This window comes from Nycticebus coucang, chromosome 2, assembly GCF_027406575.1.
Source record: "Nycticebus coucang isolate mNycCou1 chromosome 2, mNycCou1.pri, whole genome shotgun sequence".
Classification (NCBI taxonomy): domain Eukaryota; kingdom Metazoa; phylum Chordata; class Mammalia; order Primates; family Lorisidae; genus Nycticebus; species Nycticebus coucang.
The window spans coordinates 16,254,328-16,326,416 of record NC_069781.1 but is presented as its reverse complement, the minus strand read 5'-3'; the positions used below and the strand labels follow the sequence as shown (position 1 = coordinate 16,326,416).

The 72,089-nt window shown below is 41.9% G+C and overlaps 1 protein-coding gene across 1 annotated transcript; it reads right to left on the bottom strand.

Annotated features, from left to right (window-relative positions):
- Window positions 1-12,947: 12,947 nt before the first annotated feature.
- STOM (stomatin) lies at window positions 12,948-46,336 on the bottom strand. Its single transcript, XM_053563926.1, has 7 exons — window positions 46,186-46,336; window positions 28,325-28,428; window positions 26,796-26,868; window positions 25,607-25,689; window positions 22,311-22,514; window positions 20,593-20,727; window positions 12,948-13,374 (listed from the first exon to the last, which is right to left on the bottom strand). The coding sequence occupies exons 1-7, from the start codon at window positions 46,244-46,246 to the stop codon at window positions 13,180-13,182; spliced, it is 855 nt and encodes a 284-aa protein (XP_053419901.1). The 5' UTR covers window positions 46,247-46,336; the 3' UTR covers window positions 12,948-13,179.
- Window positions 46,337-72,089: the final 25,753 nt, after the last annotated feature.

Sequence of the window (72,089 nt, the reverse complement as noted above, 5' to 3'; positions counted from 1 at the left end):
TTGAACCATATTTTTCTCTCTTTAATTTCCCATATTATTAAAGACAAATCACAGCAGGATTAATTTACCTGCCAAAATAAACTGTGCTCTCAGTATACTGAGTCTAATTATATGCATAAAGTACAATAAAAATACTTATAAGCCATCTAGGCTTTTCTTTGTTTTAAAAATGGTTTTACTGGGGTGGTGCCTATGGCTCAGTGAGTAGGGTGCTGGCCTCATATATTGAGGGTCGCAGGTTCAAATCCAGCCACAGCCAAACTGCAACAAAAATAGCTGGGCATTGTGGTGGGCGCCTGTAGTCCCAGCTACTCAGGAGGCTGAGGCAAGAGAATCGCCTAAGCCCCAAAGCTGGAGGTTGCTGTGAGCTGTGATGCCATTGCATTCTACCAAGGGCAAGAAAGTGAGACTCTATCTCAAAAAAAAAAAAAAAAAATTGGCTTTGCTGGACCCTGTTATAAAGACTCTCAGGTTAGACTTGAAAGCCTCTCACATGCCAAGGGTTCATCTGTGCTATTAGATACCTGCATGCACTGGGTAAATTCCTCTTCTCTTGAGGTTCCAAAGCAAATTGATTCCCAGACCTGTCAGAAAGTGACATTCTTTACTTACTGCAGATCAAGAAATGTTATTGATGAGGTATGTGGCCAGATTTTTCCAACAGGCTTTCTATTGGCCTTACAAAGTCAACCTTAATGCCTTAATACAGTCTGAACACCTCTGACAAAGACTGTGTCATTCTTGTTAAAGCCTTCATAAAACAACCAGCGTTTTTCATTGTGTCCTATAAAAGAAAACAGATTCTTTTTTTTTTTTGAGACAGAGTCTCAAGTTGTCACTCTGAGTAGAGTGCTGTGGCATCACAACTCACAGCAACCTCCAACTCTTGGGCTTAAGTGAGTCTCTTGCCTCAGCCTCCCAAATAGCTGGGACTACAGGCGCCCGCCACAATGTCTGGCTAATTTTGGTTGTAGTTGTCATTGTTGTTTGGCAGGTCGGGGCTGGATTCAAACCTGCCGGCTCTGGTGTATGTGGGCACCTTAGCCACTTGAGCTACAGGCGCAGAGCCAGAAAACAGATTCATATTGGACATATGCAATTAACTACATTGTCAGAAGTTAAGAACACTTACAAATGACTTTCACATTCCAGAGACATCAAGGAGAAAGAAAAATATATGTTTCAAATTTTGCTTATAAGTGCATAAATTGCTGCAAGCTATAGGTAGCTTAAAAGATGAAAAAGCGTTTTCTTGACTTCTGGAAAACCAAACATAGAATCAGCAACATTTCAAACAAAGGTCATAAAAAAGTTATCTGAGTCCTGTGTAATTAATTTCTGTTGTGTTTGAGGTTAAGTTAGCAACAATATTGAACATGTTAGCTTTCTAATTAAAGTCTTGGAAATTTGCTTTTAGTCCAATAATATATAATCTCTGAAGTTATCAGAAATTTGTATTCAAGAGAACCTATCAACCTTTCTACTACTTTCCTTGAAGGACAAACTTTAGACTTAGCAAGTATAAAAAAATACTTTCTGTAGCACAGTGGTTATGGTGCCGACCACATACACCTAGGCTGCCAGGTTTGAACCTAGCCCAGGCCAGTTAAACAACAATGACAACTGCAACAACAACAAAAAAAAAATAGCTGGGCATGGCGGGCACCTGTAGTGCCATCTACTTGGGAGGCTGAGGCAAGAGAATCGCTTAAGCCCAAGAGTTGGAGGTTGCTGTGAGCTGTGACACTACGGCACTCTACTGAGGGCAACAAAGGGAAACGCTGTCTCGAAAAAAAAAACTTTCTGAGACAAATCAAAATAAAATAATTGTCTATAGAGGACAAAGGTCCTAGAATAGTCATGGTTTAAGAGACAATTGGCAAACAAAGCTGGCCATTTTTGTGGCATATACCAATTTAACATACTAATCTAATAACCATAATTATTACTGATAAACACTAAGACCAATATTCTACAATATTAGAACATATATATACAAACACAATCCAAAGAAAATTAAACATCATTTCAAATTTGACAATGTTTCCTAGACAGTTTTAACACAACAAATAAGCCTAATATGCTTTTCTTAGACTTTCAGTGGTCTTAATATTTAAAAAGCTAATTTGAGGGGGCCGGCATGGTGGTGCATGCCTATAATCCCAGTGCTTGGGAGGCCGAGGCAGGTGGATTGCCTGAGCTCACGAGTTCGAGACAACCTGAGCAAGAGTGAGACCCTGTCTCTAAAAATAGTCAAGCACTATGGCAGGTGCTTGTATTCCCAGCTACTTGGGAGGCTGAGGCTAGATGATCACTTAAGCCCAAGAGTTTGAGGTTGCTGTGAGCTATGATGTAACAGCACTTTACAGAGGGTGACAAAGTGAGACTCTGTCTTAAAAAAAAAAAAAGAAGAAGAAAAGGCTGGGCCCAGTGGCTCACACCTGTAATCTTAGTACTCTGGGAGGCCAAGGCGGGTTGATTGCCTGAGCTCATGGGTTTGAGACCAGCCTGATCAAGAGCGAGACCCATCTCTAAAAAAAAAAACATAGCCAGGTATTATGGCAGGCACCTATAGTCCCAGCTACTCCTCGGGAGGCTGAGGCAAGAGAATCTCTTGAGCCCAAGAGTTTGAGGTTGATCTGAGCTATGATGCCACAGTTCTCTACAGAGGGCAAAAAAAGGAGACTGTGTCTCAAAAAGAAAAGAAAAAAAAAAAGATTGAAGGCTGAAGGCTTATGAAACCCAAACGAAACCAGTCCTGGAATATTACCAGAAAAAAGGGGTGTTGGAAACATTCTTCAGAACAGAAACTGACAAGATTTGGCCCCATGTATATGCTTTCCTACAAACTAAAGTTCCACAAACAAACCAGAAAGCCTCAGTTAGTCGATGGGGAAAAATGCATGTAACTGGTAAGATGGGCAAAACCTCCTTGTCCTTGAATTTAGAAGCTCCTTTTCTTAAGACTCCAGCTTGTCTGAATTCTTTGAAAATGATATTACTTTGGGCTGGGCGTGGTGGCTCATGCGGAGTAATCCTAGTACTCTGCGAGGCCAAGGCGGGTGGACTGCTTGAGCTCTCAGGTTCAAGACCAGCAGGAGCCAGAGCGAGACCTTGTCTTTAAAAATAGCTGGCTGTTGGCAGTGCCTGTGGCTCAAAGGAGTGGGGTGCCGGCCCCATATGCCGGAGGTGGTGAGTTCAAAACCAGCCCCGGCCAAAAACTGCAAAAGAAAAAAAAAAATAGCTGGGCGTTGTAGCATGCGCCTGTTCCCAGCTACTTGGGAGGCTGAGGCAAGAGAATGGCTTAAGCCCAAGAGTGTGAGGTTGCTGTGAGCTGTTACACTACACCACTCTACAGAGGGTGACAGAGTGAGACTGTTTCAAAAAAAAAAAAAAAAGAAAAGAAAAGTATATTACTTTGATTTCTACTGATTTTATTCTGGATATTAATAATGTGCCAAATGAAATAGGTACTAAGAATAATTTTTTAAAATCATCTAGTGTTTTTATCTAATTATCTTCTATGAGTGTGCAGTTCAAAAATATCAGATGTCTAAACTTTTTTTTTTAGACACAGAGTGTCACTTTGTTGCCCTCAGTAGAGTGCTGTGGCATCACAGCTCACAGCAACCTCCAGCTCTTGGGCTTACTCTCTTGACTCAGCCTCCCAAGCAGCTGGGACTACAGGCACCTGCCACAACGCCGGGCTATTTTTTGTTGCAGTTTGGCGGGGGCTGGATTCGAACCCACCACCCTCGGTATATGGGGCTGGTGCCCTACTCACTGAGCCACAGGCACTGCCCCAGATGTCTAAACTTTTATAACACCTGTTAGAGCAAAATTAAAAGAGCATTTGGAAGTAATATAGCCTTTTGTTCAGTAAGAATAAATGGTGTTGATAAAATTTCCATATTTTTCTGGAAAAGCTAAAAAAATCATCTGTCATTTTGGGAAAATATCCCTTCAAAGCTTTTTACATAGATTGGTGCAAAAATAGACATTTCTAGCATGGTAGAACATGGTTTCATGAACTACTATACCTATAAAATTGCAGGAAAAAAGCAACTGGATTTACAGATCTGTTTCAAGATACAAATTCATAGTTGCCTGTACACTGAGAAATGTATAAGCTAGCCATGCTGTAATTTGTTGTTAAACATACCTTCAGTTAATTCAGAATTTCAATTTGCTATAAAAATGTATAAATTATTAGCACGCAGGAAAATATTTCATTAAGATGACTTGTTCCTTTTAAAAATACATATGTAGGGTGGCGCCTGTGGCTCAAGGAGTAGGGCGCCGGTCCCATATGCCGGAGGTGGTGGGTTCAAACCTAGCCCCGGCCAAAAACCAAAAAAAAAAAAATAAAATAATAAAAATACATATGTATTGAGGGATATGATTTATATCAGAAATTGACATTATAAATCCTTGGGTGAGAGCCAAAGTTTAATGAATTTTCTTTTTTTTTTTTTTTTGGCCGGGGCTGGGTTTGAACCCGCCACCTCCGGCATATGGGACTGGCGCCCTACCGGCTGAGCCACAGGCGCCACCCAGTTTAATGAATTTTCAATGGAAAATGTAATGAAAGTCTTATTTTTAGATGTTACTTAGGTTAAGAAATGTGTTTCGGGATCTACTTGTCAGTTTTGCTTTTTGATTCAAACATATGTTCCGCTGTGCTAAAAGCAAGTTATAATACCAAAAAAGAAGAAAGCAAGAAAAGGAAAGAAAGAAGAGAAAATCTATGGTAGTATGTAAAGTAAGCATATTTTTTATCAGGAAATAGAAAGAGGTCAAGCACACTTGGAAAAAATCTTCCTTTGGCATAAATAGCAATCGTAGTTAGTAAACAAGTGTAGCCGTAGAAAAACGTTTACATGATAGATTAACAAGGCTCAGGAGAGCAACTGAGTTTCTTGAAGGAGTTTTTTATTCTCAGAGAAATTGGTATCTGCTAGCTTTTACTGTCCCCCTGTCTAATGGGGGAAAGAACTCTGCTGGCAAGTGTCACCTGAGTAGCCATTTACAAATCTGAATCATTTCGCTTCCTTAGTGGGGCAACAAGGATGCAGGCTTAGGTATTGTGACCTGGAGGAGAAGTGGGGCAATATGAGAGATGGAAGAAACGCCTATGTGTTCCACAGCATATTTACTCTTCCTTGGTGCTAAATCAAATGAAACAAGCCCTTGTACGTGTTGCTAATAACTGCCTTTGAAATTTTGGCCCATTTTATTCCAGGCACACACAGATGCCAGCAAGTAATTCTTACGTATCCTGGGGGGGGGGGGGGAGAGAGAGGGGGTTTATTTTTCTTTTCTTTTGATTTTCCAAAATTCACTGTTGATCTTTCAGAACAGACCAAGGGTTTTTAAAAGGATTACAGTAAACATTTCATTGTTCTATAATGCCTTATTTGAATGTTAATATGTGTTTCTAGAATTAATGTGACTAGTTAACTTATGCATTATCACTGGATTACCAGGCATATGTTAGTCTTTATTAGAATAAAACGAAATTTCATAACTGAAGCTATTACTTTCTTTGATACCTCACAGGGCTACTCATCCCGCCTTCCTTTCTACTGTTTTAACATCTCATTGGCTTCTGAGTGAGGGACTAAGTTCTAATAATTAGGCTTAAAACATTTTTAAAAAATGGTTGCAAAGGATAAGACCTATCTGTGTCCTTAATTCATTTACCAGGTGCAAAGTGCAAGACACCACGCAGAAAGATTGGAAGGTTCAGTTTCTCCCAGAACAGCCAGGGGGCAAAGCTGGAGCAGGGAAGAAGGGGCCATTGGGCTAGGCTGTGCCTTGTAGCTGCTGGCCTAGGCCAGGAAAACATGTCCCTAGGCCTCACCACAGCCACCTGGCTGACCTCAGAATTCAGAGGCTCAAAATCAAGAACATAAGTGCAGAAATTCAGCAAAGTTTAGAAATATTACAGAAGTGGCAGTTCCATAATCTTTAAACATCTGAACTTTAATAACAGTTTTAAAACTAGTTTTATTTATCAAAGAATACCAAAGCCATCTGAACAAGAAGGCCTTTGAGTTCTTTTTTGTTTTCCTGATAAAATATTTGATTTAAGCACTTACTTTTTTTTCTTGTTTAAAGCCAATAATTAGAGCTTTTTTGCACATTTTGGTAAGAAAATAGCACAGACACATGACGTATATAGACACACAGACAGACAGATAGATGCAGAATTTATATTTGCTGGCTTTTAAACATATATTTTCGTTCAGATTATTAATCTTTGTTTTTTGTTTTGTTTTGTTGTTTTGAGACAAGAGTCTCACTATGTCGCTCTCAGTAGAGTGCTGTAGCGTCACAGCTCATAGCAACCTCAAGCTCTTGGGCTTAAGTGATTCTCTTGCCTCAGCCTCCCAAGTAGCTGGGACTACAGGCACCCGCCACAATGCCCTGCTATTTTTTTGTTGCAGTTGTCATCGTTGTTTAGCAGGCCCGGGCTGGGTTTGAACCCACCAACTTTGGTTTATGTGGCTGGCACTGTAACCACTGTGCTACGAGTGCTGAGCCACAGATTATTAATCTTTTAATTACCTAATTAATCTTAGTAGTTTATGTAGGCTTTAATTATCATTTTAAGTTATTTTTCTGCTAACCGTTTTTATGCCCTGTAAATTAGATAGGTAAATATAGTTTTAATTATTGCTTGTAAACTCATAAATCCTACCAAGAAAAAAAAAACCTAAGTATTTTAAGGAGACTAGTTATTTTAAACAAAGTAACATCATTATAATAATTCAAGGATCCATTCAAAGGCCACTTTTCCCCAGCATCAAGTTGATACATAGGCCAGGCCGTGTTACTGTAATATTTCATTGCCTTTTTCGTTATAGGCTGGGTACCCATACTGAGACCAATTAGGCAGAGTACGCCCCAATGAGTTGTCATTTGGGATTGAGCTCTGAGCTCCCATAATACATACCCGATTTCTCAAGAACAAAAACAGAACAGACGAGAACTAAAGTTCAACCAAATAAAGCAGGTGAACCTTAGTGATGAGGATGCCAAGTGTGTGAGAGCAGAGCCTGAAGCCCCCAGGAGAAATCTCCTGCCAGCAGCACTGCTTGGAGCATTTTAAGCACTGTGCCCCCAGGCACGCCTGTCCAGGTGACTGCTAGGCTTCCTTGGCACAGCACTTACTGGAGCAGTCTAGAGGTCCTTTCATGGTTGCCAGAAATGTTACACCTGATGAAGAGGGTCCAGCCACCTGTCACTGTCAACCAATATGCAGAGATGGGGATAGGTCCACCAAACTTTGTTAGAAGGCCAGGGATTCTGGAGAACAGTGAGAGGAGCCTCTTCAATACTGTTGTTTTTTTTTTTGAAACAGAGTCTCACTTTGTCACCCTCGGCAGAATGCCGTGGTGTCACAGCTCATAGCAACCTCAAACTCTTGGGCTTAAGCGATTCTCTTGCCTCAGCCTCCCAAGTCCAAGTAGCTGGGACTACAGGCACCTGCCACAATGCCTGGCTATTTTTTGTTGCAGTTGTCATTGTTGTTTAGCAGGCCCGGGCCGGGTTCTAACCTGCCACCCTCAGTGCATGTGACTGGTGCCGTACCACTGTGCTATAGGTGCCGAGCCAAGACTGTTCTATAAATAGAACATTAGCGATATAACAGTTTTTTTTCCCTGAGCCTCAGATTACCCATCTGGAAGATGGTAATTCTATATTAACATATTACCTAGCTGGATGTGGTACAATGTAGTGGCTAATAGCTGGGTTTTGGAGTTAGACCTGAGTTCAAGTTCAGGCTCTGTCACTTACTAGCAATGCAATCTTACATTCTTGGCAACTTCCTTAGCTGCAAAATAGGAATAAGAACAGTGCCTGTCCACTTACAATTTTTTTTTTTGAGACAGAGTCTCACTATGTCACCCTTGGTAGAGTACAGTGGCATCACAGCTCACAGCAACCTCAAACTCTTGGGCTTAAGCTATTCTCTTGCATCAGCTTCCCAAGTAGCTGGGACTACAGGCACCTGCCACAGCACCTGTTATTTTTTGTTGTTGTTGTTATTGTTTAGCAGGCCCAGGCCAGGTTTGAACCCACCAGCCCTGGTGCAGGTGGCCAGTGCCCTAACTACTGAACTACAGGCAACGCCCTGCTTAGAATTTTTATGATGGTTAAGTGAGGTAGTGCTTAGCACAATGCCTGGCCCGTCGTAAGTGCTCAGAAATGGTTAAAAAACAATTAAACAGCCTTGCCTTTAGCAGAACCTAGAATATGTCCATGGAGGTAAGACCCACTGCAGTATCGATCAGAAAGGGTGTTTTTGGCAATGGACAGCCAACTCAAACCAGATTAAAGCATAACCACATCTATGTGCTCTCATAAATGACGGCCCAGAATCCAGGGGCTTCCATGGTTCACTAAACCCAGTGGGTCTTTATTCTGATGCCACATCCACATGTGGCAGTGCCTATAGCTAAACAGAAAGGACTGTTGCTAGAAAATTTTTCAGAAAAGAGAGGAGGAAGTGCTGTCAAGTCCATAGAAAACCTTTCCTTAAAGCAGAAAGAGGGACGGAGGGAGGGGGGTGGGGCTTTGGTGTGTGTCACACTTTATGGGGGCAAGACATGATTGCAAGAGGGACATTGCCTAACAATTGCAATCAGTGTAACCTGGCTTATTGTACCCTCAATGAATCCCCAACAATAAAAAAATAAAAAAAAAAAGAAAACCTTTCCTTAGGCTTCAAAGCCCACACAGCCAGTTCCGCTGGAATCCTGGATGGGAGGGTGGAATCACCAGGGGCTAGTTAGGTTCATCCCAGCAGCTGGCAGTGAATTCCTCTTGGAGGTAGTGAATTCCTCTTGGAGGTGAGAGCGCTAGCTAGCGGGGAGGTGTCTGAACAGTCAGTGTTCCTAGGGAGGAGGGAGGGGTAAACGCACCCTGGAAGGATAGCCATTTTGTTGGAGGCTTTGGGGGCAGATTCTGAAAATAAAAATTATTAACAGTAATGCTTCCTTACTTTCTTACGGCATCTAGTAATTTTCAGTTTCAACAGTGGTTTAAATTTCCTTTCTCATCAGTCTTCTGGCTGTAGCATAGATTGAAAGGGTCACATCCTGTTAGCAAGTATAACTCCTTCCCGTAAAGTCTGGATTTGCTGTGAATCCAGTGTTATCAGCGTCACAGTGAGAGACTCATAACTAACAACCGCAAGAATGCAGGGCTACAAAATAAAAACTCTCCAGGTAACTGTATGATTTTGAGGTTAGAAAGAGTCTTAGAGACGATCTAGTTCGGTGGTTCTTAAGTCTTAAGAAAGGCAGGGTAGTGGGGTCAGTGTATTTCCAAAAGCAGACAAAAGCCAACAATTAAGTCAGTAAGCTCACCCTAGAACAAGTCTATGTACCTCTTTGCTGAATGTCACTGCAGTCACCAGATGGCCAAAGGGATACTCAGCAATGAGGTACGTAACACTTTTTCTAGGATGAATTCCCAAACTTGATTGCCTGACCTCATACAAATTTCTATGTGAAATTTTCAGACAAAGCTGTGAAGGTTCCAATCCATTCTCAAAAAGTCTGAGGCTACAATCTCCTTATTTTACAGGTGAGGAAAATGAGGTGAGAGGGAACATGACTTATCTCAGGGTCATGTTATAAGTTGGATTGTGCATGAAGAAAAGCACTCAAGGGCAAGTGTTTTTTGAACTGATATCTGTAGAATTCCGAAAGGTACTTCTGTGATTTTACAAATATTGATTTAAACTCCATTTTTATTTTTATTTATTGCAGTTTTTGCCTGGGGCTGGGTTTGAACCCACCACCTCCGGCATATGGGGCGGGTGCCCTACTCCTTCAAGCCACGGGTGCCACCCCGTTTTTTTTTTGAGACAGAGTCTAACTATGTTGCCCTCTGTACAGTGCCGTGGCATAGTTACAGCTCACAGCAATCTCAAACTCTTCAGCTTAAGCAATTCCCTTGCCTCAGTCTCCCAAGTAGCTGGGACTACAGGCGCCTGCCACACGCCCAGCTATTTTTTGGTTGCATTTGTTTAGTGGCCAGGGCTGAGTTCAAACCCGCCACCCTCGGTGTATGTGGCTGGCGCCATAACCACTGTGCTATGGGCGCCGAGCCTAAACTCCATTTTTAAAGCAGTAATAAAAATTATAGCTACTTGGAAGCAAAACAAAAAACATTAATAGAATTTAGAGTCTGGTTTAAGATGAACTCTGGTGTAACTTCAATTAATATTATTTACTAGCCAATGGACTTTGGCAAGGCCTATTGTTGCACAGATCCCTAGAGATGCTGTAGTTTAAAGGGCTCAAAGTCGGTGCCTGGTTTCTTCTTGCTTGGGGTAGTTACGTTGTAACACGTTGTGGTTATAAACACCCATTGATTCCTCTCACTTGTACTTAACTTTGGCTTTATCAGACGGTCCCAACCTAGAGTTTACGGCCTGTTTGGGTGTGAATGTAAGGACAAACTTTGACAGTCTTACGAAGGTATAATCCGCCCATAAGATGACTGATGGCGGTGGTGAGGTATGAGGTGGTGGAAAAAGGCTGTGTCACGTGAAGAAACACTGATATACCCTATAAGTGTCTGGCATTAGACAGGTCTGGGTTTGAGTCTGACCTCTGCTACTTCCAACCATATGACTTTGGTTAAGTTTTAACCTTTGAGCCTTAGTGTCCTCATCTATAAAATGGAGATAACATGTTGAGCTATTTTGTAGATCAAATGATAGAATATATGTACAAATTATTTCAGCACCAAATGACTGGTGCACCACAAATTGTAGCCATTAATACAAGACAGTTCTTCAAAAGTGAAATGTTGCTGGGGCGGTGCCTGTGGCTCAGTGAGTAGGGTGCCGGCCCCATATGTTGAGGGTAGCAGGTTTGGACCCAGCCCCAGCAAAAAAATAGCTGGGTGTTGTGGCAGGTACCTGTAGTCACAGCTACTCGGGAGGCTGAGGCAAGAGAATCACCTAAGCCCAGGAGTTGGAGGTTGCTGTGAGCTGTGATGCCACAGCACTCTACCCAGGGCGACAAGTGAGACTCTGTCTCTACAAAAAAAAAAAAAAGTAGAGGGTATGTCTGTGTGATTATCTAGGTGGCAAGAAGTGGGCTCCTTGTTTCCTTTGACAAAGGGAAATAAAGCCAAGCCAAAGCTTTGGGGGTTACATGATCTCCAACTCCCCAGGGAAAATGTATGGGCTGGTACACAAGGGGAAGCCTGGACACCGGAGATGGCAGATAGGACTGTGGCAGTCTCTTCCCTTTCTCTGGCCCATGAAGAACACATGAAGCAGCCGAGGTAGCCAGCTCAAAACTGGAGGATCCACGTCCCACTTGTGAAAAATGAAATCCACATACACCAAATGCAAAAAGAAACAGACTCTCACCCAGACAAAATTAGCTAAAGTACACACACTTTATTATGTACATTGCTGGAAAGGGAGGCTACTTGGGAAAAACTCTTGCACTAACGCTGCCATCCCAGATCTCCTTCTAGGCTTCCCACCTCCCAAGTGATTTAATTTTAGCCTATTGGGCTCTGAATTCACAAGGCAGAAAGTGAAGGTCATTTTGGTATCTGAAGATATGGAGAAATTCAAAGAACCAAAATCATTATTACTTTAAGCCTGAGAAGATTTTTTTCAGCCGGGATCTGGGTGAAAAAGAGATAAAACTACCATTTTAAAATTCAAAATATAAACGTAACTTGAATTTCAAATTGAAATGCTTCATAAGCCTCTAACAAGCTCAGCTAGGAACTAGGATATATGGTGGTACAAGGCACTTGGAAAAGGGGTGCGGGGGAAGGGACATCCATACACTGGGATTGACAGAATGACTAAGCTTAGGATAGATAGGAAGGGCGGTGCTGGGAAAGGAAGCTGTAATTCTTAGATTTCTCTAGGTGAACTTAGTCTCAAAGTGCAAGTGTTAACAAATGTCACCAGCTAGCTTTCCGGGCCAGCAGGTGGAACCCAGGTTGCTCAGATTCACGGGCATTTGCAAAATGGAAGATGTTTCCTAATATTACACATCAAGAAACTGTAGTCCAGAGGGGCTGACCACTTCCTTTTTCACGATTAACATGAATGAGAATGACTAGGCAAATAAAAAAAGATCTACATTTACATAGATATCCTAAGTTTGACAGTGTTTGTCCAAGCTCATTAGAGGTTATGTACCAAACATACTATGAATTCCTTATACTACTTAATGAATGGTCTTGTAACCAAGATATTTCACAGGGTACAATAGTTGCTAGCATGCAGACAATAAAAATATAATGGTTTCCTGAAGATATTTTTTGAAAAAGTATTTTAGTCTGTAGGCTATCCAAATGGGTACGTTAACAATTGCTTATAGAACTTAGAGAAAATTTTATTAAAAAATTAAAACTATTTAAAACCTGATATAGGAAAATAGGCAAAAATGAGGAAAAAAGCCCTTTTGTGACAAATATTTAGGTGGTTTGAAAGACCACAGAGGAATCATTTACTCATAAAGGCTCAAATAAGTTTAAAAATGCACATATCATTTTAAAAAGGACCACTATAATAGTGAATTGAAAAGTCTTCAAAAGGTTAAGGTGATCTTTTTCAATCTTGACCATTGCTTCTAGTTCTGACAGGTACAAGGCAAGAAAATGCCTACTCTCAAGTGAGGATAATTCTGAAACATTGTTTGCGTTTAAAAAGCAAATGCATATTAGGGGAATTTCCTTAAGATTCCCTGGCGGTAAGGCACAAATGGCCCAGAGAAGCTGGTTGTAGCATAAGGTCGTCACTTTCTACAAAGCATTTATCCAGCCAACAGTATCAGGTGGCAGTTAGAGCCTATGATCCCTCTGGCATGGTGCTAGGGGGTTCAGAATGACTCAACTGAAGTCCAAAGAAGTAGATTTAACCTAGTGCATAATAATCTAAAAATACAAACTTTCATAAAGAACAAGAGTTTACTTATATAAATCACATCTCTGTTTACAAGCTAACAATTCCTTTATCTGCTTTCATGATTACTGTACAACCTAAGAACATTATACTTGACATATGAAAGAGGAAAGAGGGAGAATATTCAAGGTTCCCTGCCCCACCCTCTCCTTATGAGTTAAAGGCTAATTTGGTCCCTCGCTTCACCCTTGAAGGGTGGAGCTCATCTACCTCAAGGCTCAGTGTTTGGCCCCTATGATGCCTTGCAACATATCTATGGGCAGAGGGAAGACGATCGTTGAGTTTTTCTCAGCAGCGATGGTGGTGAGTGTCTGAAGGTATCGGAGCTGCAGGGCTGCCGGAGATTCAGTGATGACCATGGAAGCTTCTTTCAGAGCCCTGGATGCATTCATTTCTCCTTCAGCTGCAATGACCTATGGACAGGGGAAAGCAGAGGTCAAACTGGAAAAAACCACGTGGTGACATGCTGCAGTCTTCAAACTGGGGCATGTATGCGTCAGGGGGCACACAAAACTTCCTCTGGAGTATGTCGGAACATTTTTAAGGAAATCAATTCCTAGATACTCAAATTACGTATGTTCTTTTTCCTGAAAGTGATTTCCCTGAGTATATGCCTGGGTCAAACCTTCTCTTTTACTATTGCCTTTCTACCACTTCATAGGGTACCAAATCAAAGAATGACTCAAAATACTGTGTGGGTTTGAGAACATGATTGACTTTAACGGCTGATTATAAATCCTTTGGCCAGTCAAGTGAATTTCCAATTCTTTGATTTCAAAGGAAGAAAAGAGGACCTTATTGAAGAAAGCTGATTATTTTAAAAGTATTTTTTGTTTTTGAGACAGAGTTTCATTATGTCGCCCTCAGTAGAGTGATGTGGTGTCACAGCTCATGGCAACCTCAAGATTTTGGGCTACTACTTTTGTAGTTGTCATTGTTGTTTGGCAGGCCTAGGCCGGTTTCAAACCTGCCAGCCCCAGTGTATGTGGCCAGCACCCTAGCCGCTGAGCCTTAAAAAGTATTTTTTGGGCTGCGCCCAGTAACTCAGAGGGTAGGGCGTCAGCCACATAAGTGAGGCTGGCGGGTTTGCACCCAGCCCAGGACAGTTAAAATCAACAATGACAACTGCAACAAAAAAACAGCCGGGCATTGTGGCAGGCGCCTGTACTCCCAAATACTTGGGAGGCTGAGGCAAGAGAATCGCTTAAGCCCAGGAGTTTGAGGTTGCTGTGAGCTGTGATGCCACGGCATTCTACCCAGAGAAGAAAAGGTATAAAGATACCATAATCAAGACTAAAAGTACAGTTTCATAAGGTTATCCTCACAGAGATCTCAAAATATTAATTGTTCGTAATACTCTGTGAATATCAGAAGTAGATGCAATGGTCTTATTCCCAGTGACATTTTGTTCAGTTTATACGGCAAACTTGGGGGGCTTCTAGATGTTCATAAGCCCTGTGTAGAGAGAGAGAGTGGAATCCCTAGCCTCCTTCAGCTCCTGGTCATGTAGGGAAGACAGACCCGGAAACAGATCATTTCACTGCAGTGTGATGAATGCTGACGGAAATCTGCACAAGTCACAGTCCCAGCTCAGAGAATAAAGCAGCTTTTGCAGAGAGTGAGGTGTGAGGTTATAAAGTTGAATATTAAGGATGGAACACTTGCTGTTTGGAGAAAGATAAAGAAGAACATCGTAGGCAGAACACATGAAGTGGTACTGAGGTATATTCCAGAAAACTGTAAGAGGCTGTGTGAGGAGGCGGGGAAAGGTCTGAAAGGCAGTGAAGGCCCGAATGCCTGGTCTTGTCCTGCAGGCTCCCGGAAGCAGCAGAATGGTCTAAGGTGGTGAGTAACCTCTCCAGGAGACCTAGTCTGAGACAACACTCCGATGTCTGAGGATAGACGAGATTTGGAGTTGTTAGTGGACCTGTTTCAGAGCAATGGATGTGAATCGTGGGGGTAGGGATCAAGGACAGAATGGATTAGAGATCTATTCAGGAGAGAGAATGAATAGAATTTGGAGGCTAGGTATGGGGAGGAAAAGAGAACAGAGGCTGAGTCTCAGGTTTCTAGGTTTTGGCTGTATAGTTCAGAGCCAGTAAAGGAGACAGAAGATAGAGGCTATGGTACTTAGAGAATCTAGTTTACAGGTTAGAAATCTTAATTTATCAAGGCTACCCATCACATCCTACACCGAGGCCTTTGCCAGATACGCTCAAAGAGAACCACAGACCTGGATTCCAAGACAAGCTTGGCAGAGAAGGCATCAAGAGCAGCAGGCTGTGATTTTTCTCCATGTCATCTCAGATATCCAATTAGGCTGCAAGGATATCTCATTTCCCACCACCAATCAGTACACAATCTCTTGGCTGGGAAGCCAGACCCACTGGGCTGGGCACATATTGTTTATAGAAAAGCTGCTCTGAGCAAGCTGCCAAAGATGTGAACACAACACCGATGGCTTTGTCTGATATAGGCCAAGTGCAAGTGCATTCTGCTGATAGCATCTTAGAGAGCAAAGCAAGCCATCTGTGGGTGGGCAGGGCTTTTGTCAAATGTGCAGTAATCTCATGTCAATCAGTACTTTATATTTACAGATCATCATTTTAAAATCCAGCATTTTCACATATGCTAGATGGGTACTTCCTGTTCCCTTCTGTAGACCAGATGGGCTGGTCAGAGGAAGAACAGAGAAAGGTGATCTTCTGTAGATTTATACTCCACCCTCCCACCCTCTGCCAGGTCCAGAAACATAAGCCTGAAGGCACATGCCAGGCATTTTCCCCAGTTATGAAAAGGAAATAAGGAAAAATGTAAGCAGAAAAGATAACACATTTCAAGCCATTAAGAGCTGGTCTAAAAACTTTAAAAAGAGGTTTGCCTAATGTATAGTAAAGTGAGTGGGACCTGTAGCTCAGCGACTAGGGCACCAGCTACATACAATGGAGCTGGTGGGTTTGAATACAGACCGGGCCTGTCAAACAATGACTACTGCAACCAAAAAATAGCCAGGCATTACGGCGGGCACCTGTAGTCCCAGCTACTTGGGAGGCTGAAGCAAAAGAATCACTTGAACCCAAGAGTTTAAGGTTGCTGTGAGCTGTAACGCCATGGTCCTCTATCCAGGGCCAGGGTGACAGCTTGAGACTCTGTCTCAAAAAATGGGGGGGGGGGGGCGGCGGCAGTGCCTGTGGTTCAGCGAGTAGGGTATTGGCCCCATATACCAAGGGTGGCAGTTTTGAACCCGGCCCTGGCCAAACTGCAACAAAAAATAGCCGGGCGCTGTGGTGGGCACCTATAGTCCCAGCTACTCGGGAGGCTGAGGCAAGAGAATTGCCTAAGCCCAAGAGCTGGAGGTTGCTGTGAGCTGTGATGCCACGGCACTCTACCGAGGGCAACAAAGTGAGACTCTGTCTCTAAAAAAAAAAGAATGGGACAGTCAGTGACTAGCTTCTTTCACTCAAAGGGCAAAGTCAACTTTGCATCTTTTATATTAACCTGGATGGCTTTGAAGAACATTCTCCTTAGTAAGGTCTCACAAGAATGGAAAAGCAAGTATCCAGTGTACTCAATTCCATTATGAAACCAGTAGATGAGAACAACTTCACATCCACAGGGGAAAAAAACGCAATGAATTCAAGTGGGGAGGAGGAAGGGGGCTTGGTGACCTCTCACCTAACCAGCATGCTGTAGGGGAACCTGGCACACCTCCTGGGTGAAGGGCTCAACTACTACCTGGACTTTACCTAACAAATGCAAACAATGTAACCTAATTGTTTATACCCTCATATTATTCTGAAAAATAAAAAAAGGAGGGGGGCAAAGTCAGTTCCGTATTTGGAATGTGGACCAAAGCCGACTGAAGATAATTCTCTTCTGTCAAGGTGAAATTAGGGCTGGTCTACTATATTGTTCATCTGGGCAGACATATAAAACAGTCAGATATTCTTCACCACAAGCTATCCACAGTGAGACCGTTCCTTCTCTTTGCTATGTGGTACTCCCTCACGTGAACAAACCACACTTTATCCATTCAGCTAGTGATGCACATTGGGGTAATTTCCAGTTCGGGGAAACTACCAAGTACTGCTGTGAACATTCTAGTACACGTCTTTTGGCAAACAAATATGAGTGCAGTTCTATTATATATACACACAGGAATGGAGCTACTGGCTCACAGCATATACAAATGTTAAGTTTTGGTGGATACCGCCAGACTGTTTTCCAAAGTGTACCAATTTACACTCCCACCAGCAGAATTTTGAGCCTTCCTTTCTCACCCACACTTGATTTTTTAAATTTTATTTTGAAGCTATTCTGGTGGCTGTCGAGTGTGACATCTACTCGTAATTTGAATTGGCATTTCCCTAATAGCTAATTAACTTAAAGAATCTCTCTCTGAAGTCTTAATCTACAGGCTCACCTGCCCTAGCTCTCTTTTCCTCTGCAGTTGTTGAAGAAACTGTGAGCCCTTATCTTCCATGAGAACATGAAAATAAGCCTATAATTGTGGCAGGGTTACTGTATCTTATAGCAAAGCTAAGCCCATTGTGATTCTACAGGTAAACTCTAACTTTAAAGTCAGAAAGTCATGGGTGGTGCCTGCGGCTCAGTGTGTAGGGTGCTGGCCCCATATACTGAGGGTGGCAGGTTCAAATCTGGCTCCGGCCAAACTGCAACAAAAAAATAGCTGGGTGTTGTGGCAGGTGCTTGTAGTCCCAGCTACTTGGGAGGCTGAGGCAAAAGAATCACCTAAGCCCAAGAGCTGGAGGTTGCTGTGAGCTGTGACGCCACAGTACTCTACCGAGGACCACAGAGTAAGACTCTGTTTCTTAAAAAAAAAAAAAGTCAGAAAGTCATGGCCCAGGTTCAGGTTAGTACAGACTACTAACTCGACCACCTCATCCAAACAGGTGATTGCGATCCAGAATCTAAGCAGCTTCCTTTATCTTTTGTTATTGTTCTAAAGGGAAGACAGAAACTCTGGTTTCTGAACTGGTAAGAAGAATGCTGCATAAGAGGCCTCTGGGTAGTCCCAGAGGTGGCAGTGGAGAGCAGAGGGGAATTATAATTTCCACTGCTATGATTTGGGTCATCTTGAGGAAATTACTTATCTTTTTTGGGCTTCAACTTTCATTTGAATAGTGGAATGGCAAACAAGTTTCATTTTTAGGGCTGACTCTAAGCAACTGAGGGCTGTTAGCTGGAGTGCTTTAGAAGGGTTCTGAGGTCAAGTCTAAGTCTAGTGGAAAACAGAGCTGTGGTTAATCACTGGCATGGGAACAGGAGGGTGGAGTGGCAGCCTCTGGGCTAGGTACTTGCCCCCTCTGTCTGGAAGGTGATCTCCGAGGGTCTATGTTCTAGACCCTCTAGAACCTCTAGGTATCTAGAGCCTCTTGTTCCTTACTGTCTGGGAATGGGGCTTTTGGTTAATGGCAGATTCTAGGTAAAAGCAATTCTTAAATTTCAAAATAATCAGAGACTAGGGCACATTCATAACGTTATCGTAAATATAACTTAATCTTCTAAATGTGATGGTTTTGAAACAGGACACTTGAGGGCTCTGTAGTACTGTCAGGCTGTCCTCACAAGCATCAGTTACCATATTAGGAAAATCTAAATTCTGGTTAATAGAAAACTCTGGCTAAGAAGTAATAGTGACCAACTTTTGGTCCAAAGGGCACCCTAAGAAGACAGAGCTCTGTGGCTAGTCAGTTATCACCGGCGGCTACTATTCTCCTTTTCCTCCCCCATCCTCAGACATGGGGCTACAGGATCATAAAACGCTCTGACTCTGCCCTTTGACCAAAGTGGGGCCAAAGAGAATCTCTCTCTCTTTTTTTTAATGTAGAATTATGGCTCGTCTCACCTCAGCAGACACATAACCTCAGTAGTCAGACATTCTTCACCACAAACTACCTACAGGGACGTATGACCCAAGAAAGGGGACAACTACTTCCTTTCGGTCTTGACTGCTTTCTCCTTCCTGGCTCCAGTTCTGGTGAGGCTTAACTCTACTTCCCGCCCTTGGGTTTGGTGAGCTATCCACGTGTCCATGTATATCATCTTAAAAGATCCTCTTTTCTAGGTGAGCTTCAAAAATACTCGCCCAGAGCCTCCCAGAAGGACCATGCCACCAATGTGGGGGTAAGACACAGGCAGGGAGGAGGATGGAAAGAAAGATGGAAAAAAAAAAAAGACAAGTAAAGAAGAGGAAAAGCAGGGAGAGGGGAAGAAAAAGCGAGAATGAAAGATAAGACAAAAGGAAGGAAGAAATGGGTGGTGTGGATGGAATGATGACATTAACTATTAATTTGCCCTTAATAATGAATTGGGAGAATAAAGTATGGGGCATGCAGTCATGAAAGAATCAGGCAGCTCTCTATGTACTGATATACTCAGGAGATACTAAGTGAGAAAAGTACGGTGCAGGACACCACACCACGTATAATATAAACTTTTGAGTAATAAGCAAATAGTCCAACAACCTAGTCAGATAAAATCCTAATACACTATGTTAAGTGTGGTAGCTTGGTTCGGCACCTATAGCACAGTGATTATGGCGCCAGCCACACACACAGAGAGTGGCAGGTTCGAACTCAGCCTGGGACAGCTAAACAACAATGACAACTGCAACAAAAAATAGCTGGGCGTTGTGGCAGGTGCCTGTGCCCCAGCTACTTGGGAGGCTGAGGCAAGAGAATCACTTAAGCACTAGAATTTGAGGTTTCTGTGAGCTATGACACCATGGCACTCTATCAAGGGCAACATAGTGAGACTCTGTTCCAAAAAAAAAAAGAGTGGTGGCCTCTTAACATAGTGGGAGAATATGAATTGAAGTGAGGGGAAGGGCTTTTACCTTCACTAAACACATCAGCATTATTTTTTTTAGACAAGAATTTTTTTTTTTCTATAATTAAAGAAAACTTGTAGCCAGGCCTTGTGGCAGGCACCTGTAGTCCCAGCTACTTGGGAGGTTGAGGCAAGAGGATCACTTGAGCCCAAGAGTGTGAGTTTGCTGTGAGCTATGAAGCCAAGGTACTCTACCAGGGGCAAGAAAGTGAGATTCAGGTGGCGCTTGTGGCTCAAAGAAGTAGGGTGCTGGCCCCATATACCGGAGGTGGCGGGTTCAAACCCGGCCCAGCCAAAAACTGCAAAAAAAAAAAAAAAAGAAAGTGAGACTCTGTCTCAAAAAAATAAAATGAAAAAATTGGCTGGGTGCAGTGGCTCATGCCCGTAATCCCAGCACTCTTGGGAGGCTGAGGCAGGAGGATTACTTCAGCACTCAGGAGGTGGAGGCCAGCCTGAGCCAGAGTGAGACCCCATCTCAACTAAAAATAGAAAACTAGCCAGGTGTTGTGGTGGAAGCCTATTGTCCTAGCTTCTCGGGAGGCTGAGGTAAAAGGATTGCTGAAGCCCAAGAGTCTGAGGTTACTATGAGCTATGATGCCATAGCACTCTACCCAGGGCAACAGAGTGAGACTCTGTCTCCAAAAAATAAATAAATAAATAAAAATAAAAAGAGAGAGAGAGAAAAAAAACAGTATAAGAAAAACAAGTGAACCCCCCCAACACACACACACACACACACACACACACACACACACACACACACACACACACAATGTTACCTTGGCTCTGGCCTCCCGGGATGCTTCTGCTTCTGCAGCCATAGCTCTCTGGAGCTGCACAGGTAGTTTCACATCCTTAATTTCCACACGCTCCACCTTTATTCCCCACTCATCAGTGGCGTCATCCAGAGTACACTGTGGGGAAGAGCAGCAGCAAGCTAAAACTGGCCATCCCCAGCCTAGATGCCCACAGTGGCTGTACTGGAGCAGGGATCTGGAGCAGATAAGGTGCTGGGAGAGCTGTAGACAGACAGTTATCCTGTGGCGGAGGGATAGGGGGCCGGGTCTCTGGGGAGTTTATCCTGATTGTTACTAATAAGCTAATGCAGGGCTGGGTAAACTTTTAATAGAAGGGCCATACAGTGGTAGTTTATTTGCAGTCTCTGTCTCTTTTATTTAGCCTAGCTGTTGTAGTCAAAAGCAGCCATGGAGATATATATATATATATGCGCATGTGGCTGTATTGCAATGAAACTTTACTTACAAAAACAAGTGCCAGCTCCTGAGCTAGTGACTGTGTAAGCCATATTATTTCTTCATGCTTCAACTTTCTCCCTTTAGAACAGTGATTTTAAACGAGTGTGCCATGAAAAATTTTAATCATTAATTATTTTCAAAACAAGTTCAGAGTACACTAAGTATATTCTTTTTTAACTTTTTTTTTTAATCAACATAATTTAAGTGTGCCGAGATAAAAAAGGCTAAAAAACACTGCTTTAGAATATCAGGAATGAAACCACACTATTTTATAAGATTGTTACAGGTATCAAATAAGATAACAGATTTAACTCCCAATGAATTCTTTTTTTATTTATTTATTTATTTATTTATTTATTTTTTTTTTTGTAGAGACAGAGTCTCACTTTATGGCCCTCGGTAGAGTGCCGTGGCCTCACGCAGCTCACAGCAACCTCCAACTCCTGGGCTTAAGCGATTCTCTTGCCTCAGCCTCCCGAGTAGCTGGGACTACAGGCGCCCGCCACAACTCCCAATGAATTCTAAACAAATATTAAGAATTCAGATTTATAGTCCTTTACCTTTTTTGAACAAGCCAGAATGCTTAACATCTATTACTGTCAAGCAAGATAGAAAAACCTAATAGTTACAAGGGAATTCATGGGATTGACATACAGAAAAAAGTTTTAACAATACCTGCACTAGGCTCGGTGCCTGTAGCTCAGTGGCTAGGGCTCCAGCCACATACGCCGGGGCTGGCAGGTTTGAACCCAGCCGGGGGCCTACCAAACGACAATGACAGCTATAACAACAAAAAATAGCTGGGCATTGTGGCGGGTGCCTGTAGTCCCAGCTACCTGGGAGGCTGAGGCAAGAAAATCGCTTAAACCCAAGAGTTTGAGGTTGCTATGAGCTGTGACACCATAGCACTCTACCGAGGGTGACACAGTGACATTCTGTCTCCAAATTAAATAATAATAATAATACCCACACTATCACATAGAACAAACTCTGAACTATTACATTAAACAAAAAGGTTAGTTAATACTGATTCTGGAAAAAACATACACTGGAGGGAATAAAAAAATTGCACATATGAGCTGCAAGTGAGAAAAATGTCCCCTCCCATCAAATTTGGAAAATTTTACTAAAAAGACTAGAGATCCCCTAACTTGAATTAATAAAAGATACTCAAACAACCATTGACTTGTTGCTTCATCTTCCAATTTCTGGTGGATAACAGTGCTGACGCTATTCCTTACCTGCATGTTGTGTGCAATTTCTTCTCTGTCAGAAAGGATCTGAGAGAGGTTCTTGGTGCCCAGAACGTTCCTCAGAGTAGTTTGTGCCAGAAGACGGGTTGCAGAGTCAGCGTTGGTGATATTTGCCACAGCGAGTGTTGCATTCTGAACACGGTAATAGACCACACCATCTACGCTAACCGTCACGGAATCCTTAGTGAGGATCTGTGCAGTGAAGGAAGCAAGTTTACATCTGTGAACCACTACTTCTTTAACAACTGTAAGGAATATTGTTCTACTGGACATCTTATAACATAGCTGATTTTCTTTAGTAAGGCGTTCAAAAGTTAATCATATCTTTAAATATTTAATAGAATACATCCATTTATCCATTAAGTCCATCATCTCATTCAATCATTCAATAAAGATTGAGACACCACTCAGTAGCAGGTACTATACTGGGTTGCAGGGAAAAAGGTCTAAAAAAAAATTGGTTCCTACTTTCAAAGAGGTTGGGGAATCAAGGGAGGCTGGAAGGGTCAGCAGTGGGTAGCCAGGGTGATATCTGAACCAAATCTTGAAGAAAGTAATAACAATTTTCTGAGGGTTAGAGATTGAGTGGAAGACTATTCAAGACAGAGAGAATAGGGCAGCGCCTGTGGGCACCGGTCCCATATGCTGGAGGTGGCGGGTTCAAACCCAGCCTTGGCCAAAAACTGCAAAAAAAAAAAGCAGAGAGAATAGTGTGTGGGAAGGCGCAGAGTCAAGAGAGAGACAAGGTTTGATAAACCACAAGTGGCACAGTGTAACTGGGAAAATAAGTACATGAGGAGTGTTTCCAGAGGGTGCATAAAAATCTATTTTTAGCATGCTACATAAAAATGCTTAATATGGCATACTTTTGTTTTGAACTAAGAAGCTATCTGAGTAAGAAATTCCAGGAAAACAGTAATGCAAATTACTTAACCTCACTGGGCTCGCTTTCCTTATTTGTAAAGCAGAGATTACTTACAGTACTAACTTTACGCAGTTGCTAGAATTAACAAGTTAATACATTTAAGCTCTCAGGATAGTGCCTCACACATGGTAAGAGATGTCTGCGTTATTCTTTTCCATCTTGGATAATGGTATTAAAATAAAACACTGGCAGCTCAGTGCCTGTGGCTTAAGCAGCTAAGGTGCCAACCACATACACCTGAGCTGGTGGGTTCGAATCCAGCCCGGGCCCACCAAACAATAATAGCTGCAACCAAAAAATAGCTGGGCATTGTGGCAGGTGCCTGTAGTCCTCCCAGGAGTTGGAGGTTGCTGTGAACTGTGATGCCACAGCTCTCTACCTAGAATGACAGCTTGAGGCTCTGTCTCAAAAAAAAAAAAAATAAAAAGATAAAAATAAAAAAAATAAAAACACTGGCTTTGTTAACTGTAACAAGTTAATTTAGATCATAAGAAAGAAGCCCAGGCGGCGCCTGTGGCTCAAGGAGTAGGGCGCCAGTCCCATATGCCGGAGGTGGCGGGTTCAAACCCAGCCCCGGCCAAAAAAAAAAAGAAAGAAGCCCAGCAGGGCAGTGGCACACCTGGAGGCCTACCTACTCAGGACGCTGGAGTGGGATGATCCCGTGGGCCCAGGAGTTCCACTCCCTCTCGCCTCACATCAGACTGGCATATTTCTAGTCATTAGTCAAGTGTCCTTTTCTTTACAAAACTTCCCTGACTCATCAGGCAGAGATAAATACTTTTCTCTTATATATCCACTGCATCTTACTGTCGCGACACCACTTACTCAAGCTTCTACTTCTCCTGTGGCCTACAGATTTTGTAATGGCAGTCCCTTATATCTCTAGCACTGACAGAGGGCTTCATACATGCCAGGCAGTCAACACATGACAGATTAACTGAACTGAAATACAGTCCCAGTGATAATGACTGATGAGGAACACAGGAGAGTCAGGAGAGCTGAACCGTAGTCCCAGTTCTGCATCTTCCTGATCCTGGGTGGCCTCTAGCAAGGCTTTTAAACCATTTGACCTTGAGAGTCCTCATTTATGAGATGGGTGCCCAATTCCACCCAAATGTCTGTGACGATCAAATAAGAAGGCATTTGTGAATGAAGCTCTGTTGAAAATGCAAAGAGCTATGTAAACAGAAGTGAAAACAACATTGTTACATAGCTGTTTAGCCCTACAAGGCTTTAATCTAAAAATATTTCTAAGTTGGATGAGAAAGTAGAGATTTGTAAATAAATGTGCACGATTATTATCATTTTGTGTGAAAATTATTTCCCATGATATGATGGGAAAATGTGTCATTTCTGAACAAATGCTTGCCACTTTGACTTTACCAGAGCTGCTACCTACAACCACAGCTTCTCTGCCTATTGTGTATCATAGGCAGAGTATTTATTTCCCGTCACAGTAAGTTCAGAGGGGATTGGAAAAAGGACTGCAAGCCAAGTTCCCATCCGCTCTGCATTCAGCAGCTTGCAGGAGAGGAGAGCACAGCCGGAAGGCAGAAGCTTCAACAGCAACCCCGCCAGATGTCTGCAGTGTTTATAGAGGAAAATGCCAGAGTTCCCAGCTACCCTAAAAGGACCTCCTGCTGAGAGGCACTCTTCCCTGAAAGATGGTAAAAATGTGTGGCGAACACAGCAAAGCTCTCATCTTTTGTCTCCTAAGATGTGGGCACCAGGACAGCCATCAGGGAGCCATGATGGAGCTAATGTAGAAAGCATTTGGCATGGAGCTGTGGGAAGACATTGGATGGGGAATAGCTGGATTTTAGCCCTGGCTCTGCCACTGTAATTTGGAAGAATTCCTATCTCACCACAACCATAAACTTTCTAGGATTCTATGTGAAGTAGTTTGAAAAAGCACAAAATAATTAGAAATACAAAATATTAGACATTTTATCTAAAATGTTGAGCAAGCAATTTCTAATTCTCTGGGTTCTAATCTATGTATCTAGAATAGAACTTAAGAAAGAATACCATACTAAATAAGATTTTCTATCAGAAACCCATAGAGGAGAAATGTGGTAGTAAAAATGATAATGACAACAATGACGGTATTAATGTTACCCTAACGTCACCATTACATTATGTTTTGTAATACAGTCATCCCTTGGTGTCCGTGGGAGATTGCTTCCAGGACCTCCAGTGGATATACCAAAATCCGAGGATACTCAAGTGCCTTATATAAAAAGGCAGAGTTGTTGCATATAACCCCTGTACATCTTCCTGTGTACATTAAGTCATCTCCAGATTATAAAGCACATTCACACATGATATCTCAGTTTTTCAAAGCCAACGAAAACCTTACCTCCTGAGGAGGGATGTCAAATGAGATAGTTCTCATGTCCACTTTGATGAAGCTGTCAGTACATGGCAGAACAAAAAACAACCCTGCAAAAAAGATACAAAGGTATCAGCACCTAATCGGTTCCTTTTTCCATTCAATTTTAATAGAGTTGACCTAATGAACTAAAAGTCATCAGTTCATCTTAGCAAATGAGCCAGAAGCCAGGAAATTTATCCTCGACTCCCCTTGTTTACGTCCCACATCCAGCTGTTCTCATTAGGGCCTGTGGAGTTCATTTCCTTACTATTAAGGAAACTGAGTGACTGTTACTGTCATTCTTTTTTTCCCTTAACTTGGACCAATACAATTCCTTCCCATCTTTCTATTTCTAGTAGTTTTTCTCCAGCAATCCATTTCCTAAGCTACAAACAAAGCAATCTGACCTAAAATACAAACTCTGCCCCATACGTAGTCCTGCATGATGCACCTCCGCTCACCTCTTCAGCCACCCTCCGCCCCTTCACATCCCACACTTTTGCTGGACTAAGCTACTTATAGTTTCTCGAATCTGCAACGCTGTCTTCTGTACACTGCTTTGCGCATGTTGCTAGCTCTGCTGGGAATACCTCCCCGCTTGGTTAACATCTTTTCATGCCTCAAAACCCAGTCTAGATATCACCTCCAGAAAGCTTTGCCTCATCCTACTACTAGTTTGGATAAGTTGACTCTTCTTTGGGTCTCTCTTCTCACACCTGTCTGGGATCACCAGATCATAATATTTATCACATAGGATTGTGGTTATCTGTTTCCTTGTTAGTGTCCCACCATTAGATAGTAAGATCTTTGAGGACAGGGACTGCGTTTTAGTCTCCCTTGAACTCCCAGGGCCTAGGACACAGTAGTTTAATTGAAGTTTGCTAAGTGAATTACTAAAAGTCTTTCTTTGGTGGAATTCTCATGCTCACATTTTTATAGTTGTAGCTATTCCTGGCCTAATAAGATAATCTTATCAGTTCAAGTGGAAAAGGGAAGAGAAGGGTGGAAAGGAAATAGTAACAATAGTAAGACTGGCTAAAGCCACTGCTATTGTTATACAACTTCCACTACGTGAACTTTTTCCAAGTCAACAAAGAGACCCTCATAAGGGGAATCATGTTCAATAAAAAGTACTCCAGTCTCCAGAAACACAATCCAGAATACTAGTACTAACCAGGTCCTTTGGCTCCTCCTTGTAAAATACGACCCAATCTAAAGATGATGGCTCTTTCATACTCTTTTATAATCTGGAATAAAAATACAAATGATAATTTAACATGGAGTATACAAATACTGGCGTACGAAGCTTCTTGAATATGTATTTCTGCTCTAAACAGGTTAGATGGCTCACAGAATTTTTTCTGTATCCAGATAATGGCAAATAACGTGTCTAATGTTTACCTTCTCAAAGTATAATATTTATTTATTTTTATTGATTATAAAAGCAATAGATTATTCATTGTATAAATTAGGGAAGTACAGAATATACAGAAACAAATCCATAACGTCACTCCTCAGCTGCTATCATTAAATTGCTCATGCATTATTATTATTATTTTTTTGTAGAGACAGAGTCTCACTTCATGGCCCTCGGTAGTGTGCCATGGCATCGCACAGCTCACAGCAACCTCCAACTCCTGGGCTTAAGCGATTCTCTTGCCTCAGCCTCCCGAGTAGCTGGGACTACAGGCGTCTGCCGCAACGCCCGGCTATTCTTTGGTTTTGCAGTTCAGCCGGGGCCGGGTTTGAACCCGCCACCCTCTGTATATGGGGCCGGCGCCCTACCGACTGAGCCACAGGCGCCGCCCTGCTCATGCATTATTAATTCGGAAAAAAACTTCGAAGTCCTCATAGATTTTCTTCTGATTCCTTTAATTTTTTTTTTAAGATAGAATCTTGGTAGAGTGCTGTGGCATCACAGCTCACAGCAACCTCAAACTCTTGGTCTTAAGTGATTCATTTGCCTCAGCCTCCTGAGTAGTTGGGACTATGGACGTCCACCATAATGCCCGGCTATTTTTTTTTTTTTTTTGGTTGCAGTTGTCACTGTTGTTTAGCAGGCCTGGGCCGGCCTCAAACCCAACAGCATTGGTGTATGTGGCTGGCGCCCTACTCACTGAGCTAGGGACGCTGAGCCATATAAGAATAAATTTATCTGAAAATGTTTATAGCACGTTTTATCTTTTTAGGAATATGTAAATGATAATAATTTACCCAAGTATTAATAACCTTATAGAAAAAATAATAAGCATCCAATTTACTATGTGCCAGGCACTGTGATACAGACACACAAATTCATTTAATCCTTGCCATAGTTGTATGAAGTAGGTGTTGCTATTTTCTCTGATTTTATAAGGGAGAAAACATGGTAGAAGTAACATAGTAAACAATAAATCCAGTAGTCAAATCTCTCTATCCTAACTCTGGAGAACTTCTTTTCACAGGACCATTTCATACCCCTGACCCCAGAAAATTTGTGATGGTGACCCTTACTTTAACCCATGGGGAAGGATTCTCTGGAAAATGGCTAAAAACAAGTCTTAAGGTGACCTTATAATCAGTCAGTAGAATACACTTTCCAAAAGAGATGAAGAAATAAGAATTACAGGCCAGTACAGTCTCTCTCTGACACACACATACACACACAGAGGGTTTATGTAGGTGGGAGTTGATTTTTCCAGATGGGAATGAAATGTTCATTACCTTTATGCACATCCATATTGATATTGGGAAAGTTACAAGTGTGAATAAGAACGACACAGCCACTAAAATCCATCCACAAGGTCCAAGGCCCTTACTTGGACTATCTGTTGAAAAAAAAAAAATAGGTAACTCTTAATATTATTGTAACAAGCACAATCAAGACCATCTTCATCCTTATTATTCACTGAAAAAGTATATACCTGCCACTATGCTAGATGTTTCTCATGGATTTCCCCATTTAATCCTCACATTACCCTTTAAGTGTAGGTACTACTTTCCCTAATTTACGTAACATGACAACGTTGAGTATATCTTCACATTAGTCGTTACTTTATCCAGCCAAGCATTTATTAAGCGCCTACTATTTATTACACCCTGTGCTTTGTACTGAAGTGATAAAAATGAATGACTCAATCCCAGCTTTCAAGAAGTTTAGTGGGGGAAGATACACAAACAGATAACTATAATGTTGGGTGGTAAGTGCAGATACAGAGTATATGCTCAGAATATGCTCCAGACCCAGAGTAAAGTAACTCATGCAGTTAGGATGGAGAGTGAAGTGGAGTGGGGTGAACAGGTGATGGTGGCAGAGAGCTTCTTGAAGGAGAAGAAGGGAAAGGGGCATTTCAGCAGAGGATACACCATGAATTAAAGGTGAAACCCATATGATATATGAGTATAAAGTCACTTAGAGCCACCTATTAAAAATTTCACCTGCAAAATATTTTACAGCATCATTTTTTGTCCATTTCCTGGTTATTAGACAAGTTGCTTCTGATTTCTTACTATTTTAAATAATGGTGTAATGAACATCTCTGTACAATTTTTCTTTCACATTTCTAAATGTTTCCTTTTCCATACTTTGAAATAGATTTTCTGTCTAATCACAAAAGTAATATATCCCACCGTAAAAAAGGTGAGAAAAGTATAAAAAAGGAAAAATTAGTCTAAATCTAGAAATAATAAGAATTTGGGTATATTCTTCCCAAAATATTTCCTGGTACACACAACCATATTTTTAAAAGTAATAAAATTTGTGGGCTGGGTGTGGTGGCTCATGCCTGTACCCTAGCACTCTGGGAGCCGAGGCAGGTAGATTGCCCGAGCTCACGAGTTCAAGACCAGCCTGAGCCAGAGCGAGACTTCATCTCTAAAAATAGCCGGGCGTTGTGGTGGGAACCTGTAGTCCCAGCTACCTGGGAGGCTGAAGCAAAAGAATCGCTAGAGCCCAAGAGTTTGAGGTTGCGGTGAGCTAAGACGCCATGGCACTCTACTTTAACCAAGGGTGACTGAGTGAGACTCTGTCTTAAAAAAAAAAAAGCAATAAAATTTGTAACCCATTTTTTCTCCTCTAGCTATCATTCTCTTGCCTTCTTTTTGTAGCCTTTGTAACTATGCATGTGTTTTTCTGTTTTTGTTTTTAATTTCTTATTAAAGTTATACTTGTGTCAAGTTTAAAAAGTCAAACTGTTCTGTAAGGAAAAAAAAAAGTACAGTCCTCTGCTCACTTCTTCCTATTTCTTCCTCTGCAAATGGAATTGCTCTTTTGGCTATTTGGGTATTTACTTTTATGTTTCTAAATATGCTTCTCTTGGCTCAGCGCCTGTTGCTCAGCGGCTAGGATGCCAACCACATACACTGGAGCTGGAGGGTTCGAACCCAGACCAGGCCTGCCAAACAACAATGACAACTACAGCCAAAAAAATAGCCGGGTCTTGTGTGGGCGCCTGTAGTCCCAGCTATGTGGGAGGCTGAGGCAAGAGAATCACTTAAGCCCAAGAGGTGGAGGTTGCTGTGAGCTGTGATGTCACAGCACTCTACTGAGAGTGACATAGTTGAAGTTGTTACTTCTTGCTTCTTGACCTTCCACCTTGATAAGGGATTTAATTCTCTTTCTGCCTTGTCCCCCAACACGTATGTATACCTATCCTTTTAATACCTTCTAATACAACGATATCATAATTTCAGTTAGATCATCAAATTTTACATTATTATGATTTGTAGATGCTATTCAGAGCTAAGCCAAAAGTATCATTAATTTTCCTTTCCTGTACCACTTTTTTTTTTCTTGGAGTTAATGTTTTTGTTTTTTTCCAATAGCTTAGTGTTTGACTACTTGTTGATCTAATCTTAAACTTTCCATCAGATATTCCACCAATTTCATCTTCTGAAGCAAGTCTCAGAGCCTTGTCTGGATGCCTCTTGCCTGGTGCACAGATACTATTCCGGGAATGCCTCTCACTATCATGGTGGAATTCCCGTCCCCTTTGGTGTTACTCCTATTTTCTATATCCAGAATCTCCCTCATTTTTAGTCTGGTTTTTCTGTGGCAGATATAGGGATGAGAAGGGCAAGACACATTACTGATTTTCTTATCGATCACTTGGAAGGCTTCTGCTGTATTTTTAGGAGCTGTTTCTGCCAGCTCCTCCTGTCAAGAGGAGAGGAGGTATGCCAGGCAGAAGAAAGGGCAAAACGGCAGTGAGATGGGGAATTGAATAAATAGGAGGCCAAGAAGTAACTAGAGTTCAGGCTGGAAGCATGAGAGAAAAGAGAGAAAAACATGCTGGCACCCAGGTCAAGCGCTCTAAAACACAGGATGAAAAGCCAGACACGGAGTGAGAACTGTGGGTATATGTGACTTGCTAAGTTTCTGATCCAGGCAGGGTGTGAGGCTGATGTTCTTATGTATACGTAAATGAGATTCTAGGGCAGCGGTTCTCAACCTGTGGGTCGCGAGCCACAGGAACTCTATTAAAGAGTCGTGGCATTATGAAGGTTGGGTAGAACCCCACTGTTCTAGGGTAATCCTGGAGGTTTTGAAGGTATAATTTGAGAGTGCAGACATATTCACCACGGGTATATTAAAAGCCAGGCCATGATGCTGCTGGTGGAAAAAAGTTCTAGCAGGAAGTATCATAACTGGAAATAGTGTCGGTAGCTGCTGTGAATGGTTTTCTCTACCCCAGGCACTGTGTTAAACTGCTTTAGACATGCATCTCGTTTAACTCTTACAAAAGCCCTGTGAGAATATTTTAAACTCTATTTTATGAATGAGGTAACTGAGGTACTTCAGTTTCCAAGGATTCACAATGGAAAATGTAGGACTCAAATATATATCACCTTATTCCAACTAAAGCCCATGAAATTCACTCTTTGACCCTTCATCTATGAATAAAAATGTCCTCACTGAAGATTTTTCGTGTTTGGAGCACCTTCTCAAGATAGTATCCAAACTGGGCAAACATGGCAGGAGTTCTGAGCATGAAATCTGATATTCTTACACAGGAAGCCCTCTGCATTCTAGTGGTGCCTATTTATAGCAAAAGACAGATTCGAGGAACTGTGCCAGACTCAGATCTAGGTTTATGGAATGAAATGGATTCCAAACTAGGAACACATTGGCCACAAATACTTTCTAAAATATTGTCCCAAGTCTCCCATATTTCCCATATTCCAGGCAGAGTGTGCAGCTCCATGTCCTGAACACAGCAGACCACACTGTGTAAACTCCCTCAGGACAGGGTGTTTCTCACTAATTTTTATAATCCCAGTATTTAGCACAGTACCCTGGATAGAATGGACATAAAATAAAATACCTTTTTTTTTTTTTCTGTAGAGTTGGGTCTATGCCTTGTTGCCCAGGCTGGTCTCTAACTCCCAGCCTCAAGTGATAGGCTGGTCTCTAACTCCCAGCCTCAAGCGATAGGCTGGTCTCTAACTCCCAGCCTCAAGTGATCTCCCAAAGCATTGGGATTATAGGCATGAGCTACCATGCCTTGTAAAAATAAAACTTTTTAAAAAAACTATAAATACCTATTTATTAATGACCAGGGTATAATTTTCCCCCTGTAATATGAAGTACTGGAAATAAAAGACTTTAAGATTTTTTCCAGTGTAAACCTTTCAAGATTACATAATTTGGCTACCTGGTAGTTTTAGTCATAATCAGAAATCCAGTTAAATTAGGGTGAAAGTCAGAAGAATAAAACACTTCTTATCAACCTTTCTAGCTAGATATGTTTTTTCTTTCCTCTGAATCTTGATAACATTTTTTAACTTCTCATGTGGCACTTATATTTTGCCTGATATTTTCATTCCTTAGGCACTTATATCCCTTATTAGACTGAGATTTTTCTCAATGAAAACAAGGAGTGTCTAGGTTTAAATTTCAGTTCTAATACTTCTTGGTTGTATGATTTCTTTATTTCTTGGAATCTTAGTTTCCTTACCTATAAAAACAAACATTATTAGTTAGGTCTTATAAAATTGAGATAGTGCTCAATACATTTAGAGACAGTTTTCCGTAATCTCTCCATTCTACTCAAGTGTTCAAATCTTCAAGATGAAAAATGAGAAAACACAGAGCACTTGTTCTGTTTGATAAATGCCTCCTAAATGATTTAATTTGTCCAGGCTTCCCCCCAAGCAAGGCCAGGCATAAACATTTAAAGACCCTCAAGAAGCTCACTTACGAAGAGACCTACATGAAGACAAGCCAGTTTTTTGTGCTCAGTTCCCATTTCACACTGAGTTTTTGAAAGCCCCATATGAGCATATGGGATTACAAATCAAGAGGAATTAGAAATTAAGTAGATATTCAGAGAACTGGGCTTGGTCTTTCACATATATCAAATACTCAGCATATACATGAAAAATGTCATTTTCATATTTTCTAATGCCTTTAAAATCAAACTATCCCATTTTCAACCCTCAACATGACTCCCCACCCGATTACAGCTCAAAAAGGTACATAAACCACATTCCTGAGAGAGGTAAGGCTTAAATTCCAACATGCTTGTAAATGATCTCTTAGACACCTACCACTTCTGGGAATAAGAGGAAAAAAATTCTCACAAACGTTTCATGACGTTCATTTCCTTCAAGTTTCTCATGTATTACTTTAGGACCGAGTCCTTCCTACCAGTTTCGTAAGTGACAATAACAGGCAATCAGTAGTCCTGAGATATTTGGTTGACATATTTGTCCATATTTTGCTGAGTAGGAGCATTCCTGAAAATTAGGGATCCTATGATACTTGGTTGTAAATACTACTTTGCCATGGTTTAGAGCATTTTCTTTTTAATATCAAACTCCTTCTTAAAAACTACATTAGAATTAACTTTCTTCTGCAAGACATGATTGCAAGAGGGACTTTACCTAACAATTGCAATCAGTGTAACCTAGCTTATTGTACCCTCAATGAATCCCCAACAATAAAAAAAGAATTAACTTTCTTCTCCCCTTGAGGCAGAGTTTCATTGTCACCTGCACCAGAGTACACTGGCTTCATAGCTCAGTACAACCTCAAATTCCTGGGTTCAAGCTATTCCCTTGCCTTGGCCTCCTAAGTAGCTGAGACTACCAGACTCCACCATCACACTTAGCTAATTTTTCTAGGTTTTGTAGACATCGGGTCTCACTCGCTCAGGTTAGCCTTGAATTCGAGAATTCAAGTGATTCTCCCACTTTACCTTCCCAGCATGGTAGGATTATAGGCGTGAGCCACCTAGAATAAACTTTTAACTAATCAAAACAAGAGTCTGAAAATGGATATAAGCCTATACATTTAAATTTTGTATAGAACAACCAAGTTGGGCTTACCTCCAGGAAACTAACAGATTTTTAAAAAACCCATAGCTGGGGCAGCACCTGTGGCTCAAAGGAGTAGAGTGCTGGCCCCATATGCTGGAGGTGGCAGGTTCAAACCCAGCCCTGGCCAAAAACTGCAAAAAAAAACAACAACAACCCCCAAACCATTGCTTTTTATTTTAAAAGTAAAATAATCATCATATATAAATCAGAAATTATAGCTCAATAGAAAAATAATCTATACTTTCATTATCTCTGAATGGGCATTAATTTTTGCCTTGCTATATGTGCATTAAATCTTTGCTATTCTATTATTTTTTTTCAAAAGTGAAACGTGGTACAATGATCTAAAAATTTGCTTTTCCCTGGCTGGGCACAGTGGCTCATGAGCTCAAGATCAGCCTGAGCAAAAGGGAGATCCCATCTCTACTAAAAAAATAGAAAAACTGAGGCAAGAGGATCACTTGAGCTCGAGTTTGAGGTTGCTGTGAGCTATGATGTCACAGCACTCTACCCAGGGTGACAGCTTGAGACTGTCTCAAAAAAAAAAAAAAAAAAAAACCCCAAAAACAAAAAACTGCTTCTCCTTCACTATGCTGTGAACATCTTTTCCTGTCAGCCCATACCTTTATCATTATTAGTGTCTGTATAATATTCCACTGTTTCATATGATGAACATTTAAGTTTTATGCAATTATCTCATAAATTCTGCTGCACTGAATACACTTTTAGCATAGTTTCTGTACGTATTTTACTTTGTATGTAAATTAAGTTTTTAAAACAGATTAAATTATATAATCCTTAAATTTCTTCTTATGGAGTTTTTTTTTTTTTTTTTGTTGAGACAGTCTCATTTGTCATCCTTGGTAGAGTGCCATGGCGTCATAGCTCACGGCAACCTCAAACTCCTGGGCTTAAACGATTCTCTTGCCTCAGTCTTCTAAGTAGCTGGGACTACAGGAGCCCGCCACAACGTCTGCCTATTTTTAGAGACGAGGTCTCACTGTGGGTCAAGCTGGTCTCGAACTGGTGAGCTCTGGCAATCTACCCGCCTTGGCCTCCCAAGTGCTGGAATTACAGGCATGAGCCACTGTGCCTGGCACGGTATCTTTTATTATTATGAATAACTACCATTTATTGCCTATACATGTAAGGCACGTATAGGCAACACATGCCTATACATGTTGAATGTCTTATTACATGTTAGCCACAGCTAGCTCCTTAATATATTAGTGTTTCTAATGTTTACAAAAATCTGTAGAGTAAGTATAAAATATTCCTCTTGGAGTTCCAAAGTAAAAAAGCTAAAGACCTCTGGGAAAAGACAAAAGAAAACAGAATTATGAAATGAAGAAATGAAAAAGGACAAGTTGTGCAGTAATTTTTGTTGGGCCAGGTTCTGGAAAAGCAGTAAAATGTTCTTTCCAAGATGATAACACAAGCTAATGTCCAGAGCATTATGCTGTTTCCAATCTCTTATTAGCTGATTTACTCTAAGATCTACTGAACTTGGCACTACTGGAAATCATGAAGAGTAATAAATCTCATTCATCGAGATTTAATTATTCTGAAGTTCAAAAGATACTGGATTTCCTCTGCTGAGATAGTCCAGAAACATAACTTATATATGTATAGTTTCTGAAATCCTGACTTAGTTGTATGCATTTTTGCACACAAAAAGGAAAGGATGGGCTTAAGAATTATTGAAAACCTAAACTAATTTTTTTTGTTTTGTTTTGAGACAAGAGTCTCAACATGTTGCCCTCAGTAGAGTGCTGTGACATCACAGCTCACAGCAACCTCTAACTCTTGGGCTTAAGTAATTCTCTTTCCTCTGCATGCAGGTGCCTGCCACAACACCTGGCTATTTTTTGTTGCAGTTGTCATTGTTGTTTTAGCTGGCCTGGGCTGGGTTCGAACCTGCCAGCTTTGGTGTATGTGGCTGGTGCCGTAATATTCCACTGTAGAATATTCTGCTGTAATATTCTACTGTGCTACGGGCACCAAGCCTAAACTGTAACATTTTAAAGGACGATCTTTTCCTTCCCTTTAACTTTATGTTGTAAATTGCCAGGAACAGTGTAGTCTGGATGGGTGAAGATAGGATGGCTGGGAGTTTGTCTCAAAAATGGGCTATCTAGTTCTAATGGTATCCTTTAAAAGGGTAACAGTCAAAATCAAAGGTCTTGGCAATTTTTGAATTTTCTTCTTAGAAGCCTACATGTTCACAATGTGAGTGTTCTTTTGGCCACTCTGATTCTTCATCAGAGAGTGTACATCAGGATTTGGCAAACTTTTCCTATAAAGAGCCCAACAGTAAAACATTAGGCTTTGCAGGCCATGCAACTACACAACTCTGCAGCCGCAGTGCAAAAGCAGCCACAGACAATACATACATGAACGGCATGGCTGTTCTAATAAAATTTTATGGACACTTAATTTCATATAGTTTACTTGTGTTATGAAAAATTATTTTTCTTTTGATTTTTGAAAAACCATTTTTAAGGGGTGGCGCCTGTGGCACAGTGGGTAGGGCACTGGTCCCATATATGGAGGATGGCTGGTTTAAACCCGGCCCCAGCCAAACTGCAACTAAAAAAAAAAATAGCCGGGCATCGTGGCGAGTGCCTATAGTCCCAGCTACTTGGGAGGCTGAAGCAAGAGAATCACCTAAGCCCAAGAGCTGGAGGTTGCTGTGAGCTGTGATGCCGCAGCACCCTACTGAGGGTGACAAAGTGAAACTCTGTCTCTTGTAATAAAAAAAAAAAGAAAGAAAGAAAAACCATTTTTAAGTATAAAAACTATTCATAGCTTGTGGGCCACAGAGAAATAGGCAGTCAGCCAGATTAGGTGCATGGGCTATTATGACTCCTGTTCCTGTCCTATCTCTTCCAATATTTACTTGAGGACGAAGACTTTCATAAATTACACAATGCATTTAGTTTTACTTCCAGCTATTCAAATAAGGATACACATTCCAGCTTCTTAGTTTCTCTTTCCTTTGCTGTTTTGAAAGGTCTTTTATAAGACCTGATACACAAAAACTCAAGGTGAAAACAAGCCAAAGGGCAGGTAAAATCGAATATAAACACATCTTCAAATAATCAAATTTTTACTATCACTGCGTTTAAGCACATGGTAGGGCCTCAATAAACATGTTGAAAAAATTATGTTTAGTTAGAGATCATGACTTGCAGTTCATTTAGGCAGAGGATTTCTCAAGCCAAGAAGCATTCACTATAGCCTGCTTTTCAAATTATTATTTTAATTAGGCAGTTTAGGTCTGTTCATGCCCTTATCCTTAAGCCTCTGGGGAAGAAATTATTCTCTAAGACAGGGTGGCTGCAGGCCAGATGGCAGCAAGCAGGGAACCACTATGCAAGACTAACTTTTCCTTCATCTATAGCTATAAATACTGAACAGGAAGAACCGACACTGACAAAGCATCATGCGATTTAAATCGCAAAGCTTAAAATGTGTTTACCATGAAATATTAAGAAAAAGAAATGGACTAATCCTTTCAGGAAAGATTTTCAAGGACTGAGTGTGATGGCTCATGCCTGCAATCCTAGCACTCTAAGAGGCCAAGGTAGGAGGGTCCCTTGAGTCCAGGAGTTCTAGACCAGCCTGAGCAACAGCAAGAACCTGTCTCTACTTAAAATAGAAAAAAATTAGCTGGGTGTCATGGTGGGCACCTGTAGTCCCCTTACTCAGGAGGCTGAGGCAGGAGAACTGCTTGAACTCAGGGCTTTGAGGTTGGTAAGAGCTAGGCTAATGTCATGGCACTCTAGCCCAGGTGACAGAGCAAGACTCCGTCTCAAAACAAAAAAAAGATTTTCAAGAGAAGATGAAATAAAGGGAATCCTTTGCTTATCTCAAAAAAGAATAAGCAAATTAACTAAACATAAATATTTTATTTCCCAAGCACCTCAAGGATTTTCTGGACCGTTCCCTCCTTCAAATGTTTCAGACCGTAAAACAGGATGAAAAAAGTAAGTGAGAACATCAATATTTTTAAATGTGGATGCCTCAGTCTTAAATAGGTCCCTCTCTCTTAAGCTACAATAGTACTGAATCCTCCCTAAACATTTATCACACTTGTAATTATCTTATTCAGTGTCTGTCTTCATGAGATTTTGGTCTTATTGAAACAGTACAGCATAATGGGTTCAGACCAACCCCCTCTGAGCCTCAGTCTACCCATATAAATATTGGGCTAAGAAGAACATACCCTCAGCGGGTTAGTGTGATGAATAAATGAGATATACTGAAGGTATCTAGTGAAAAACCAGTACTCCAAAAATAATTTGTTAAATAAGTAGTTGCTGAATGAGTTGAATTAGTGATTCTGCTGTTTCTCTGGGGGAAAGAGAAACCTACTATTACATAAGACAGTCTAAAACTACATGTCAGCAAATAAGATTCAAGAATACAATTCAGAATCATCCTCTGTCCCAAAGTAGTTGTCAACTGCTTTCCTCAAGTGTTTGTCTTTATTATACAATCAGATCCTTTCCAATTGTGAGGTAAGAGAATTCAGGAAGGTAGAAAAATGGGTTGAACATACCCATGTCTTGGAAACATAAAAACCCTTATGTTTATAAAAATTGGAGAGAAAAACAATTTCACAATGGATATTAAGTTAATTAAATTTAGACTAGGCTGAAATACATTAAAACAGAACAAAAGCCTCCTTTTCCAGGTTTTTTATTTCCAGCTCTTTTACTCAGACATCTTAAAATTATCTATAATTATTTTTTTACATAAAAGTCTTCGAAGGGTAAATCACTTTCATTTAAAAATGGGAAACAGGCTCCATGTCTGCATAACAGTGGTTATGGCACCAACCACATACACTGAAGGTGGCAGCTTCTAACCTGGCTCAGGCTAGCTAATCAACTACAACAACAACAAAATAGCCAGGAGTTGTGGCAGCTGTAGTCCCAGCTACTTGGAAGGCTGAGGCAAGAGAATCCCTTAAGCCCAAGAGTTTGAGGTTGTTGTGAGCTGTGATGACACAGCACTCTACCGAGGGTGACATAGTGAGACTCTCTCAAAAGAAAAAATAAATAAATAAATAAAAAATAGGGCGGCGCCTGTGGCTCAAGGAGTAGGGCGCCAGTCCCATATGCCAGAGGTGGCGGGTTCAAACCTAGCCCCGGCCAAAAAAAAAAAAAATAGAATAAAATAAAAAATAAAAATGGGAAACAGAAGAATAAGAAAACAAGATTATAAAGTTCCCAATTCTTTGCTGAGGTTGAATAGCTAAGCAGTGGCTAACAGCTTGAGTTTTTGGTGTCAGATTCCACTTCTACTATTAAATGTTCTCATCAATAAAATGGGGAGAGAGAACAATATTCCTTTCACACAATATTTCACAAAATATTTTATGTAAAGTGCTTTACCTTTAGGAAGTGTTTGATAAATAGTAGCCATAATTGTTACAACTTTCAGATCATTATTGATACAGTTCATAGTATAAACTTTTTATTAAAGTGACTATTAAGGTGGCCTTCTGCCACCTGCACACCATGGATAAAGTATCAAGATTAACAACCTGCTAGGGGATTATCTCTGGAGTAGAAACACTATATTTGGGATAGTTAGATCTACACTTTCTTTGACATCTTTCATACAAATCTTCTAGTGGTGATACTGCAACCTCAACCTAGAATTTTAATTATAAATTACACTGTGATTTCACTACACTGTACTATACTATAAGTGCTAACTCCAACTGGACAAGAAGTTCACTATAATTTTGTGTCTGAGACTTTTTTTTTTTAAGAGACAGAATCTCTGTCACCTAGGCTGGAGTGCAGTAGCATGATCATAGCTCACTGCAGCCCTGAACTCCTGGGCTCCAGCAATCCCTTTGCCTTAGCCTCAGCCTCCTCAGTCACAAGGATCACACACAGGTGTGAACCACCACTTTATTGGTTATATATTCAAGGATAATCTACTGAAATGTCAGGCCAAATGCTTGAGGTCAAAATTACTAGTCTCAGAGTACAAAGATTTGAAAAGAATGGTGAAACAGGGCGGCGCCTGTGGCTCAGTGAGTAGGGTGCCAGCCCCATATACGGAGGGTGGCAGGTTCGAACCCAGCCCTGGCCAAACTGCAACAAAAAAATAGCTAGGCATTGTGGCAGGTGCCTGTAGTCCCAACTACACAGGAGGCTTAGGCAAGAGAATTGCCTAAGCCCAAGAGCTGGAGGTTGTTGTGAGCTGTGACACCATGGTACTCTACCAAGGGTGACAAAGTGACTCTGTCTCTAAAAAAAGAAAAAAAAAAAAAGAATGGTGAAACAAGTTGTATCAGTAGAGAACTGAACTTCCTTCTACCAACTGTGTCCTCTAACTTCTCTTTTCCCACATTTTAATAAATAAATGAAGATTATTTATTAGGTACAATAAATTGTACTGACAATTAAAATCTTTTTTTTTTTTTTTGAGACAAAGTCTTACTTTGAAGGCCTTGGTAAAGTGCTGTGGTGTCACAGCTCACAGCAACCTTAAACTCCTGGGCTTAAGTGATTCTCTTGCCTTAGCCTCCCAAGTAGTTGGGACTACAGATGCCTGCCACAGCACCCGGCTATTTTCAGAGATGGAGTCTCACTCTAGCTCAGGCTGGTCTCAGCTCAGGATGAATTTGTGAGCTCAGGCAATCCAGGGGCCCCAGCCTCCTAGAGTGCTAGGATACAGGCGTGAGCCACCGCATCCAGCTTAAAATCTCTTTATTGATAATAGAAACCCAGACAAATATTAGAATATATAACAAGAAATATGATGGTCACGCCCTAAAGTCAACAGTACGGGTTATAACAAACAATAAAGTAAACTACAAACAGAAAAATTGCTCCACTAAAATAAATCAAACATTAAACAATGTAATTTACTCCATGGAGATCTTTATTTCCCCTGCCTGCTTCCTTCTTCTTTCAACAAACATTTTTATACACCTACTAGGTACCTGATATACAATGAAGGACATGGTCTCTGTTTTCCAAAGCTCTCACAATGGGGGTAACACTGGTAACTATAATACTGCGTAATAAACATTATGACTGGTAACTATAAAACTGTATAATAAACATTATGACGATTTGTGTGTATAGGATACAAAGTAGACCCAGAGGACATGTGTTCATTTTTTTGTGGTTGCAATAGTTTAAGAAAATAGTTTTCCATGCCTTTTAAAAAAACTGATTTTGAACACCATCTATATCATTTTATCAACTTCTTCTTCTTCTTTTTTTTTTTTTTGGCCAGGGCTGGGTTTGAACCCACCACCTCTGGCATATGGGACCGGCGCCCTACGATTTTATCAACTTCTTTAAAATTTTTTTCTTCAAAGCTGACTAGGCTATCAGTGATTTTTGCCTTTTACCTTGCAAAATTCACACCATCTGATAGCACCAAGAACCTATTTGATCATTTAAAAAATATATAAATTTCAGTTTTTGTAGACACGGTCCACAGTTTGAATTAATTTATGACCATCAATGGTTTAATTCAGAGTAATTACTGAAGAAGTTACAATGTTATCCTCAATCTGATCAGCTATAACAACTGAAATAAACAAATCAGTCCCATGATTCTTATTTTCAGACATTCTCCCAAAGGGATTCCTTCTGTTGACATGGCTCTTAATTATAATGATACATTTCTTTGCAATCCACCTACATTATTTCATTACAAAGTGAATACAGTAGCTTTAAGAAAAACTGGCCAGGGGCGGCGCCTGTGGCTCAGTTGGTAGGGCGCCGGCCCCATATACCGAGGGTGATGGGTTCAAACCCGGCCCCGGCCAAACTGCAACCAAAAAATAGCCGGGCGTTGTGACGGGCGCCTGTGGTCCCAGCTACTCGGGAGGCTGAGGCAAAAGAATCGCTTAAGCCCAGGAGTTGGAGGTTGCTGTGAGCTGTGTGAGGCCACGGCACTCTACCGAGGGCCATAAAGTGAGCCTCTGTCTCTATAAAAAAAAAGAAAAAAGAAAAACTGGCCTTGCCCTAGGTTTGGCTGTATTGACTTATAACTAATTGTCAGCAAAGACCTAAGAGCCAGAGTTTGGGCTTTTATAATTCCACTGCTTCCCTCAGAAGCAGCCCTTCGGACCTGCAGCACCCAAGAGGTCTTGGCTGAAGCTGGGTTCCTCTGGGCTTTAACTTTGTTTACTGTCTCTCAACTTTAGTAGTACTGATGTTAGACAGGGTTCTACATTTTGGTATGCATCTCTAAGATAGGGAAAATAGTTTGGAAAATCAGATAGCCTGGGTTTGAAACCTGGTTCTCCATCTTAGGAGCTGCGTGTGGTTTTTACCACTTTTAACCTCAGTTTCTTTATTATAAAATGGCGAATGACGTTTTCCTTGTTACACTGCACAGAATTGCAATTAGATGTTTGTAAAGCACTTAGGCTGTGTTTGGCACAGGACAAGCATTTAAAGAATTGTATTTAATAAATTCTAGTAATAGCTTTCTACCAGGGTCAAGTCTTGAAGGTTTACATTGGAAACACAAAATGACATAGACCAAGCAAAACTGTGTATAATTTTCTAAGGGTGAATAAGTTTTCATTAATTCTTAAAAGATTTCTGTCTAAAAAATCGTTAAGTAGGCTGGGCATAGTGGGGGGCCAAGATGGGCTGATTGCTTAGCTCAGGAGTTTGAGACCACCCTCAGCAAGAATGAGACCTGGGGGGAACGGTGGCCCATGCCTGTAGTTGCAGCTACTCCGGAGGCTGAGGCAAAAGGATGGCTTGAACCCAGGTGTTTGAGGTTGCTGTGAGTTATGATGACACCACGGCACTCTAACCAGGTGACAGAGTGAGACTTGGTCTCAAAAAAAACGTAAAATAAAATAAAAAATTGTTAAGTGTAGAACCAAGGAAAACAACTTGGAATTAAAAAGACCATGCTCATGGCTGGGAAGAATCAACATTGTTAAAATATCCATACTACCCAAAGCAATATACAATTTTAATGCAAACCCTATTAAAGCTCCACTGTCATACTTTGAAGATCTTGAAAAAATAAGACTTCGTTTTATATGGAATCAGAAAAAAACCTCAAATAGCCAAGACATTACTCAGAAATAAAAACAAAGCAGGAGGAATCATGCTACCAGACCTCAGACTATAATATAAATTGATAGTGATCGAAACAGCTTGGTACTGGCACAAAAACAGAGAAGTAGATGTCTGGAACAGAATAGAGAACCAAGAGATGAATCCAGTTACTTACCGTTATTTGATCTTTGACAAGCCAATTAAAAACATTCAGTGGGGAAAAGATTCCCTATTTAACAAATGGTGCTGGGTGAACTGGCTGGCAACCCGTAGAAGACTGAAACTGAAACTTTCACCATTAACTAAGATAGACTCTCACTGGATTAAAGATTTAAACTTAAGACATGGAACTATAAAAATACTAGAAGAGAGTGCAGGGAAAACCCTTGAAGAAATAGGTCTGGGCGAGTATTTCATGAGGAGAACCCCCCAGGCAATTGAAGCAGCTTCAAAAATACACTATTGGGACCTGATCAAACTAAAAAGCTTCTGCACAGCTAAGAACATAGTAAGTAAAGCAAGCAGACAGCCCTCAGAATGGGAGAAAATATTTGCAGACTATACCTCCGATAAAGGTCTAATAACCAGAATCCACAGAGAACTCAAACATATGAGCAAGAAAAGAACAAGTGATCTTATCGCAGGCTGGGCAACGGACTTGAAGAGAAAATTCTCTGAAGAAGACAGGTGCACGGCTTACAGACATATGAAAAAATGCTCATCATCTTTAATCATCAGAGAAATGCAAATCAAAACTACTTGCAAAACTACTTGCAAATCAAAACTAACTCCAGTAAGATTAGCCCATATCACAAAATCCCAAGACCAGAGATGTTGGCGTGGATGTGGAGAAAAGGGAACACTTCTACACTGCTGGTGGGAATGCATACTAATACGTTCCTTTTGGAAAGATGTTTGGAGAACACTTGGAAATCTAAAAATAGATCTGCCATTCAATCCTATAATTCCTCTACTAGGTATATACCCAGAAGACCAAAAATCACATCATAACAAAGATATTTGTACCAGAATGTTTATTGCAGCCCAATTCATAACTGTTAAGTCATGGAAAAAGCCCAAGTGTCCATCCCATCGATCCACAAATGGATTAATAAATTGTGGTATATGTACACCATGGAATATTATGCAGCCTTAAAGAAAGATGGAGACTTTACCTCTTTCATGTTTACATGGATGGAGCTGGAACATATTCTTCTTAGTAAAGTATCTCAAGAATGGAAGAAAAAGTATCCAATGTACTCAGCCCTACTATGAAACTAATTTATGGCTTTCACATGAAACCTATAACCCAGTTACAACCTAAGAATAGGGGGAAGGGAGAGAGGGAGGGGAGGGAGGAGGAGGATAGGCAGAGGGAGGGTGACTGGTGGGATTACACCTGTGGTGCATCTTACAAGGGTACATGTGAAACTTAGTAAATGTAGAATGTAAATGTCTTAACACAATAACTAAGAAAATGCCAGGAAGGCTATGTTAACCAGTGTGATGAAAATGTGTCAAACGGTCTATAAAACCAGTGTATGGTGCCCCATGATCGCATTAATGTACACAGCTATGATTTAATAATAAAAATAAAATAAAATAAAAAGTGGCCTGTGACCTGTGACGTAAGAAACTAAATAAACATTAAGTACAAAGATCATGTTTATTCCAGAGCACTCTCCAAACTCATTTCCCACTGCAGTTTCTTACCAAGAGGTCAGGGTACAGAGGAATGCGTGTAACCCATCTTCTTACACAACTACCAAGGAAGTGATACAATTTTTTTCCTCCTCAACTTTTAGATCAGAGAGTATTTAAAATATGGCTCCATCACTTATAAACTGTGTGGCTTTAAGTAACTTAACCCCTTTGAGCACCAGTTTCCCCAAGGAGGGATAGGAACAGTACCTACCACATCATCTGTTGTGAAAAATGAATAAAATAATGTATCTAAAATATCTAGCACAGAGCCCTGCCTATTTAGTGTTCAATTATTTATTTATTTTGCTATTATTCTCATCAATTTCTGGTTGTCTACACTCCCTTTTGGGAAGATAACTTTTCATGGTGCTTAGTTGTGAAAAAGGAGGGAGAAAGATTTTTATTAATTCTTTTTATGCTCCTGGGAAGGAACTAAAAGATAGGGATCCCTGGACCAGATAAATCAGACTTATATAAAACAGATAGACAAGGTTGCCTTTACAAATAATCAGAACAGATGACTTCAATGAGTGTTCTTTGTAGGGCGCTGGGAAAGCCTGCCCAGCCCCCTAAATTTCTTTCACTGTGTCTTCCTGTCTGAAATTCCATCTTCAGAAATACTGTTAATTCCTTTGGATCACTAAGAGATCCTGAGAGGATTAAAGCAATACTCCGGGGAGGTCCCTCACCTCTCTTTGTTGGAACTCCTTCCCCTGGGAGTTAGCCAGTAAAGGCGCCAGGTGGTAGCCATTCTCACCTTCAAGACTGGACAGGGCCTAGCAGGGTGGGAGTGAGGGTAGGGGAACTTAGAGTTCCAAGTGAGGGACAAAAACCCTGAAGGAAGAGTTCTCTAAGACAAAGAGAGTAAAGCAGAAAGTGGAAATGGGGCAGAAAGTGAGGCTAGCAAGAGAGCCTTCTTTCCTTTCCTCTATATGGCCTACTATGTATAGGCCTACTATGGGTCCGGAGCTGCGGGTGGGGCATGCAGGGCTCTTTCCAGTTCCGGAGAAGGGGCGCTCCCCACAGGGTGGAGGAGGGGACCGGAAGGGTCGTGGGCAAGGGGTGAAGACACGGCGGGGGCTGGGGGCAGGTGCCGGCTCCACCCGCCCGCTGCCTGCCAGTTCCTTCTGCGTTTTCAAGTCCGCGTGTATGAAACGAGATAAGCGCTGGCCCAAGGCCAGGCATCTGGACCCTGGATAGCGTGAGCCCCCGCTACAGCGCTGAGCGTCGGAAACGCCCGGGCCACTGGCACGGCTTTGCACCCTACCACCCCTACGTCGTGTCCCCAGCCTACAAAACAGGGTTCGTTATTCTCAGTTGAAGAGTGAGAAGACCGCGGCTTGGGGAAGAGCTCGCACGGTCCAAAGCAGCGGAAAACGGCCAGGAATCCGGTCGTCAGACCGCGGAGCTCACGCGGGAGGCTGGGTCCTCAAGGGACCGCTAAGGGGCGGCGGTGAAAACCCCCCCCAGACCCTGCGGGGTAGTAGAACTCACCATTGAAGGAGTTGGGGAGTCGGCGGGTTCCGGCGTCCTCTGTCTGCCGCTTCTCAGACATGCTGCCCGAACCAGAGTCGCACTGCCTGGGAGGCCTCACCTAAGCCAGAGCGGCCGGGAATGCGCGGAGGGGCCAGGGGTCTGGAGAGCCAGGCTGCAGCCCCGCCCCTATGGGTCCCGCCCCCTCCCTCGCCCCGACCAATAGACGCCTGGGATCGAGGAGGACAAGCCCTCACTCTCCGCCCACCTGTTCCTCCCGCTAGGACCTCCGCGCTGGCTTCTCTCTCCCTCCGCGGAGGGTGAAGGGTGTGGCCTGAGGGGCGAGGCGCCTCTGGTGGCTGGCAGTGTCCTGGGTGGAGCAGCTACTCGGGAATGGAGGAGCGGAGGTCACTGGACCTAGAGAAGATACAGGGTAGGCGGCCCAGGGAACAGCCTGGGGGAAAGATGCTAGAGAGGAAAAGGAGACTTACTGGATACAAGTGCTAGCCCCGGGAGCCTCTCTGGGCTGAGGAATTAGAAGAGAGAAAGTGGCGCCCTCTCTCGACGGATTGGGGCCTGAGTTGAAGGGACAAGACCGTGGGGTACCCAAGCGGCCACTGCGAGGACCCACACGACCCTTGCCAAAGTGAAAGAGCTCCGGGGGCGGGGTGCATTTATTCAATCAGAATCCTTTTCGAGCCCCTGCTAACTGGCGGGCGCTGTGCTCGCTGTTGGAGATAGCTGTCTTGACAGAGTCTTGCCGGCCTCTTGGAGTTTACATTGTATTCTGATAGAGAGCCTGGTAACAACCAGGTAAACGAATCATTACACCTGGTGAGGTCGCTGTGGAGGGCACGGAGCATACGGAGAGTAGCAAAGGCCATCTACTTTTACGTGGGGGGATAAGGGAAGGCCTCTGAAAGGAGGTGGCTTTGACGTGTCCTCTGAAAGATGCGAAGGGACCAGCCCGGAAGTGGGGGCGGCGCAGGCGGTCGCAGAGGGTATCCCCATCGAGGATGCGAGGGAATTCCCAGTCTCCAGTCTTCTCTTGGGTTGGGACTGAAAACCTTCCCTTTGAAAACTACCCTCTGTTTTATTCTCCATGACTTGTCCTAATGCAGAAGGTTCAAAGTATGTTAATGTATGAAAGGTGCACTTTTAGAAACATTTTGTTTTGAGTTTTTTGTTTTGTTTTTGAGACAGAGTCTCACTTTGTGGCCCCAATTGAGTGCCCTGGTGGCATAGCTCACAACAACCTCAAACTCTTGGACTCAAGTGATCTCTTACTTCAGCCTCCCTAGTAGCTGGCACTACAGGCGCCAGCAACAACGCCCAGGTGTTTTTAGAGATAGGGTCTTGCTCTTGCTCAGCCTGGTCTCCAACTCTTGAGCTTAGGCAATCCACCCACCTTGGCCTCCCAGAGTGCTAGGATACAGGCGTGAACCTCTGTACCCAGCAAAAACATTTCATTTTGAAATAAGTTCACAGAAAGTTGCAAAGACAGTACAGAGAGATTATATGTGCCTTCTACCCAGTTTCCCCCTAATAGTTTTGAGAGAGGATACCCAGAAAAAGTAAGGTCTAAGAGAACAGAAGTCTTTTCAAGGATACCCCAAGGATACACCTGTGAGGTGCATCCCTCTGGTGACTCAGCTCTTAGGAATATGTAAAACTGAACTTCCTGGGACTTGGAGGCTGACACTTGCTTCTGTTCTGTGAAAGCCTGTGATTCTGTAAAAGAGTTTGCTTCTCCAGCTTGATTCAGACTGACCATGAGAAAAGTACCCATGGGCCAGAATTTTTTGACTGGGGATAAAAAGGAGAACACTGAGCCAGTTGGGGAGCATGGCCATTTTGAATTCTTCTGTGCCTCCGTCTGCCGGCTGAATAAAGCCCTTCCTCTTGTAAACATGGTGTGAGGTGGCTCTTTTTCTCCATTGGGCCTGCTCATCCTGTAACAGTTTCATCTTAAGTGACCTGTACTATCAAAACTGGGAAACTGACAATGATGACAGCACATGTAGTGAGAATAAGATGGATTTAGTGAGGCTCCGCCAAGGTGACACAGCTGGCCAGGTCAGTTTAGGTCCTAGGTGGCTTTACCACCTGCCTCTTATTCTTACTGGTCTGTAAATTATCTCCCACAAGATGCCTATTTTGAGTAGTTCAGGTTGATTTATTTAGGAGATTAATTTTTGAATTGGAAATGTTGTAATAGGTCACCAAGTTATGCTAATTATTTAAAATAATGGTTATTGTGGTCTTTGCTTTGAACTTTTATGTATAAAACTGTGGGTTTGGAAATGGAAGAACCCAACAGTCTTGGAGAGGCTACTCTCACTGTTCTCCAGAATCGCTGGCCTTCTGATTAAAGTTGGGGAATCTACCCCTGTATGTTTGCTAAGAGTAACAGGCAGCCGGACCCTCTTCTTCTGGTAACAGTGGCAGAATATGTATATGTACATTCTATGTCCTTTTAATCACATGTGTGGATTCATGGAAGCACAGAAATAAGATACAGAACTATTCCATCACCATGAAGATCTCCCTCATGAAGAGGGAGACTTTTTTCCTTTTTTTTTTTTTTTTAATGTGCTCAATATTTGGCTGTTTAATACCTAAAACCTTGATCTCTAAAGCAAGGCACCAGCTCCAGTGTGTGATAAAAACCTGATTAGAACTCCCAAGTTGACTTCCAGTCAAATGCTGTCAAAGAAGCGTTTATATTCCTGGGTGGAGTGCAGCTTGTGCAGTCCTTTTGTTCATTAGCTTGGTGAAAAAGATAAGGGGGGGGTGGATTATAGTAATTTAATGATCTCTCCTCTCTCAATCATCCTTGAGAAAGTCCACAGCTTCCTTTTTTTCCATTCTGCAACAAGTAAGCCCTTGAGGCATGAACTTCCTGTTGATGCTGTGACTCCCAGCAAAGAAACTAGTTAAACCCTTTAGGGAAGGAAGGCTTCATTATAAGTTGTATATTGTGAAAGAGAATTCAAGTTTTATTTCTGCTGGAAAGGAAACTAGTTAAACCCTTTAGTGAAGGAAGGCTTCATTGTAAGTTGTATATTGTGAAAGAGAATTCAAGTTTTATTTCTGCTGGAAAGGAAACTAGTTAAACCCTTTAGTGAAGGAAGGCTTCATTATAAGTTGTATATTGTGAAAAAGAATTCAAGTTTTATTTCTGCTGGAAAGGAAAATGATAGTTCAAAATGAATATAATGTCTCTACTGCCACCTACCTTAGGTGAAGTTTCAAGGCAATCCCAACAGTGTCATTTCTGGGGAATTAGAAAAGAAGCCTCTCCCTTTGGGACAAAGACTAATAAACAATTGGCTATGGTTTCAGATTGCATCAGTTCTAGAGCTAATTCCAGGCTCCAAGCTAAGAACAAGCTTTGACTTGATTTTTAGATTGCTTTCAGAATAGATGAGTTTCCAATTTTGATTTAAATATACTGACTTTCAGTTGCCCATGAAACTGGTGTATTTTGGTTTACTCACTATTCTGTATGGAGGTATTGATTAATTGTACCTTAAAAATAAATGTTAGGTGAGGTACAGTGCTTCATGCCTGTAATCCCAGCACTCTGAGAGGCCCCAGGTGGGTGAATGGCCTAAGCTCACAAGCTTGAGACCAGCCTGAGCTAGAGCAAGCTCCTGCCTCTAAAAAATAGCCAGGCACTGTGGCAGGTGCCTATAGTCCCAGCTACTCCGGAGGCTGAGGCAAGAGTATCACTTGAGCCCTGGAGTCTGAGGTTGCTGTGAGCCATGACGGTGCTACACTCTACTAAGGGTGACAAAGTGAAACTCTGTCTCAAAAAAAAAAATGCTAGCATATCATTTTCTCCCTTTGGGTTTTTTTTTAATCCTAATTTTAATTCAAAATTCGATTATAAGTTAGAATTATTTTTAAAGAATTTTTTGCTTTAAAAATGGAGATATTGGCTCAGTGCCTATAGCTCAAGCAGCTAAGGCGCCAGCCACATACATCAGAGCTGGCGGGTTCGAATCCAGCCCAGGCCTGCCAAACAACAATGACAACTACAGCCAAAAAATAGCCAAGGCAACAGCTTGAGGCCCTGTCTCAAAAAAAAAAAAGAGAGAGGCATTATCATATATAAAATTATTCATACTTTGAAGAGAGAATTCCTTATAATCTCATCACCTCTAATTAACTGAAAGCACATGTAGTGAGAATAAGATGGAGTCTGTCAGGCTGGGGTAGACCTGACACAGCTGGTCTGGTCCTTTTAGGTCCTAAGTGGCCTGCACCTCCTGTCTCCCATTCTTATTATTTTGTAAATTTAATTCCCCACACTAAAAATTCCCATCTTGGATAGTTTAGGTTGATTCATTTAAGAATTGACTTTTGAATTAGAAATGTTGTAATAGATTGTCACTGAGTCATGCTGATTATTATTTAAAGTAACCTTTATGTATAAAACTGTGATTTTGGAAATGGAAGAACAGAATAGCCTTAGAGAGGCTACTCTCATTGTTCTCCAGAATTGCAGGTCTTCTGTGGACCTATCCCAGTCTCTGCATATTGGCTGACAGTGACAGGCGGCTAGACCATCTTCATCCAGTAACAAAACCACTATTAAACTCTGGGAGGCCGAGGTAGGTGGATTGCGGAGCTCAGGAGTTCAAGACCAGCCTGAGCCAGAGTGAGACCTCATCTCTGAAATTAGCCTGGTGTTGTGGCAGATGCCTGTAGTCCCAGCTACTTGGGAGGCTGAGGCAAGAGGATTGCTTGAGCCCAAGAGTTTGAGGTTGCTGTGAGCCATGATGCCATGGCACTCTACTGAGGGTGATAAAGTGAGACTCTATCTCAAAAAAAAAAAAATTTTTTTTTTGGTGAATTTTTTCTCTAGTTATTATTTATTTAGCTTATTGTTGGGGATTCATTGAGGGTACAAAGATCCAGATTATACTCATTGCATTTGTCAAGCAAAGTCCCTCTTATTTTTTTAATATTATTTTTTATTAAGTAATAACTTTGTACATTGAGGCATTTATGGGGTTCAGGGTACTGCTTCGATATACAATGTGAAATGCTTGCATTGAACTAAGTAACACATCCATCACAATTATACTCATTTCTTAATAGTTTTGAAATGTACCATTGCATCATGCACATTAGGTGAGGTCCCCCCAAATACCCTCCCTCCTCCCATATCCCACTTGCCCTCCCCTCTCTCTCCTCTTCCCTTCTACTTTCTGGACTATAGTTAAGATTTGCCATTCATATGAGTGTGTAGGTGATTATATATTGATTTCATAGTAGTATTGAGTACATTGGATATGTTTTTTCCCATTATTGAGATACTTTACTAAGAAGAATATGTTCCAGCTCCATCTAGGTAAACATAAAAGATGTGAAGTCGCCACCTTTTTATGGCTGCATAGTATTCCGTGGTGTACATATACCACCTTTTTTTTAAGAGACAGAGTCTCACTTCGTTGCCCTTGGTAGAGTGCTGTGGTGTCACAGCTCCCAGCAACCTCCAGCTCCTGGGTTTAGGCGATTCTCTTGCCTCAGCCTCCCTAGTAGCTGGGACTACAGGCGCCCGCCACAATGCCTGTCTATTTTTTTGTTGCAATTGGCTGGGGTCAGGTTTGAATCCTCTACCCTCAGTATATGGGGCTGGTGCCCTACTCACTGAGCCACAGGCGCTGCCCATATACCACAATTTGTTAATCCATTCATGGGTCCATGGGTACTTGGGCTGTTTCCATGTCTTGGCTATTATGAATTGGGCTGCAATAAACATTCTGGTGCAAATGTCTTTGTTGTAAAATAATTTTTGATCATCTGGGTATATACCTGGTAGAGGAATTGCAGGATCAAACGTAGGTGTACTTTTAGTTCCTTGAGTGTTCTCCAAACTTCTTTCCAAAAAGGTCATATTAGCTTGCAGTCCCACCAGCAGTGTAGAAGCATTCCCTTCTCTCCACATCCATGCCAGCATCTGTAGTTTTGGGATTTTGTGATGTGGGCTAACCTTACTGGAGTTAGATGATATCTCAGAGTGGTTTTGATTTGCATTTCTCTGATGATTAAGGATGATGAGCATTTTTTCATGTGTTTGTAGGCCACGTGCCTGTCTTCATCAGAGGAGCTACTGTTCAAGTCTCTTGCCCACGTAGAAATTAGGTTATTTGTTCTTTTTTATTTTTTGAGACAGAGTCTCAAGCTGTCACCCTGGGTAGAGTGCTATGGCGTCACAGCTCACAGCAATCTGCAACTTCTGGGCTTAGGCAATTCTCTTGCCTTGGCCTCCCAAGTAGCTGGGACTACAGGCACCCGCCACAACACCCAGCCATTTTTTGGTCGTAGTTGTCATTGTTGTTTGGCAGGCCTGGGCTGGATTTGAAATTGCCAGCTCTGGTGTATGTGGCTGGCGCCCTAGCCACTTGAGCCATAGGCACCAAACCTATTTGTTCTTTTCTTATTGATTAGTTTGAGTTCTCTATAGATTCTAGTTATCAGACCTTTGTCAGAAGCATAACCTGCAAAAATCTTCTCTCATTCTGAAGGTTGTTTGTTTGCTTTACTTACTGTGCTCTTGGCTGTGCAAAAGCTTTTTAGTTTGATCAGATCCCAGTAATGGATTTTTGGTGTTGCTTCAATTGCCCAGGGGGTCCTCCTATAAAATATTCTCCCAGGCCTATTTCGTCAAGTGCTTTCCCTGCACTCTCTTCTAGTTTTTTATAGTTTCATGTCTTAAGTTTAAATCTTTTATCTAGTGAGAATCAATTTTTGTTACTAGTGAAAGGTGGGAATCCAGTTTCAGTCTTCTACAGGTCACCAGCCAGTTCACCCAGCACCATTTCTTAAATAGGGAGTCCTTCCCCCATTGAATATTTTTGATAGATCAAATGATGATAAGTAGCTGGGTTCATCTCTTGGTTCTCTATTCTGTTCGGTAAATCTACTGCTCTGTTTTTGTGCCAGTACCATGCTGTTTTGATCACTATTGATTTATAGTATAGCCTGAAGTCTGGTAATGTGATACCTCCCAATTTGTTCTTTTTTTTTTTTTTTCACGAGAAAAATTCAATTTAATTCAAGTAGGAGGGGGGAGAAGGGAAGAGGAGAGAGGAGAGAGGAGGAAGGAGGGAGATTGGTGTGTTCTTACCTAATGGGCACAATGTAAGGGTATACAGCATACCTCCTGGGTGAAGGGCACAACTACAATAGGGACCTTACCTAACAAGCGCAAACATTGTAACCTAATCATTTGTACCCTCGTATTAATCTGAAATTTTAAAAAACACTTCTTTTTTTTAATTTTTTTGAGACAGAGTCTCACTATGTCACCCTCAATAGAGTGCCAGTGGTGTCACAACTCCTAGCAACTTCAAACTCTTGGGCTCAAGCAATTCTCTTGCCTTTGTCTCCCAAGGCACCTGTAGTCTCCGTCTAGCTGGGACCGATTTGTTCTTATTTCTGAGTAATGTATTTGCTATTTGAGGTTTTTTCTGATTCCATATAAAATGAAGTACTGTTTTTTCAAGTTCTTTAAAGTATGACAATGGTGCTTTAATAGGGATTGCATTAAATCTGTAGATTGCTTTGGGTAGTATGGACATTTTAACAATGTTGAAATCTTCTCAGCCATGAGCATGGTACGTTTTTCCATTTGTTAACATCTTCAGCTATTTCTATTCTCAGAGTTTCATAGTTCTCTTTATAGAGATCTTTCATGTCCTTTGTTAGGTAAATTCCCAGATATTTTATCTTCTTTGGCACTATTATAAAAGGAATAGAGTCCTTGACCATATTTTCAGCTTGACTATTGTTTGGCATATATAAAAGCTACTGACTTGTAAGTACTGATTCTAAGTCCCTCTTATAAATGTGTTCCTCCCCCAAGAGGGGTGCCAAACACCATGACCCCCATCCGTCTCCCTCCTTCCCTCTCTCTGCTCCCCCACTCCCACACCTCACACAATGTAGTAGCATCAGTTCTCCTCATATCAAAATTGAGTACATTGGATTCTTGCTTTTCCATTCTTGTGATGCTTTACTAAGAAGAATGTGTTCTACCTCCATCTTAGTACAAAAGATGTATCGCCTCCATCTTTTTTAATGGCTGAATAGTATTCCATGGTATACATATACCACAGCTTGTTAATCCATTCCTGGATTGGTGGGCATTTAGGCTGTTTCCACCTCTTGGCGATTGTAAATTGAGCTGCGATAAACAGTCTAGTGCAAATGTCCTTATGATAAAAGGATTTTTTTTTTCTTCTGGGTAGATGCCCAGTAATGGGATTCAGGATCAAATGGGAAATCTAGTTTGAGTTCTTTGAGGGTTCTCCATACTTCCTTCCAAAAATGTTTACAGTCCCACCAGCAATGTAAAAGTGTTCTCTTCTCTCCACATCCACACCAGTATCTTCAACTTTGAGACTTTGATGTGAGCCATTCTCACAGAATGGGAAAAGATAGTTGCATATTATGAATCAGACAAAAGATGGATCACTAGGATCTACAGAGAACTCATATGCAAAATAAAAAGAGCCAACAATCCCTTATGTCAATGGGTAAGAGAGATGAATAGAACCTTTCCTAAAGAAGACAGATGAATGGCTAACAAACATATGAAAAAATGCTCATCATCTCTAATTATTAGAGAAATGCAAATCAAAACCACTCTAGTAATTATTTAAAAGATATTTATGTGTAATTAAAATCAGAGCATATATTACATATTTCTTTTATGTTTTATTTTTTTATTTGCCTTACATGCTCAGGGTACCAAATTAAGTATTGATTGATGGTGTTAGTGATAACATTAAGACATGGAGATCAGATATGCACCAGGAATCCATAACTGAATAAGTCAGAAGGAAATTTCATTAGTCTTTTCCTGTGTCCATGGGAAATGCTTCAATAAGAACAACAGAAAAGTCCTCATTTATTTTTTTTTCTTTAAATTGCTAATCCAGACTGTTCTCAATGCCTTTAGTGAGGTCAGCTAACCAAATACTTTGAGGAAACAGTAATACCAGCAAGTTGTATCTGTTTGTGGCATTTTCTCCAGGATGGAACTAACGAATTTGAGCTATTTCTCTACATGGATTAATTCACATTTATTGCATTATAGCAAGATGTTCTTGGTTTTGGTACCATCAAATTAATATGAAGTTACATTTTTTTAATGGCTTCTTAGCTCTTCTCTTCTTCAGGAAATTACTCTAGGATATGAACCTCCAGGAGTTTCACCAGAGGATTTTATACATCTGGGCTGTGGCAGCAGACCAACTACACCACAACACCAGATAAGATACTGGGAGTCCAGATCCTCGGGTCTTACGAAAGTAAAAAGCATTACTCTAACATATTGGTGGCATTTAATAGAGTTATCTATGGGAATAATCTTTTTTTTTTTGAGACAGAGTCTCAACCTTTTGCTCTGGGTAGAGTGCCATGGTGTTATAACTCACAGCAACCTCTTGGGCTCAAGCCATCCTCTTGCCTCAGTGTTTCTATTTTTGGTAGAGACAGGGTCTTTCTTTTGCTTAGGCTGGTCTCGAACTCGTGAGCTCAAGCAATCCACCCATCTTGGCCTCCCAGAGTGCTAGGATTATAAGTATGAGCCACCGTGCCTAGCTCCTTCCTTCCTTCCTTCTTTCCTTCTTTCCTTTCTTTCTTGAGACAAGGTCTTGGTCTCTCACCTAGGCTGGAGTACATTGGCTTATTCATACCACTCAAGCTATCCTTCCACCTCAGCCTCTTGGGTGCTAGGACTATAAGCATTATCACATAATTTTTAAAAATTCTTTTAGAGACAATATCTCTCTCTATTGCCTATGCTGGTCTTTTTTCTTTCTTTCTTTCTTTTTTTTTTTTTTGAGACAGATTCTCACTTTGTCACCCTCAGTAGAGTGCGTTGGTGTCATAGCTCACAGCAACCTCAAACTCTTGGGCTCAAGTGATCCTCTTGCCTCAGCCTCCCAAGTCGCTGGGACTACAGGTACCACCACAATGCCCAGCTATTTTTAGAGATGGGGTCTTGCTCTAGCTCAGGCTGGTCTCGAACCTATGAGCTCAGGGAATCCACCCATGTTGGCCTCCCAAAGTGCTAGGATTACAGATATGAGCCACCATGCCTGGCCTCGTTGGCTGGTCTTAAACTCCTAGCCTCAAATGATCCTTCCACCTTGACCTCCCAAAGTGCTGGTATTATAGGTGTGAGTCATCCAGCCCTACTGCCTTTCAGTACCATTCTGTGTAGCCCAGGGAAAATACAAATGGAGGTTCACAATCCACATGTTTACATATTTAAAAGCTATAAATCATTTGGATTCAGTAAAAAAAGAAAAGAAAAGAAATAAAAGCTATAAATCAAACTACTAAACAAAATCTCTTCTTTTCTCCTGTTTTAACATGTATATCCTCACAGCCAAATTGAAAAATATATTGTCAAGCTGTGATTTTTTTTATATGACTGAAATCTAACAACTAAATTTAACTTTTGTTGCAAATATCCGGGTCAGTGATGTTTGGATAAGTAGTAAAGGCTTGCAAGACTAATACATTATCAGGCTCTTTTCCATACATTTTATTTTTCTTAATTTCAGCAAAATATTATATTTAAACTTTACAAACAGTTTGATTTGTTGACAATAATGCCAAAGTGGGGCTTTCTTAAGTTATTATAGACCTTTATATTTCTTTTAAAACATAAAAAACAGGCTCGGCCCCTGTAACTCAAGCAGTTACAGCCACATGCACTGCAGCTGGCAACTACAGTGACAACTACAATCAAAAAATAGCTGGGCGTTGTGGCAGGCACCTGTAGCCCCAGCTACTTGGGAGGCTGAGGCAAGACAATTGCTTAAGCCCAAGAGTCTAAGGTTGCTGTGAGTTGTGACGCCACGTACTCTACAGAGGGTGACAGCTTGAGATTCTGTCTCAAAAAAAAAAAAAAAACAAAAACAAACAAACAAATAACCAAGAAAGGAATTAAAAGGCAAGATACTGATTTTTTTTTTGAGACAGAGTCTTACTTTGTTGCCCTCAGTAGAGTGCTGTAGCATCACAGCTCACAGCAACCTCAAACTCTTGGGCTTAAGAGATTCTCCTGCCTCAGCCTCCCAAGTAGCTGGTTCTACAGGTGCCTGCCACAACGCCAGACTATTTTTTTGTTGCAGTTGTTTAGCAGACCCGGGCCAGGTCCAAACCCGCCAGCCCCAGTGTATGTAGCCAGTGCCCTAACCACTAAGCCACAAGTGCTGAGCTGGCAAGATACTGATTATAAGCAATGAATATAAAAATTTAAAGCTGGAATTTCTTTTTGAGACAGAGTCTCAAGCTGTCACCCTGGGTAGAGTACTGTGGCGTCATACCTCCCAGCAACCCCCAACTTGAGTTCAAGCAATCCTCTTGCCTCAGTTTTTCTATTTTTAGTGGAGAAGGGGGTCTCACTTTTGCTCAGGCTGGTCTTGAACTCATGAGCTCAAGCAATCCACTTGCCTTGGCCTCCCCTAGTGGTAGGATTACAGGCAGGAGCTACCGCAACTGGCCTAAAGCTGGAATTTCTAATTTATTATTATGAAATTTTAATTGAATACTGTCAAACATTTTATGAAAGTAAAACTAATTACAATTCTAGAATCAGTATCTATCAGTGTAAAATATCAGTAGCTTGCTTCATACCTATTACATCTAGACATATACACACAGATTTAAGAGGAATATAAATTGTTTAATATTACAAAATGTTTCTCAGCTAGCATGTGTAATAGTATGCTGATTAGTGATTATCACTGAATACTCCAAGTGGAACCTGCATAGAAGTAAAACAAATAATGGACACTTGATACTGGGGCTTTGGTATGCATGTATCTATTTCCTCATGTTCTCCCAGAGGAAGGGAGAACTAATACTAATTCTTTTGTATTTTCTCTTACCAAAAAGCTTGCACTTTCAAATTCTCCCCATTAGCCAAGGCACAGTCTGTCTCTCTGCAAATATACAACCTATATTTCTGTCTACATAGCATGCTGGGGTAGTCACCTTTCATGTTTGAGCAACAGATGTGGAGAGCATTTCCTTGGAGCCTAAATGAAGTTTGTGTCACAAAAGGGACCCTTTAGGTTTATAGACTGCATTGTGCCATGCCTGAATGCGGAGGCATGAGTGACAGACACCCATACCCAATGTATTCTTTCTTCTTTTCTCTCTCTCTTTTTCTATCTCTTTCCTGTAGCGTGTGGCCCCAGGTGCTCAGTTCTAAGGCCAGCATTGGGTCTCAGCATTAAGTGTGCACATATTCGGTTCATGCTCCTGTTTTCCAGTAGTGCAATGATTCCCACAACTGTTTCTATTACTCTGCATTCCAGGGATGACCAGTTCCAGTTATCTGCAGGGGTAGTTGTTCAATGCCAGGGAAGAGAGAGAGAAACTAGAGCTCTATCTCCTTAAAACATTTTTGTGTTGTAAAAAATGTTTATTTTGAAATAATTTTAGATTTACAGAAAGGTTGCAAAAATAGTGCAGAGTTCTTGAATACACTTCACCAAGCTTCCTCTAATGTTAACATCTTACACTACCATAATACATTTATCAAAACTAAGAAATTAATATGAGTATGATATGTTGACTAAATCACAGACTTTATTTGGATCATGTTAGAGGCCTAAACCGTTCCCCTTCTCTCCTTGCAGAACAAAGGGCCTACCCGGCCCCGCCCCAAGAGTTCACCTGGAAAGATCCTAGCCACAGGAAACCTCCCTGTAACCTGTGGAATCTTCCTCCCCCATGTCCAATATAACAAAAGCCCCCAAGTAACCTCCAAGCAGTGCTATCTTTGCCCAGGTGAGTCTAGTTCCCTTTCATTAAACTTGACCTGAACCAGTTTATCCACTGATGTCCTTTTTCTTTTCAGGATATCACATTGCATTTGATGATCGTGTCTCCTTAGTCTCCAATCTGTGACAGTTGTTAAAGTCTTCCCTTGTCTTTCATGACCTTAGTAATGTTGACAAGTACTGGTTAGATATTTTGTAGGCTGTTCCCTAATTTAGATTTCTCACATTTGGATTTATTGTGATTAGATTAGGAATGTGTGCTTGGGGGAAGAATACTGCAGAGGCAAACTGCTTTTTCTCAGTTGCATCCTATCAGCAGTGCAAGATACCTACACTGACTGGTGATGTTGACCTTGATATCTTGTTTAAGGGGATGTTTGAAAGGTTTCTCTACTTTCTTTTTTCATACTTTAAAAGCCAGTTGTGGCTTAGCACCTGTAGCTCAGTGGTTAGGGCGCTGGCCACCGGGGCTGGCGGGTTAGAACCTGGCTAGGCCTGCTAAACAACAATGACAAAAATAGCCAGGCATTGTACAGGAGCCTGTAGTCCCAGCTACTTGGGAGGCTGAGGCAAGAGAATTGCCTAACCCCAAGAGTTTGAGGTTGCTGTGAGCTGTGATGCCACCGCACTCTATAGAGGATGATACAGTAAGACTCTGTCTCAAAAAAAAAAAAAAAAGCTAGTTGGTAAGTCAAGCCCACAATCAAGGAGTGGGGAATGCATTTTAAAACTCCATTCTACCCGTCTTTATTTAATACCTCTTTTTATCACCATTTCCAAAAGTCCCCTTGGTTCCGTAGCCTTTGGAAGACTCTGTGGTATAGATAACAGTTTAGTATGTGGCTTTCCCGGCTATAACCTAAGCCATTTTTCTGCATTCCAGCTTGCAAAATTTTGTTGCTATTTCTTTCTTCTCTCTGTATTTATGGGTTTAGAGGTTTAAAAAAAAAAGCCCTTTACTATAATTTTAGTGGGGTTTCGGAGAGAATAAAGTTGGATTATTCAATCTGCCTTTTTTATCTGAAATCTTTGGGGGAACCTTTCTAAATATCACACTTGATATTTAATCTATATTTGGATTTGGCATTTCTGCTTGTCATAATTCTACTATTGATGTAATACATGGGATTACTGAATGCTTTTTTGTACCATTCTTATTTAATATATCCATAAAACATTACAGTGTGCACATTACAATCAATCAGAAATTCAGTTCATAGCTAGAAAGGTAAGTCTTCCAGTGTTGGCTGATATGACTGGCCCTGAGTATCAAAGGTAAATTAGGGTTATTGCTATAAAGCAGGGTTTATAATGGGGTGCTTCTATATACTACCATACTCAGTTATTAAGGGTGACAAAAAGTAGGACAGGATTGGAACCTTCAGGAACCAAAGTTTGGGTCAGTCTACCCGGCCAAGAACCTTAACTGGCTTAAGTTAGCCACAGGCAACCACAACTGGAATGGGTAGAGGAGAGGGGTTAAAATATTCATTATAGCTTCTTGGCCAGTTGCATAAAGGAGGACTATAGACTCTGTGTATATTTGCTCCCTCTCTTCCTCCCTTTTCTTATTTTTTTTTTTTTTTTTTTTGTAGAGACAGAGTCTCACTGTACCGCCCTCGGGTAGAGTGCCGTGGCGTCACACGGCTCACAGCAACCTCTAACTCTTGGGCTTACGTGATTCTCCTGCCTCAGGCTCCCGAGCAGCTGGGACTACAGGCACCCGCCACAACGCCCGGCTATTTTTTTGTTGCAGTTTGGCCGGGGCTGGGTTTGAACCCGCCACCCTCGGCATATGGGGCCGGCGCCCTGCTCACTGAGCCACAGGCACTGCCCTCCTCCCTTTTCTTTCACCTTTCATTTTGTTCCAATTTTATATGGAGTGTGTTGATATCATGTGTGTGTTGACTAGATTGCAGTTTTTTCTTTTTGTGTGCATTTTTATAATTTTCATTACATCTTCAATAGGTACGTGTGGCTCAAAAACCAAAATGGTGTAAAAGAGTATATATATATATGTATAGATATGCATATATATACATTCTCTGTATATATAGAATTCTCCTGTCCCTGCCTGCCTTATTCTCTCTTTCCTGCCTTCTATTAGTCACCACTTTTATGAGTTTATAGTTTGTCTTTTGGGCATTTTTAGTATTTCTTTATGCAAATACAAACATATGTTCTTATTCTCCCCTCTCTAGCCCAAATGATACCATACTATTTATAGTGTTCTGTATTCTGCCTCCTTCCCTTCATAATATCTATTAATACCTGGGGAATTTCCTTTTTCTTTCCTATAGCTCTGTGGAAGTATCAGTGTTTATTTAACCTGTTCACTATAGAAAATGACTTGAACTTGTTTGTCATTTTTGGCTTAACAAACAATACTGCAATGAATCACTTACAAACCTCATTTTCTAAGTTATTGTGTCTACATGTGTTTGTAGATACATACCCAGAAGTGAGAGAGTTACAGAAAATTGTCTTAGTATTATAGTATATCTAGAGTGGAATTAGCTATTATCTATTTCAATAGTCAGGGATAACCAGGAAAAAAGCCTGTTTCCAGTACTGTCATGGAGGAACTTCAACGCAGGGAAGTGGTTACCAGGTGATGGAAGAACTGAGCACGGCGGTGCCCGCAGCCCAGTGGGTAGGACACCAGCCACATACACCGAGGCCGATGGGTTTGAACCCAGCCCAGGCCAGCTATGATCAACAATGACAACCGCAACAAAAAAATAGCTGAGTGTTCTGGCAGGCGCCTGCAGTCCCAGCTACTTGGGAGGCTGAGGCAAGAAAATCACTTAAGCCCAAGAGTTTGAGGTAGCTGTGAGCTGTGATGCTACAGCACTCTACTGAGGGTGACATAGTGAGACTGTATCTCAAAAAAAAAAAAAAAATAGAACTGAGCACTTAACTGAGAAAATGAAGCAATTCAGAGATAGTAACAACAGAAAAGCAATTGCTTGTAGCCTGGGAAGATGAAGGTGAAAAGGCTGAGTCACTGAATCCCAGAGCTGGGGGGCATTCTCTGGGGCTAGTGTCTTTATGGACCTGTTTGGGGGTGTTGATGGAATTTCTTTCTACAGTGGGTCCTTGAACTCAGGTATTTGAAGAATGAATCCGTGGATCACACAGATCAGTAACAGGATAGAATTTATTAGACAGAAAGGAATACAGAAGGAATGAAGAGTGATGGAACCTGGGGCAGTAGAGGGAGGAGGAGACCCAAGTGGGAAGTTCCGCCTGGGTCTTTTTTTTTTCTCTTTTCCTTTTAGTTGAGACAGAGTCCCACCTATGCCCTGAGCAAAGAGCAATCTCATCCTAGCTCACTGCAACCTCAAAGTGAGGCTGTGGGCATCCCGCTGCCTCAACTGCCAGAAGCCCTCAGGGATTACAGGTGCTTGCCGTGGCACCCAGCTGGGTTATTATGATTTTTTTTTTTCTATCCGTCTGGGTCTCACTCTAGCTCAGGCAAGTCTTGAACTCCTGAGCTCAAGCAATTCTCCTTCCTCAGCCTCCCACAGGGCTGGGATTATAGGCATGAGCACCTGGCCCGCATGGGTCTTTTAAGGGGTTATATACTGTTTATAAACAGGGAGGTCTTGGAAGTAAAAACTACACTGGGCCAGGAGCTGGCAGACAGAAAACATCTTCCCCATGTTGATTAGCAATGAGTGTATTAACAAATGAATGCAAGGGCCAGGCACTGTGGCTCATACCTATAATCTTAGCACTCTGGGAGGCCCTGTTGGGTGGATTGCTTGAGCTCAGGAGTTCAAGACCAGCCTGAGCAAGAGTGAGACCCCATCTCTAAAAATAGCAGGGCATTGTGGTATATGTCTGTAGTTCCAGCTACTTGGGAAGCTGAGGCAGGAGGATCTCTTGAACCTAAGAGTTTGTGTTGCTGTGTGCTAAGATGCCACATCTGCTCTACTGAGGGTGACAAAATGAGACTGTCTCAAAAAAATAAAAACCAGGCTCGGCACTTGTAGCTTAGCAGCGAGGGCGCCAGCCACATACACCAGAGCTGTTGGATTCAAACCCGGCCTGGGCCAGCTAAACAACAATGACAACTGCAACAATGACAACTGCAACAAAAAATAGCAGGTCGTTGTGGCAGTTGCCTGTAGTCCAAGCTACTTGGGAGGCTGAGGCAAGAGAATTGCTTAAGCCCAAGAGTTTGAGGTTGCTGTGAGCTGTGATGCCACAGCACTCTACTGAGGGTGATATAATGAGACTCTGTCTCTAAGTGAATAAATAAATAAATACCAAAAAACAGATGAATGTAGTCCCTCTAGCTCCTGGCAAAGCAGCAGAGTATATGCATTTCACTTGAGGGGCCTGCTTACAGAAAATACTGGCCAAACTGCTTTTCTTCTATTTTGCTCGTGTTCAGAGAGTGCAGTTTGGAGAAACAGAAATCTGTTTGCTCAGACCTAGAAAATTGGAGTCCATGTTCAGACCCGAATAGGCGAACCCTGTATCAATGGGAGCTGAGCCCATGGAGGACACGCAGTCACTACCAGACAAGTGCCTGAGATAGAAGAGGGAGAAGGGGAAATATCCTGGCTGATTTTTTCCTTCCCCTGTCCTGCAATCTTTCAGGAGCCATCTGATAATGAGCCTAGGAATCACAATCAGCAGGAAACAGTCAGTCCCTTTGCAATGCAGAGCAGAGTAGAGCAGAGCAGAAGGACAAGGAATGGATCTGAGGACCAGTGGGCTCAGAACCCACATAGTGCACCCCTTTTGCTCCTGAGCATTCAAGTTCACCTGTCTGCCCTTATTTATTTATTTATTAGAGATGGGGGTCTTGCTCTTGCTCAAGCTGGTCTCAAAGCAATCCACCCGCCTCAGCCTCCCAGAGTGCTAGTATTACAGGCATGAGCCACTGCTCTGGGCAACCCATATGTAATACCTTCATAAGAAGAGAGACACAGAATACTGTTCGTCATTTGGAATCTACTGGTGATCCTCATTCCTCTCCATCAGGTCCAGGTGTGACTTTTTGTGGCCTAGTGACCTATAAATTAAATTGTAAATTAACCACCAACACTACAGGGGAAGGAGATAGAGACAAAGTAGAAATTATTGGTATATATGTGTGTGTGTATGTATATATATACACATATACACTGATAACAAAAGAGGAATGCAAGTCATGTTGAGTAGCTCTTTTAATTGCAGAAGTTAAAAATGTGAGTTGAGTATTACAAATTTAAAATGTTTTTTTTCCTTTCTTAAATTGTATATACATTTTTGGGGCACTGTGTGTATGTGTGTGTATGTGCGTATGTGTGTGTGTGTACATGAGTGCTACAGTTCTTGTTGCTAACAAAAAGTCGCAAGACCATAGTTGATTTTTATCGCTTCTTTCTTTTACCACTTATTCCATATTTTCTTTGTTTTTAGCTAGAACTAAAAGTGTACTGCAGCTTTAAACAGTGGGTTCTTGGGTGATCAGACAAAGCCTTGAAAGATATGCCACTTACAAACACAGAGCCACAAAAACAGACTAGGATGGCGCCCATCCCTTGTGAAAAGACAGCCAGAAAAAAGTCTGCTTGCCACTGTCATGGGAAATCCATCCACATGTCTTCCAGGGAAGTCCATGAAGCCACACCAGAGAGGACCCCAGCCAGAGGCTCTCAGTTGATGCACCCCTTCCGAGTGGAGGGGACAACCAGAATGAAATAAAGAGTACACACCATGTTAGAGTATTCAATTTACCGAAAGACACAAAAAGCTCTACAGTTAGTTCAAGGCTCAACAGCAGAGGGGAGGCGGAAATGGCTCACCAACCTCTGTTCAAATCTTTACTTCTTATTGAGAGGTCAAAGACTGAAAATAACAGATTATTCTTAACTGTGAGTTGATCTTTCAGTGAACTTTCGGGGGTAAAGGGTGAGTTTTGCCATGTCCCCTACATATTAATTACACTTCAATTCAGTTAGGGTCCCTCATGAATGGTCTGTAACTGAAATTGTTTTAATTTCCGTGATTAATTTAAAGTTAACCACTGCCACAATTTCCTTGTTTTAAAAGGAAAAAATTTTTTTCCTTCTATCTCTTTTCTTTTTTAATTTATATTTCAAGATGCCATTGATTCTTAAAATCACAATGGGAAAGGAGAAGAAAAATTTGTTAAAAATATACAAAAATAAACAATCACACACACACATATATACATATGTATATGTTGAGGAAAAAAGTAATGCTTAACTATTAGTCCTTTTTTCTATCTAGTTGTGAGCCAGTAGTTGATATTTATAACTTTCTTCTTCCCTTTTCCCTACTCATTTCATTCCTGTTAATCCTTCAAAGCTGGTGTTCCTGGGGAGCATCAGAGTCTCCGATGTTTTTCCCAAAGGGACTGAGTCATCAGTAGTCCCATCTTTTCTTGGTTATTGTAGTTTTCCATTACCTTTTACTATAGCAATGGGAATGCTAAGAGGTATCCCAAGCACGCCCAGACATAGTCCTCCCTGGCCTCATTGTGTGGAAGCAACCCAATTTTTCTTGAGTAGTCAGGATCAATCATTTCAGCCAGTAACTCCCTTCTTTGTTCCTTGGTTCAGTTGTATAATGAGTCTAAAATGGCCAGAGAGCTGTTAGAAATTCAATGCAAGCATTCTTCCTTTCAGAATTAAGACTTCTCAACCAGCAGAGTTTAAGTTATGGGAAGCAGAAATTCTGTGAATAGGTGTAATAATGAGAGAAGCCACTTACTCTTTCACCCTTTGACCTTGGACCTGTGTGGTATTCTGGCTATGGGAAAAACAGTGCCGTACACGTAGATTGGTTGATGGCTTAAGCAGGGGTCCTCAAACTGCGGCCCGCGGGCCACATGAGGCCGTGTGATTGTATTCGTTCCCGTTTTGTTTTTTTACTTCAAAATAAGATATGTGCAGTGTGCATAGGAATTTGTTCATAGGTTTTTTTTTTTTTTAAACTATAGTCTCGCCCTCCAATGGTCTGAGGGACAGTGAATTGGCCCCCTGTTTAAAAAGTTTGAGGATGCCTGGGCCCTAAAAGCATATGTTGTTCCTTCAATACACATTACCAACCTTACAAAATAATGTTTCATGGCTAATGCTATAACTGAGTTTTCAACAGGTCATTTCATTATTTTTCCCCCAGGTTCATAATTTATTGTACAAATTGAGTATCATCACATGATGAAGTGGCATTAGCTTCTCCAGGGATGGGAACTTAACAGATGAAGTACAGTTTGGAATCCATTTGTGTTGCTTTCACAGCTGCAGTTTTTTTAGACCTTAACTTGAAGTATAAGATCATCAAAGCAATGCTTCCATATGTGGCCAGTACACAATTCATTCTGTGGGGAAGAAATCCTCAGGACCCTGACAAAAATACAGCTAGTTGGTAGACAGGTAGTGAAAGAAAGCAAGCCAGAAACCAAATTGAATGATCACAGGAACGACCTTTCCAAACTCCTGTAAGTCCTCACCACCCTGACAAGAGCATAGTCATCCTTCCTGGGAGGATGGCTACTGATAGAAAGCAGGTCACAGTCCAAAAGGCATGTTCACAGCAACTCCCTCCCCACCTCCCCCCGAAATGCTTCAAGGGTAGTGTTCTGGGAAGCATCAGGACCTCCTACCCTGTCCTGGCTGGCAATAGAGATAAGGCCTTCGTGCAAGAGTAACACCTTTTGTGGCAGGCACTAATTCTAAAATCAGTCTGGGACAGGCATCATTCTCTCTGCAGGAAAGATGACTTCCCTCACCTCTAATGACCCTTCCCACATTCCAGCTACTCTAATAAAAATCCCTTGAAACTGTGTGAGCTGGGCTGACTTCTGTTCGGACTCTGTTCTGCCCCTTTAAAATAAAGACTATCCTTAATCCTTAGACTGGCCTCCTCTCTTTCTTGTAGATCCTAGCCGGACTCTATCACTAAACTTCTCACTTTCTAGCTGTGAAAGTATAAGAGTTGAAATATTTTTTAATAATACCAGTGAACTGGAATTGGGCTTCATGGAGTTTAGAGAAGTAGCCAGGTTTTGCTTAATGGCGGAAGCCGATACTAGAGCTCTGAAAGGCACTGCCACACTTTGAAGGCCAGATCAATGAGATCTCACTGGAAAGTCTGAGGGCCCTGGGGGGAAATTCCACCGTTTTTTCTGTTTTTTTTTTTTTTCTCTACCACAGCAGAGAGTGGGTGGGGGTCAGTGAAGAAAGTGGGGAATGGGGTATTGTTTAAGGGAAGGATCTGGATGTGGGGTTTGGAGGGCAATGAGAACGGGTATTCCACACAGAGAAACTTCCTGGTGGTTCTGATTGAGAGAATAGAGAGATTGTAGGAGGAGGGTTGGGGAGGAACTAGTAGGGGCTGTGGAAAGGTATCAGGAAAAGCCTGTGCTACCCATCCAAGGAGAATCTGAGAGGGTTCACAGGATGAACACAGGGAAGGAATGTTTTGGAGTATGAAAAATGCCTGGATATGGGCAGCTCCTGTGGCTCAGTTGGTGAGGCGCCGGCCCCATATACCGAGGGTGGCGGGTTCAAACCCGGCCCCGGCCAAACTGCAACCAAAAGATAGCCAGGCGTTGTGGCGGGCGCCTGTAGTCCCAGCTGCTCAGGAGGCTGAGGCAGGAGAATAGCTTAAGCCCAGGAGTTGGAGGTTGCTGTGAGCTGTGTGAGGCCACGGCACTCTACTGAGGGCCATAAAGTGAGACTCTGTCTCTACAAAAAAAAAAAAAAAAAGAAAAAAAAAAGAAAAATGCCTGGATATAAGGCATCTCTGACCATTTGGCCTAATTTTTGACAGTAAATATTGAGATCAGTGAGACTTGAGAGATTGAAGGTGCCATGTTGAGGCCACTGCAAGCCACCGTCAAGCTTGTACAAAGGCCAAGCAGTATTATAGGAAAAAAATGAGATGTTTTGGTTTGAGGTAAGGATACCAGCTTTAGAAGCTTGAGATTAATCAAAAGGCAGTTTACAGGTGAAGAAGGGGAAATGTGTGGCTCTGGAGGTAAAAGCTAAGAGGTGAACAAGGGGGAATCTGTGACTGAGTGGTGCCCATATTGAAATCTAGAGGTAGAAAGAGAAATGAGATTAAAGGGAGAATGTAGGAGGAGGAAGGAGAAAGTCTAGAACTTCAATCAGGGAGGTGGGCCTCCATGTGTTAGACCAGCTGGTGTGAGACCAGCCAGAAAAAAATGGTGATCCAGGCTTCTGGGAGATCACGGGACAGGTGAGCTTGCCTAATGGAATTACTGAAAATGGTCCAGCCCTGTGGTATGACTTTGGTCAAAAGAGGGCCTGGCCTCTGCATGTGACCTTTACCACCCGGAGGCGTCTAGGCCCACAGTAGCACCAGAGGGGTGAGGCTGGGGAACAAGCCAGAGCCCAGGCCTAAAAGAGGGTATCCCAAACATGAGGCACTGGGTGGGTGGCGAGCCTGGTTCAATGTGGTGGTCGGGGCTGGGATCTCCACATGTGAAACCAGCCGTAAAATAAAAATGGAGAAGTAAGAGGCAAGTCTGAGGCTGGAATCAGGGAGAGGTCTCCATGTGTGAAACCAGTTGGAAGAAAAATGGAAGAGAAGGAAGTAAAAGACTCAGAGATGGGGGGAGAGGGAAAAGTAGAGGATGGGAAGAGGAGTTAAAAAAATTTAGAAAAGGAGTAGATGAAAAAGCTCCTCATTAGGTGGATGAAGTTTAGGCAGGGTCAGAGAGGTTTCCCCGTTTTTCGTTTTTTTTTTTTTTTTTGTCTCCCTGGAAGAAGGGTTTAGCTGGGTCTCATGGAGTATACTTTAGCTCCTCAAGGGGGCTTCTTCCCATCCTGGGTTTGACACCAAATGGAAAGTTACAGAGCCAAACAAAAGGAAAACAGAAGCCTGGTTTGTGCAATTAAAATGGCTTTATTCCACCTGAGTGCAGGTGGGGTAAGATTTCCAAATGGCTGGGAAGAAATTCACGCCTCCATATTTTCTTTATCCATTTATCTGTTGTTGGACCCCTATGTTGATTTCTGTATCTTGACTATTGTGACATTGGTCTGTGTATTTGTTTTTGTGCCAGTACAATCTTGTTTTTGTTACTATGGCTTTGCAATATATTTGAAATCTGGTAGTGTGATGCCTTCTGCTTTGTTCTTTTTGCTTGTGATTGCTGTGACTTCTTTTTGCTGATGATTGGTTTAGCTATTTGGGTTTTTCTATGGTTCTATACAAATTTTAGAATTTTCCCCTCTATTCTGTGAAGACCATCATTGATATTTTAATAAGTTTCAGGCCAACTATTTCTCCTCCTTCAATAGGTCATAAGGAACTCTCCATGAAACCTTAAGTGTGGGTTGAGGAAGGAGCCACAGGAGGGAAAAGTAAGTATTTTGGAGAGTCTGAGCCACTAGTTCGTATAATTTGCTTGTGCCTTCTGAACTTTCTTGAGTCTGAGCTTGTATAAACAATTGTTGTGAAAGATAGTCATGACCACGAGAAGGGAGAATTGGAGATGGGCAACCCTGTTGTAGAATTGTTATTTAAGATTACTTAGGAGGTGCCTGTAGCACAGTGGTTGTGGCTGGTGCTAGCCACATACACTGAGGCTGGAAGATTTGAACCCAGCCTGGGCCAGCTAGACAACAATGACAACTGCAACAAAAAAATAGCCAGGTTGGGGTGGGGAGGGTGCGGAGGCAAGATGGCCGACTGGAGCCAGCTTTCCACAGAGTCTCCCATCCAGAAGGACAGTTAGAAGACAGAAGTTTACCAAGTAAGCTGATGGTTTGGAGCTGAGCCGAGAGAAGGTTGAAGAATGCACATCAACCCTGCTGAGGTGAGCTGCGATCCTAAGGAATCAAACAATAGGTACAAAATCCATCACCAAGCGGACAGGAGTCCCTTCCCCCATGAGATCAGCTCACAATATACTTTCTACAAACAAGCAAGCAGAGTTCAAATATCCTCCTATTTTATCCCATGGGAGAGACCATCTAAAAAACGGAACTCCTTCCCCAGAGAGGACCTACTAATGGTCCATGGCACTCTCCCACCAGGCATAAAACTATATAAAACTGTATATGTTCTCTACTTGCAATTCTGAACTCCCAGCACTCCCCTCCACTCTCACCCCAAGGTCTGGAAGCCTGTCCCCCATAGATTCCAGATTCTTGGGCATTTTCTCAAGAGGTGTGGACAACACTATTGCAGATCGGTGCTGATTCTGCAGCACAGGGTTAAGGAGAAGACAGTGGACTGGGGAAGCCATACAGGAGAGGGAGAGGCGGTGCTCCCACAAACAGAGCAACAGTGGCAGCAGTGGGAATAATAGGGCTCACACCCCTGAGAATGTTTTGGAGAGATACTCTCTGCCTCTCTGGGCGATCAGAGGAAGCAGGGCCTCTTCTCTGGTGGCAGCTACTGGCAGAACAGATCTGGGATGGAAACACAGGCCCTGTGAGTAAAGGGTATGCCTGGGGTGGTACCTGCCTGGGCAGGGTGTGGCAGGGACAGAGACTAGAATGTGTGCATGCAGAGACGGCATACTCCCAGGGTGGGGCTGAGTCAGAAGTGCTCCTTTAGTGAGCCTAAGAAGCACCGACCCCAGAGGATCATAGCTGAGACAACTGCAGGTGGAGAAACTGCACTAGCCCAGAGAGATGCAAGAATTAAGAGCTGAGCGTGAGCCCACCTCAGCACAGAGTGCAGTGAAGACAGAGATGCCAGCTCTGGGCAGCGACACAGGGCAGGGCTGAGTGACAGTTTCTGTGAACTCAAACAGCGTCTGGACTGCAGGGGAATATAGTCGAGATAGAAACACATATTCTGCAAAAATATAAGTGTCAGCAATATCAGTCAGGGGTGGGTTTGGAACTGAGTGAACTGCCCCAGCTTCTATTAAGCACCCAAGATAGTCAGGCCTCAGCTCCCCCTGCTGGATGGTGGCAGAGTGCGGGGGCCTGGCTGAGGAGACATAGATCTCCCTATGTCTCAGGCAGGCACAAACCCCTGGAGCATCTGCTCATTGAAGGGAAGTGGGTCACAGCCCTGCAGGGTTACCATTGACTGGGTGTGACAGAGGTACAAGGTGGGGAAGAAGGCATCAACCTTTCCAGACTAATACATTTGCTAGGTGGGTCCTTCAGACTCCACAGAGCACTGGAGTCAGTCATACTTGAGCTGCAAGCAGACCCCTGCTATCTAGTAGCCAGAGACCTTTTGAACTCTCCCACTTGAGACTGGGTGTTGACTGGGACAATTGATTTGGAACTGTTGAACTGGGCCAATCACCCGAGGGCTATCCAAAGTGGTACCCTGGGTGTGTGGTTGTGGGAAGGTTTGATTTTCCTTTTTCAGTTGTTGCCTCTGGGGGGCAGGAAGACTTAATTGCTGGTATTTCTCCACAGCTGAGACTTCCACCCAGAGTAACTGATTCACTAGGGTAGGACAGGGACCAGCTGAAAGCAAGACAGAGCCACTTAGCCCCACCACAACAAGCAGGTCCCCAGTGTCTCAGGCTGTAGCACTGTATGGGTCCTTTGCAAAGCTCTAGGGGAAAAGGTACAGACACTAGTCCCAGCTCTTGGGCAAAGGGCTGGTTAATCACTACTCCTGGAGTCTGCAACCCAACTTCACCTTATCTGCTCATCTAGCCAAACAGTATAAAATAATCATGGGGTGGAATCAGTGGAAAAACTCCGGCAACAAAACCAGAGTAGATCAACTCCCCTGAGGAACAACATGGCAGACACAACAGAAGATCCTATGCATAAACAAATGGCTGAGATGTCAGATATCGAATTTAGAATTTGTATTGCAAATAAGATTAATAGAATAGAGGTAAATTTGGAATTAGAAATTCAGGGAGCATTTCAAAAGTTGTCTCAAGAATTCAATAAATTCAAAGACAAAATCACCAAAGATTTTGATACATTGAGACAAGAACTTGGAGCCCTCAAAGATCTGAGAAATACAGTAGAATCCCTCAGTAACAGAATGGAGCAGGAAGAAGAAAGGATTTCTGACATTGAAGACCAAGCTTTTGAATGCTCCCAAATGCTCAAAGAGGAAGAGAAGTGGATAGCAAAAACAGATCATTCTCTCAGAGAGCTCTGAGATAATTTG

Coding starts and splice junctions, on each gene's coding strand:
- STOM (XM_053563926.1), bottom strand. CDS start 46,246: ATGTCTGAGAAGCGGCAGACAGAGGACGCCGGAACCCGCCGACTCCCC. Junction 20,728..22,310: donor AAATTGCACACAACATGCAG/GTAAGGAATAGC, acceptor TCTTCCCCACAG/TGTACTCTGGATGACGCCAC. Junction 13,375..20,592: donor CCCGGGAGGCCAGAGCCAAG/GTAACATTGTGT, acceptor CCCTGTCCATAG/GTCATTGCAGCTGAAGGAGA.